We start from the raw sequence: 72,089 nt of genomic DNA, 5'->3' as shown, positions 1-72,089 counted from the left end.
AACAGAAGCAGAACCTTGTCCCATAAAAGAGCATTTGTCAACTTTAAGGACAGAAGCTTGTTTGTCTGTTTCCTTATAGTTAATTTCAAGAAGGTGCTAATGAAAAGAGTTTGGTAAAAGAAATACCTTAAATTCCTTGGCCAAATTCATCTTTCCCTGAACACTAGATATTTTCCCATTCTTTTTTTCTGTGTGTGTGTGAGGAAGATTGTCACTGAGCTAACATCTGTGCCAATCTTCCTCCATTTTATGTGGGATGCCACCACAGTGTGGTTTGACAAGCGAGGCTAGGTCCGCACCCGGGATCTGGGCCTGCAAACCCCGGGCCACCATAGAGGAGCGTGCGAACTTATTCACTATGCCACTGGGCCAGCCCCTGTTTTCCCGTTCTTAAACGAGATGAGGAAGTTGAGGCTCTGAGGATTAAATCATTTACCCAAGGTCCAAGAGGTAGCAATTGGCACATCTGAGAGGATGAGTTCTCTGCATCCTTAAGGCAACTCAAGTTCATCATCTCTAAAGCTGAGCATATTGTCTCCCCCAAAGTGCCACCTCCTCATGTGTTCTCTGTTTTGTGTTTGACAGCAATGTCCACCAATCATCATGGCTAGACATCTGGGGTGTCTCATCTCCTGTCTCAACCAAACACCAACTCCCCAGATCCTATTTCCATACTCTCCTTGGCCCCCCAGTAATCCCATCCCTCATGCCTACCTGGAATATTGCTAAACACCTCCCATCTGGTCTCTCTCGTCATCTTGTTCCCTCCTCCATGCAGCCACTAGAACAGAATAAATGTAAATTCTACAGTGTCACTCCCCCTCCCAGAGCCCCTTCACGTATCCATGCCACCTACAGGATAAAGTGCGAGCTTCTTGGCTGAGCACACAAGACCCTGTTCTTCCTGGTCCTGCCTCACCTCCTCAGCTCCTCTCTCTGCGCTCACACTCCGCCTCATAAACCTCCAGGACCACAAATTGATTGTGGTCTCCCCTCGTATACGACGATGTTTCTCATCTCTGTATGTTTTCCCAGGTTGTTCCTCCCCCTCACTGCTCTGCCTCCTGCTCATCCTCCATATGGTTCACTCCTCTCTTCCATTAAGACTCAGCTTAGTCATCCCTTTCTATTGTGTGTGTTTTCCAGAAAGCCGTCTGCTAAGCCTTACAAGCCCCATCTTGAGGGTGCAACTTGCCTGTGCCTCATGACGTTTACCATATTGATTATCCTGATCTCTGTATGCATCTTCCTCCTCGGTTGGAATGTTAGCTCCTTAAAGGCAGCAATGGCCCTGCTCCAGATCAGATGCTTCTAACAGAATAAGCCCATGATGAGATCCCCTGTCACCTGCCTTACATAGACTTGCAGTTGGTCCATTGGTGAAATCTTTCCTGTCTTTGAAACAAACAGCAGCAAGTCATGTTCTATGTGAACAGAAAAAAGGAAAATAAAATGCCATGAACACCTCAGTCTCTGGCACATCCTTTAAGTATATCTTCCCCAAAGTCATTTAGGAGGAAAAAAATGCCGAAGACGAATCTCACTGGATCTTGCATTTTTTTTTCTGAATCTCTTTGCCTGTCACTCTTTAAGTAAGAGTTTTTGTATATAAAATGTCAAATCCATTTTATAAGGTTTTTTATTTTTTGCTCTTTCTGATTTTGACTTTCATGGCCTAAGAAATAAAAAGCTCCTTATCCAGGCACTCAAGGACCTGCTTAGTGTGACTCCAAGCTGCCTGTCTAGACCTATAATCTGCCCTTTTTGCCATGGAATACCCCACATTGTCCCAGCCCTGCACTTTCGCTCCCAGCCCTCTTCTCTTTATTTCTTCTCTCACACTCACAAACAGCAGATGTGTGTGTGGGGGTGGGGGGAGTTAGTATACAGTCTGAACTCATGTGATGATAATATCTCTCCCATCTTCCTATAGGAATAGAGACATAATCCTCCTCCACGTAGCATTGCTCAGCTTTTTCTCCTAAATCTTTTCTTATTATACAATCCATTATATGGCTCAGGCTAGACTTACCTAATGCTCTGTCCCTCCTTCCCTACATATGGATGAGAACAATGCCACTCTCACTTGGGGAAAGAGAGCTAGGATTTACCTTTTCCTACTATGTGCTGGATGCAGCACACAGCTTGTGTCTTTTAATATTCCTGGCAACCTTCAGAAGTCAAGATTAGTCCTCTTTTAAATTAGAGGAAATGAAAGCTCAGAGGAATTAAGTAGCTAAAGTTTTTCAAGCTAAATTAGAGTCAGGATTTAAATATGATTGCTTGAATCCAGAAACCTGTTTCTCCCCCTAACAGTGTGTCAATGAGGTTGTAGATGAAAAAAATTCTGTGACTAAAGCTTCCTATAGTCATAAAGTTTCACTGTCACCATTGTAACAGGGTACATTTTATATAGTAGCATCCTAGGAAAAAAGCGTGGTAGTTAGAAAGAAAGCCAGGGACTTCCATCCAGCATCGTAATGAGCAAAAGCAGTGGAAAATGAAGAAGAAAAGGAATTGAGTCTGGAGATGGGATGTGTCAAGTTATGGTATTCTCTTCCCAAGGAAAGGGGTGGTGACACATGGGGCGGTGACACGTGGAGCAGTGCAGTCCTGGAGGAACAGGGTGTGGCTGCAAGGGGTTTGGCAGGGTCGTCTGAAGAGCAGCAGGCTTTGTAGTAAATGGCTATGTTTCCAAGCATCTGAGCCATGGGAGCATCTGGCCCAGAAGATGTTCTTGGAACCAGGGACTTCAGAAGAAGGCAAAAATAAGGAAAAGCTAAAATAAATCATAGGCTCCATGTGTCAGGGCTCACAGGAATGCTTTGACTTGGGAGCCACTTTTCGTGTTGGCACGGGAATTTTCCACAGAGGTCCTATCCCAGGCTGCAATTTCTTACTCGAGAGTTATTGGGAATCAGAGATGGGTTACAAAATAGGGAGACTATATTTTGCCACATTACCTTGGAAGCCAACTCTACTTAGTCTCTCTTTACCAGAAGAGTATATGTCAGTTATTTACCCACAAGTCTCCCCACTCACTCCCAGCTGTACTCCACGATCCTGGAACTAGGAGCCTGCAAACTACATTTCTCAGACTCATTGCTGGCTCCTTTCCCATTAGGTTCCCTTGACAAGGGACTAGAAGGTGGCAGGATGAAGGAAGCTCTCTTGCTAGTTCCAGATCCTGTCAGATACCTTCTGGAAGCAAGATATCTGTGGTTCCATCCTCCAGCCTCCTTTGGCACTCCCAGTACCCATGGTAGGATGCATCATTAGAGGTACCGGCATCAGTTGGCCCACCAAGGCTAAATTCAAGTGTTTAGTTCACATTCTCAGTGTTCTGGCACTAGCCACAGCATACCTCGCTGGAGTCTAAGTACCAGCCTTGGGGCACCCCACCAAATGTAGCACTGGCTACAGGGTGCCTCTCCCAAAGGGTGAAGCACCAGTTGTGAGATACGCCCACCCAGAGGTATGAGAACCAGCCACGCGGGGATCCTATTTGTAGTTCCTAAACTCTCCTAACACCACCTTTCCACTTCTTCCTCCTGCTTGGAGGATGGTAGCTACTTCCTATAGTTACTAATGTCTGGGTTACCTAGATTCCTAACTGGAACCTGATGGATACAGAGGGCACCCACATCTTTAAATGCAGTCTTATCAAACCTCTTACAAGGACAATTATATAAAAATAAAATTTTAACATCTTTTTTAAATTTTTTTTGTAGGAGAAGATTTGCCCTATTCTAACATCTATGCCAATCTCTCTCCTTTTTCTTCCCTCTCCCCCCGCCAAAGCCCCAGTACATAGTTATGGGTATAGTTGCAAGTTCTTCAAGTTCTTCTATGTGAGTCACTGCCACAGCATGGCTACTGACAGGCAAATGGTGTGGTTCTGCACCCAGGAACTGAATCTGGCCACCAAAGTGGAGCAAGCTGAACTTTAACTACTAAGGCCATCAGAGCTGGCTCACATTTTAACTTCTTTAAAAAAGAAACTACTCTGTCAAATTGTCATCTCTGTCAATAAGAAGAGAGAATATACTAGCCCTGTAGGTACAAGAGTTCTGATTATTCATTCACTCTTGAACAAACTTGATCTGGACCTCAGCAGTATACCAGACAAAGTGCCCCAGGCTCTAGAGACACAACTTTGAATGAGCTATGATCTCTACCCCCAGGGAGCCTATCATGGGAAGAGAGGTCAGTTATAATGCCTCAGAAGAGGAATATATCAGAGCAACCAGAGGTCAAGGTAGGACAAAGGAGGAAGCCTGTGAACTTTGCAGGGAAAGTCACTCCTTACCTGAGTCTTGAAGGGTGCATCAATCTTGTTATGGTTGTTTTTTCATTGTATGGAGCAGAAACTAATTTGGGAGAACTTAATCTCAAAAAGTAAATGTTGGGAGTGTAAGAGTAAGCCCTGAGGTCATAGAAGAAGGCTAAAGATGGGAATAGATGGAATCCAGGCAGCTCTAGAGGGTACAGTTGGCAGAAATTGTCTGACATCTGCCAGAATGGAAGGATCCATACATTTCATGAATGCTCCTGGAGAGAAAGTCCAGTTGGGCTAGATTAGGTCAATGCCCATTCTATGACTGTATCAAATAGGTGAGATGAAGGATCCAGCAGAGCATCCCTGGCCACAATAGGGGAGATACAATTCCCAAAGGGAAATCAAAGTGCCCTTGAAAGAGGGAATAGGGCATAACTAAACCAAAAAGTGGTGGGAGGCGACAGAAAGGTGTTCACTGCAAAGATGAGCAGGAATTTTCTAGTTGGACAAGAAGAGGATGGTCATCCAGGCAGGGAGAGGAGCATGAATAAAGTTGGTAGTGAGAAAGACACAGTAAGGGAACATAGAATCCTGAGATAGCAAAGTGACACAAGACTGTCAACATAAACAAGGAGCAGAGGATGAAAATTCTTGTGCATGGTGCTAAAGAACCCACCTTATCATCTACCAGATCCAGGAGGCAGCATCAGATGGATTTCAGCAGGCCATCTACCTCTTGACATGATTGCAGATGTGCATTTTTGCCTTTTTTGGTGGAATGAAACATCTGGAGCATCATAATCTTGACAAGAAAATTTTCAGTGGAATGGAGGGGACAGAGCATGGTTGGATTGAACTAAGGAGAGAATGGGTGGTGATGAAGTGGAGCTAGGGGAAGAAGATGCTGGGTGATTAAGGACTAAGTTATTGGCACACACTCAAGGTTGGGTTGGAGTTCAAGAAGGGCAAGTTCATTGGAAGCTCCAGAGAGGATGTAGTGCTGAGAGAACATGAACAATTCACTGTTGTAAGAAAAGGGGCTATCAGTGCCTTTTCTATTTATCAGATGCGGAGGCAGGCCAGCCTCAAATGCAGAGAAATTACTTTGTAAAAATCTTTTTAAAACAAATCATAAGTTCCCATAAACTCCTAGACGTTAGACTCCAGCAGGACAATGTCTCTGTTTTAGTCATTTCTGTATCCCAAATGTCTGATATCAAGTAGACACTCAAAGCAACCTTTGGAATGAATTGATTGATTTGTGGAATGATAAACTTACAAAAGATCACTTATGATATGTAGATAATTATTTTAAATTACCAAAATAATATATGGTAAGAAGACGTAATTAAACCAATGTGAGATACTTTGATGACTGTTCTGCAACTTGCTTCTTCTACTTAACATACTGTAAGCAGCATTCTCTCTCAGTTTAGCACAGTTTCAAAATCACAAAATTAAAAAGCCAGAGAACTTGAGATAAGATTACACTACATACTACTCCCACTGTGTAGCTGAACCACTCATTAATGGCTCTGGAAGTGCAATGATCAAAGAGGTGAAATGACATTTCCAAGATCACGCAATGAGTTTATAGCAAGACAGACTCCTCCAGCCAGGTGTCCTGACTTCCTCTGAGGGCCTCTGGCATTTGTCCCCATCAAGATTTGGAAAGGAAAGTTGACTGCCTGTCAGCACCCAAGGGCCAGACTCTGGAAGGTGAGGAAGACCATTCTGAAAGGTATGCTAAGGCAGAGGTTTCCATAGAGAGCTTTTCAGAGAAGTCTGAAGGGAGAGAAACCCATGGGTTCATGCAGAGCAGTTCAGCTTTTACTCGTCTAAAATGTGGAGCTTTCAGTTGTCCACATAGTTTTGGCTGCTGTTTCCCCTTGAATCCTCTTCCATGAACTCTGAGGGTGCTAATGATACCAGCTCAGCACAAAGTTGACATGAGGGAAGCCATATTGTAGAAAAGAAACCACATTGTAACTTTGAGTGACCTCTGATTAACTCACCCAGACATGCTCTGTAGATTTTATGGCCCATCTCAGCTGCTGCAAGTTGATAACTTTGTTCTTTTGAGTTCCTTAGGAATGTGATGACTCCCAGGCAGAAAGTCTATGCTGATAGCCATCATCAAGGACAACTGAATGATGGGCATTGCTCCAGTCTCTGATGCATGTCCAGTAAAACAAAAGACTATCAGGAACTGAGACCAGATGTCTGCCCCCACCTGGAGATCAGATGGAGGCCCCACTGGGATTAGGTCTATTTTTTGGGGACTGTTAAAATTTGGGTTGTCTATACTTCTATCCTTCTGGTCAGATACTCAATTATAAAATGTGCCTTTAGATGTTGTTCCAAAACTGTTGAGCAAGGCACAAAATTCTAATAATGCAAAATATCAGCCTGAAGCCGGGAACAAGATAATATTTCCAAATAAGGGTTAAATAGTTTCATTCCTCTAACCCAGATCTACGTCTCAATTCATCAGGAAGGAGCTGGATTGGTTGCTCCCCTAAATGCCTCAAGAATGAGGAATGAACAAAGAATAGGAGGATTGAAACTGGCAAACAGTTAGCCATTGATGACTAAGTAGTTAGTAACTAAAGTTTTTTTTCCTTTTTGCAATTACTGATTATAGCTTTTAGTTGTTCCCACACCCATTGTTAACTGTGCTGCTTAGGCAATATGGTGTCTGACTCCCGCCAGGTTCCTATAGATAACGTCTCCCTGGAGCCTGGGTCACAATGATAATGGGCGTGTGAGTTGTTTTTCAGGAATTAGAACCCCTTTTCCACTTCAGGCCGGTTGAGACCACCAACCCATCAACTGGGCCCATGCAGATGTCTGATAAGCAACCACTTGACTTCAAGAGGCTAAAAGCTGCACCCTCAGATCATGCTCACGCTGTCATTTTGTGAACACGTGTCCTTTGAAGAGACATGGAGTCTGACTACACTTGTGCAGATCGTCAATTATGTCACCTCTCCTCACCTGCAATCACCTATCTCCACATTTCAGACCACCTTGACCCCTACCCCATATATACCCCTGAGTCCCTATTTCAGGGAAGCAAATGTGAGACTCATGCTCTCACTTCCTTGCATGGCTGCCTTGTGATTAAACTCTCTCTCTGCTGCAATCTCATCGTCTTGGTGTCTGGCTTTCCAGGGGATGGGCAGAAATGAACCTGGTGCAGCTCATCACAGGAAGAGAATATGATAGATGACTCAGCAAGGCTGGGCAGGGTGTCAAGGAGCAAAAGGCACTAACTAGCTGAACAGGTAACTGCTGAGACTAGAGGTGACTGCATGCAGAGATCAGTCATCAGCCCTGCCAGCTACCCAAATGCCTAAATGCCCTAAAGGGAGGAAAGGACCTGACATCAATACATCCAGGATTTTATCTGTTGATGCAAATAATCCATAAGTAACCTATAAATCAAAATCAGGGTGAGTTTATTATGAGCCAGAGTGAGGATTATACCCAGAAGGATTTAGAAGGCATTCTGGAGAAGCGTGGGATTCAGTACGGTCCTGTGTCTTTTTAGAACAAAGCACATACATTAAACACACCCAGGATACATTTTTATCAAAATTTCAAAGAGGTGTTCAGTTGCAAATTAGTAGGTCAACATGACCCTGATGACAGGAAAGGGACTAATGGGGCATTACCAATAGGGTGTTACCAAGAAGGCATAGGAGGGGAAGTATGCATTCTTATCTTAAGAGAGTGCATTCTTTACTTTAACGGTTAAGCAGATGTACAATGTACATTTGATAGGCCCTAAGTCAGGCTTTGCAGTTCAAGTTGAACTAGAATAGTTACCCTATATACCTTGTAGGGACCTGAAATTGGCCACCCCAAGATATGTCTCTTTGGCATCAGGATTATTTGAGGCTGATTGCTTTTGATAAACTGGGACAGGGAAGGAGGCTCTGAGGAATGGAACTTGCCCTTTGTTAGGACGCATTTACATTTGTAAGGTAAATCTCTATCTGTAAAAGGTGCCTCCCTCTCTGTACCAGGAAGAAGAAAGGAGATGACCTTCTCTCTAGAAACTCTTAATCAATACCAAAGGCAAGGACTTAAAATCTACATTTTATTGTGCTTCTCTGGTAACCTCCTGTAACTGACTTCCCACCCCCTCCCAACGTTGGCATCTCCTTAAAGATTAAGTATCTTTCTTTAGGCTGGGAACCGATTGCAGCGCTCATCTGTGACCCCCCCAGCCCGAAGCAACACACCTGCCACCCCGTGGTGTTCACTGAGACAGCAGACCTATCTGCCGTTTCCATCAAGAGCTGTGCTGACAGAGCAGCCTCATGACTATTGTAAAAAGGACATTTCCATCATATGTGAAACACCCTGTTTGGGGTATATAACCACACTGTGCACCCCACTTCTTTGGTGCCCTTTCTTCCTTCGGGAAAAAAGGCCCTGGGCCATGGTTCCCCATAAAGCTTTGTTTAATTTTCTCTTGCTATTCTGTCTCACGTGAATTTAATTCGTTCTCCAGCCAGGAGAACCCACATTTGGGAAGAGGAAATGTCTTCCTCCCCTACAACGTCAATATGTGAAAATCTCTTGTCATATCCAATACCCTTTCTTTCTAAAAGCAAACCCTCACCAGCCAGCCAGGAATGCCCTCCATTTTCTTCCCATATCTATTTGCAGAATAGTGTAACCAGAAAACTCTGCTAAGGTCAGATGGGGGAGATCTCATGGAAGGGGACATGTCAACCTTGTGGCTTAGCCAGGTAATAACACTGGCTTCAGTCAACCCCTTCCCCAGAGTGTGCCTGTCACCAGAGCCCCAGGCTCCCCCCCACGTTAGAGGCTAGAGCTCTGATTGTGGCCTCCTCTCTGAGGTTACGTAAAGGAGGCTGTTATTTTGAGGACAGCTAATAAAATCATCAGGGAATGACTGCTGCATGTTCCCCACTGTGTTACTTAAGTACAAGTGTTGGAAAGAGGAGAAAACGTAGAGTTGGGTCAGAACACTATTTGTATTGACAAATAAAAATGGCAAGTAATAGGATATATTGGAGTATATGAGGAAGCCATTTGGTGTAAACCTAATTCAGCCTGACCCTGTGTTGCCAAAAGGGCCTGACTGAGGCCATTGAGCATGCATTGTATATCTGCTGTAGACATTCCCTATGGCAAGAACAAAGGCCCTTGAGATAAAGGTGCAACTTCCCTCCCCCTCCCATCGTTGGCATTTCCTTAAGGATTAAGCATCTTTCCTTAGGCTAGGAACTGATTGCTGCACTCACCTGTGACCACCCAGGTTGAGACAATAGACTTGCTTCCTGCTGCGCCCGCCAAGATAGCAGACCCACTACCTGATGTGTCCAACAAGGGCTGTGCCGACAGGGCAATCTTGTGACTATTGTGGGAGGGACATTTCAATCTTATGTGAAACATCCTGTTTTGGGGGTATATAACCACTCTGCATACCTGACTTCTTGGGTGCCCTTTCTTCCTTCTGGAAGAAAGGCCCAGGGCCATGGTCCTCACATTTTAGCTCAGAATAAACTCTCCCAAATTTTCATTTATAGATTGGTTATGGATTATTTTCGTCGACACTATCTTCTAGCTTGACCAAGCCATTGCTCTCTCTGAGCCTCAATTTCCACATCCATAAAATGGAGTCCTCTTTTACTCCTATTGAAGGCCTTTGTTAGAAAAGGAGAAAATTAAGTAAGACACCAAAACTTAGCAGGCATTTGGCTACTGATTCTTGTGATATTGTGATTTATAATAAGAAATATATATATTTGGTCTTTGTCCTTTGTCTGTTTCTGGCACAGAGCTCCTAAAACCCCTGGAATTTCCTAAGTGAGGGAGGAGATCAAGGTGTTTTGTTATATTGATGGCTTGCTTTTGACTTTTGGAAAGCACCTAAGGATGAAGGCTGGTTGCCAGGGGAACCAGCCATGTGATTAGAAGGTTGGAACTTTCAGTCTCACCCCTTCCCTAAAAGAAGAGAAAAGGGGCTGGAGACTGGATCAGCAGCCAATGACCAATGAGTTAATCAATCATACTAATGTAATGGAGCCTCCATAAAAACCCAGGAAGGACAGGGTTCAGAGAGCTTCCTGGTTAGTGAACATCTGTAGATTTGGGGGGAGTGGCAAGCCCAGGGAGGACATGGAATACCATGTCATTTCCCCATACCTTGCTGTATGCATCTCTTTCATCTGGCTGTTTCTGAGTTATACCTTTTTAAAATAAACTGGTGATCTAGTAAGTAAAATGTTTCTCTGACTTAAGGCATAGGTATGTGAGTTATTTCTTTTCAAGACAAAGGAAAGATCATGAAAAAAATCATTAAAATGGTATCAGCGCAGGTGGGGTCTGGTTATTGGGTGGTCCTATAACTTTAGATAAGAATCAGATCGGATTAAATCAGGACTTCCTATGCTTCCTGGAGGATAATATAGATCAGTATGTAGGGCAGGGCACCTTGGGCTTCTCCCTGGGGCAGAGGCAGCCTTGATCTTCATCATAACCACCACCCCCACTGAACCCATTTGGACCCAAAATCTTTTGGGGATATGGACAATGGTCAGTCTTCTGTAACTACTTCTGGCTGTACAGGGTCATAGAGTTGTCCCTAAATGGGGCCATAAGGGTAAAAGTAGGAAGTTCAGTGGACCAGAAGGTTGAGCCCACAGAATCTAAGTCTGACAAGGTATACAGATCCTCTTGAGATGAGAGAGTCATTTGATGAGAAGTGGTCCAGAAGGTGAAACTTCGTTGACATGCAGAAGATAGACAACTGTGGGGGCCTGGAGTTGGTCACCCCAAGATATGTCTCTTTGGCATGAGGATTATTTGGGGCTGGTTACCTTTAATAAACTGCAGACAGGAAAGCAACTCTGAAAAGTAGAATTTACTTACCCTTTGTTAAGAAACATTTGCATTGTAAAGGAAATCTCCATCTGTGAAGGTGTCTTCCTCTCTGTACCAGGAAGAGGAGGGGTTGACTTTATCTCTAGAAACTCTTGGTAAATCACTTTGGAAGACAAGGACTTAAATCTGCATAATCTGGTAACCTCCTGTGACTGACCCCCTCCCCCACCCCCAACATCCTCCTTTGTCTTTAGCTGAGGATAATATTTAAGGTGGGGGCTTCAGCCATTTTGGTGAGTTGCTCAGTTTTCCTGAGACTCTCCCATGTATACATGTTATAAAGCTTTGTTTAATTTTCTCCTGTTATTCTGTCTCATGTGAGTTTAATTCGTTCTCCAGCCAAAAGAACTCACAGTGGGTAGAGGAAATGTCTTCCTCCCCTACACAATGAAATAGACAACAAATTATAATAAGAAATACAAGCAACATGATTAACCCAATGAATAAGGCTTTGATAGTAGTCAAGAGACCAGGACCTGATCAGGAGTCCAACCAATCACTTAGGGATAGGGTAGGGTCAGACATGGATTTAATTTGGTTGCTCATATCAGATAAGAAATTTGCTTAGGACTTCCATGTACCAGTTGGGCAATAAAAATCGAGGAAAGGTGATTGTACCAGTGGAAGACAGAATGGGTCCAGTGTTGTTGTAGGTTGGGTAGGTTAGCAGGAGGAGATATAGTAAATGTAGTTGTACCTTGCATCCAGACAAAGCCTAGTGTGCATCATCCAATCCAACCAGGTGGCAGCCAAGGCCATAAGTTGGAGCCACATAACCACTGAGTAACATTAGGGGCTAACCAATGTATGCTGGGCCATCTATCCCAGTCAATCCCAAACCAATCAGTATTTTTTAAGGCTATGATATGAGAACACATGTAACAGGGAATTTGTCCTATAGGCCGGATTTGCTATTAGGCCACGTATCACAGGTGTGATTCATTTGTTCCCCAACAGAGTGGCCTTTTGACTGAATTGACCACTAGTAGGAGTGAGCAAAATATATTCATCCCAAATTTGCTATAGTCCATCCTATGTATTGATAGGTTGGGGACTTTACCTTAGGAACTTGTTGTTTATGATCCACCTGTGAGAATGCAAATAGTTAGTATTTGGGCATTAGAGTTGAAGGAAAAGGTTTGATTGTGGCCAGGGAACTCCCGGTATCAGAGATGGATGGCCACAAGGAGACATTATGATTAGTAATAGATGAATCTTGTAGAAGAGAAGAGCTAGAATCTAATATCCATGAATGAGTACCATAGCTTCTACTGAAATATAATTTTTCTCTCTAAAATCACCTCATTTTTACAAAAGATAGACGAATTAAGATTAACTGGCTTGCAAAATAAGTGCAGTTTCAATAAAACTTGGTTCAATTATTTATATAAGTGCAGCAAGAATAGCAATTGATCATATAGGCTCTTAAATCTGCTTTGCTGGAATTTTTATGAGGAATCGCAGATTGAACTTTAAAGACTCTTGAGGCCAGAAAAGCCAAGCCAAGGACTTGCCATCAGATTTTGCCTGCAGTACCTACAGATTTGGGTGGACTCCTCTCTTCTCGAGGTCCCTCAAAATATTTCAAGGTTTCTTGCACCTGCCAGATAAGCAAGCTTCCTTACTTACTGGGTAAGATTTCCAGAATCTCTGTAAACAACGTACCAGGCCAATACTTCCAAGTGGCTTTATTCCAGAAAGTCCAATCTTTTTCCTGAAAAGCGGTCTTGTCATATCTGAGCCTGTATGTTTCTCACAAATATGACATTCCAGTCAAAGCCTTGGTAAGATAACCAATGTGTCCTGTTATAAGGAGAACAGATTTTTATTGAACTTATGCAAATAACTATATTGCCACGAAATAACCGTACTCACTCACAAAGAGTTTCCAAATTCTGGAGGGATCAGGTAGGGAGAAAAAGATAAATGTCTCAGTTTTGCTCATACAGGTATCATTTCACTAAATTGCTGAAAGTCATAGTTAGCATAAGAGAAAAGAGAAAAAGATTTCCTTAATTGTGAGAAAACAAAACAAAACATCAAAACAACATTTCAAATAAAAGTCATAAAAAATTATAATCATCCTCATCAGTTAACACAGTCCTGTATAATCGATTCTTGAGCTTAAGCTTCTGTTAGCAGATTTATGAGCTCAGTTTCACTGTTAGAATTCTGTACTTTCTTACCCAGTTCAGTTTTATAATCTGAAAGTTTATCAGAAATCTATATTCTAGAATCCTGTGTCAGAATCCTTTCCAGGAATTTCTCTGAAGACAAAACATATTTGCAAAAGCAAAAAGCATCAGAGTAAAACAGCAGCTATCTGCAAATGGACAAAAGACTCAAAAGGGCAATTGACAAAGAAACTTGACTACTTCTGTGACATACAATGCTTCAAGTTAATAACTGAAATTATGACCAATAACAAAGACAGATCAGAATTTTAGGAATGCAATATCATTTTAAGACACCTATATCAATAGCATTTACCCACATAATACCACCTAAGAAAGTTTATCATCACTTATTTGACAATGCTTCCCATGTAGTTTAATAGACCAAATAAGCCTAATTAGTTAGTATTTTCCTCCTTATAGGAAGAGAAAGCAAATTTCTTTGAGGTGGCTCAGGGGCCCTCTGAAAATTCTCATAGAAATGTTCTTCCTTCTACCAGGTAAAAAGAAAGACTTCATTCAGGATTTGAATTTTTTTTGAGGGAGAAGCTTGTCAAAAATATCAAAAGATTTTAAAAGACTTGTTCAAATAGTGAATAACACTCACTGTGAAACAGTGCTCAGGTATCCATTCAAAGTGACAACAGAAACAGTCAAAAGCAAACAGCCAAAAAATTTTAGAAGAGACCTCTTTCTGTCTGAATATAGGAAATTATTTTAACAAAACATAGATTTTCTGTCTTTTAGGTAGAGTTAGAGCAGGACAAAAGTTCAAGAAAATTGTCCTTTGAGAGAAAACCAAATTTTAATTTCTGCACCAGCTTATTTTTAACACTAAAACTCATGTACTTAATTGCATTTACTTTAATCTCAGCCAACTTGACCAGGCATAAAACTCCTTTCTGAATTTCTCTTATACAAACCTTCTACAATTTTCTTTTACATTCAGAATTTGTCCCATGCTTTCTTTCTTCCCTTTTAGTACATTAGGACAAATTTCTCTTTCTTAACTGAACAAACAAAAATACTTCCATTCCTTATACCCTCTTTACTGAAAACATACATTTTAACGTCCTTGTATACAGAAATGTTTTCCTTATTAATTTCCAGTAGCTTTAATCACATATATTAATTAAAACTTCTAACTCTTAACAGACCCTAATAAACACTAAAAAGATAAGCAGTTATGAATTGTCTTTTATCAGCATTCTAAACGCTTCACAATTTCTAGAAACATGCCGCTTTACAGTAATGGACCCAAACACTTTTAGCCTTTCTGCAATAAGAAGCCAAAAGTAGATAACTTAGATATGTTTAGCAATGTTTCAGTGTTCTATCCAATCCAAAAATGACCCAGATACTCAGATTTTTGTCATTTAACTTAACTTGGCAAAACTCAAGATTGTTACCACAAAGAATTTGGAAGCTGTTTTTTCCCCCAAGTATACAGACCATAAAAGTTATTGTACCCACAAACTCTTATCCACTTTTATCTATTTAAACCATTTGTTTCCAACAATTATGTTCAGATTGCCCACAAAAACCTCATAAGATATTAGACAAAACTAGCCATCATTTAAAGCTATTATTTTGCTGACGAATTTAACAGACAAGGTGAGCTTACTTGACTGGTAAACTCAGGCTCTATGCCTGCATCAAATCCAAATACCGACAACTCTGACAGCAAGACTATTTCAATCAAAAGAACAACCTTAAATAAGCTTTCATTTACCAAAGGCTAATTCACATCACGTTAACTTGAAAGACGCTGGATTAATTTCTACTACATTTAGAATTTATGTAAGTGCTTACTTTAAGCTAATTAAACAGAGCTCTTGATTTTGGCCATACCATCCGGAGGTAAAATACCATACACATATAACATACAGACAGGCACACATACACAGAGTCTCCACAGCTATTGTTTTAAAAATTACTGCCATGAATCAGGTACAGTAATACAAAGCTCATCAGTTATGAATCCAAACTTTGCTTTGAGGCTTTTTACCAATATTTGTGGAGAAAACACTCAAGATGCTAGATTTTTTGTCAAGGGCGCACTTATGCTTATGGCCATTTTTTCCTTTCCCCCCTTTTTTTTCTTCAATCTTAGGAATTAGAGATGGGCTAGATAGTCCCCAGAGGATTTTCAAGCTCTTTGAGATAAGGGAAGTGGGTGGAACCTGAGTGCCTCTAGAGCTGCTTTCCTAGCCTTACAAGGATTTTCCAAGGACTGTTGCTGTAGATTTCTCAGAAACTGGGTTGTAACTCAAATGACATTCTAGGTTGACCTACCTGTCTAACTACATTAGAAAGGCACAGAGAAACCCCTCAAGTTTTTTCCAAGATGGAGTTTCTGGGGCATAACCCATCCAATTGAAAGTGTTTCTAATTAGTTAGAATGCACCTGAGCAGTGAGTCTCCGGGGATGCTTGGGGTGTTCCCCATGGCAATAAAGCTGGTGTCCAACTAACAGAGGACTGGAGAAGGGTACAGAACCCGATTGCGGGTGTCAATGTAGTTATAAGATTTAGTCAAGTCCCGCTCAGCCCAGGCACTTTGTCTCTGAGCCAGCACAAGGTGAGCAAGGAAAGCAGGAGACAAAGGCCTGGAACTGGCTGGAGGCTGAGGCTCCCAGTGCCAAGGTTGAGAGTTAAGTCCCTGGCAAAAGCATTTCTAGTTTTCGATTACAGAAGGTCTAGGTTCTGCTTAGGTCCAGCCTTAACCTCGACTTGGTGACAACAGAGGAGGTGATGAATGAAACACACAAAGAAAGGAAATGAGAAGATCAGGCATCACCCTCATGGCCTCTTCCAGAGGGTTATCAAGATAAGAGTCACCCAACAGTTCCCGTGTAGGGGCACATAACCCCAGCAGGATAGTTCACAGGATGAATCACAGGTCTCCTACCCTCACAACCGACTGAGCAGGTGTGTAAAATACTCAACGAGTCAACCTCAAAGAGAGGGCACCCCACTTGGGGTCACCAGAGTGATCAGGCCCAGAAACCCAAAGTTGGGACTCCCAGGAGTGGAGCCTTTTACTCTTTAAAGATTTCTTTGTTTCCCAGCTGCCAAGCTCAAAAGGAGACCAAAATGGCCAGTGTAAGTCTAAGAGAGATGAAAGAAAAAGGTCCATTACCTTGAAAATCCCACCTGAACCTAGGGCAACATCCTATCCATCATTCCTCCTGTGGGGTTCCTATAGCAAGGGGTGATGGGGGCATCCCTCGGCATTGCATCCCTTGTATACCTTCCATATTATGCCTGACAGTAATAGGTGCCTGGTGAATCGTCCTCAAGATAAAAGAAGAACTTTGAGAGATAAAAGAAAAGAATCCATTACCCTGAAATCTCCCCTGATGGGGCTCCTATAGCAAGGGAGGATGGGGGTATCCCTTGTATACTTTCTCTAATATGCCTGGCAGTAATAGGTGCCTAGTGAATGGTCCCAGAGGTAAAAGAATACAGAAAAACAGCGAGGAATTTTCTGTCAGTCTGGGGGACATACTACCCAATTGCAGCCTGGAGCCATTCTCCCAAGAAGGGGTTCCCATACTCAACCAAAGGTTAGAGTTTGGTACTTTCCTTGAACCAGAGTCCCAATTAGGACTTTCCCGTGCATTGAAGTGTGGTCAGGAGCCATAGGGAGGGATCTCAATCCAGCTTTAGGAAAAGAAATCTGCCAGGGAGTCTTGGAGATTGGAGACCATCCTAATGACTTAAGTGGTCGACCTGTGCCCATGTAAAATTTATATATTAGAGGCAGCATTAGGAAGGAACGGATTGATTCATTCTTCATCACCCTGAGGCTTAAGGTACTCATTCTTTTCAAGCTGAATGCCAAGATTTGCCCCATAGAGTAGCCATGGGCAGCAAACGTGGATTCATACACCTGTCCGAGATGGTTCCCAATGGAGAAGTGAACTTAGATCCATCCTTGAAAAAGAGAAAGGCACAAGGAAAAAAGGGCAATTACCAGAACTTAAGCTCACAAGACGATGAAGCAAGATCCCTCTACGGGCCACCAGAAGAAATGATGTGGGCTCAGTGAGTCGAGAGTTGAAAGAAAGATTTCATGGACTCTCAAGGTCTGTCAGTAGTGCTCTTTTATTCAGAGAATAGCATGGAGTAGCATGGCGACAGGACACATGGGCAGTAAGAGCTGCAGGCATGGAGACAGGACTCATGGGCAGTAGGAGCTGCAATGTGTTGAGGTTTAGAGCTAAATTTATAAGGCATAGGAATGTGAGTGATTTCTTTACAAGACAAAGGAAAGACCATGAAAAAAAATCATTAAAATGGTATCAGTGCAGGTGGGGTCTGGTTATCAGGTGGTCCTATAACTTTAGATAAGAATCAAATTGGATTAAGTCAGGAGATCCTATGCTTCCCCAGGATGATATAGATCAGTATGTAGGGTAAGATGCCTTGGGCTTCTCCCAGGGGCAGAGGCGCCTTGATCTTCATCAGCTAGTGTGAGAATCGGATTGAATTCTCAGACAACCTCCTGGTGTCTGAGAATTGCTTGGTGTAGGGTGGAAAGCCCTACCCCCCAACACACACACGTTGGAATTGGGTCCAGGAACCCAAAATAGTACTTGATTCTCATCCTTCAGTGAATTAACCCCGAGGATAGCAGAGTGACTACCTAGGAAGCACTTTATATTTTTAGCAAAAGAATAAACTGTTAATTCTGAGTTTTTAAAATTATTGAAATGCTCACACTAAGCTAAACAGTGGGAATGTGGCAACGTACAGGTTAACGGATTTGCCCGTAAGGACATAGTCAAGGAGAGAATGATAAGTTAAGAGACAATGAGAATCCAATATCGTAAGTACTTTGCTCATAAAAGTAGCAACTGCTAAGGGAACACAGATGAGGGTCACCTAGGTCATCTTCCAAGATCGGGGAAGGCTTCCTGGAGGAAGTGATGTCTAAGTGAGGAGCTGAGGGATACATAGAAGTTAGACATGTGAAAGGAGAGAAAGGATGATGAGAGATGTTCAGCCATTCATTCATTCATTCATTCAATAAACAAGTCTTGAGCACCTAATATGTTCTAGCAACTATTCTAAAAACTGAAAGGACAGTATTGAACATGACAGACAAGGTCTTTGATTTTATAGAGTCGATCTTCCAGCTGGTTGATCAATAATAAGTAATTAACAAAATATCAGCAAGCAACTCATGCCATGCAGAAAATAAAGCAGAGTGCAGTGGAAAGGAGCTGTTTTAGACCTCGTAGTCACAGAAGACCACTCCTGGGAAGTTCCATTTCAGTTAAAACCTGAGAGAGGAGAAGAGGCCAGCCACACAACCATGTGGACAAGTAATATGCAAGTAAAGAGAAGTGCTAGTGCAAAGGTCTTAAATTCAGAGCAAGCTTGGCCAGTCCTGGCAGCCTAGTGGTTAAGTTTAGCACGCTCTGCTTTGGCAGCCCAGGGTCGGTTTCCGGGCGCAGACCTATAGTGCTTGTCTGTCAATGGCTATGCTCTGGTGGCGGCTCACGTACAGAAAGAGGAAGATTGGCAACAGATGTTAGCTCAGGGTGAATCTTCCTCAGCAAAAGAAAAGAAAAGAAAAGAAAAATCAGAGCAAGCTTAGAATGTTCCAGGTGCCAAAAAAGGCAATCACAGCTGTCATAGTGCAAAGAAGACATGAACTGGAAGAAGGAGGCAGGACCAGTTTTTCTAAAACCAGGCAGAGAATGGAGGATGTTTGAATTATATTCTAAGTATAAAGGGAAGGCATTGGAAGTTTTAAGCAGGTGAGAGTTGTGATCTGATTTACATATTTAAAGACCACTTTAATTCTTGTAAGAGCATAAAAAGCAATATATGCAAAGGCTCCAGATGAGAGAACATGGTGTATGTGAAGGAAAAAAAGAAGGAAAGGAAGCCACCTAGTGCAGCTGAGAGAGGCAGGAGCCAGGGATGATCCCGGAGGTGTTGACCGGGACCCCACGCTCCAGGGTCTTGGATGCTGTGACAAGGATTTGGACTTTAACTCTATGCGATGGACGCTCTGGAAGGATCTACAGAGGGAAGTCAAATTTCTATTTTAGATGCACACCAGTGACAGTGATGGCTCCAGAAACTAGAGTGTGGCTCAAAGCCTTCCTCGCTCAGGGTCAGCATCTCTGTTGAGTAGGTAACGTGCGCATTATAGGAGAGCATGAGTGTGCAAAGGAGGCGCTCTGCATGTGGAAGGAGGGGGAAGCTGGATGCATACAGCTGCAGACAGAAAAGTCAGAAAACCCCCAGCAGGACCCCCATGGCAGCTGTGTGGACCTCTCCTGGCTCTCCCAGGCCATGGGTGCTCTGGGATTCCACACCCCCTTCATTAGGATTTCTCAAAGAAACCACAGGTCAGAGCTGGGAGAGATGAGAGTGATTATTATCTCCTCCAGGCCTATCATTTTGTAGATGCAATTAGTCTCCTTATTTTCATGAGCCATATGGCTCCGAGGTTAGTTTCTCCAGGGCTCAGCCACAAAGACTGGCTAGAATTTTTTTTTTTCAGTCTGAAGATATTGGCTAAAATAACTGTCTCTGTCCCCACCACAAATAATCTGCTTTTGTCCCTCATTCCATGAAAGGCCAGGAGTTTTACATTTGATTTCCCATGACATGACTTTCTCCTGCAGCAAGCAGGGGGCCCAGATATGGGAAGGTTAGGTCTCTGAAAGGCCTTGCCATGGCACAGTGCAGGGACAGTCTGCCTGCAAGAGGCCATACCTTTTGCCAATCAGTTAGACGGGGAAATAGGTCATGTCTGCAAGGCGCAATGTCCTTCAATGGATCTACTCCAATTCATTGTTGCTTATATTTGTTTGCAGGTGAAATCTGTGAAGCATTGAATTCGCTTGTTCTCACTGAGCCTTGAGATCAGTTCTGACAACTCTTTATATTAATTACTGTCTATTTAGTCATCTGCAAAACTTTACGGAAGACGCGCTAAGTGCCAACCTCTCTACTTGTCACTGAAGACGTAATGATAAAGACATGACCCTGACTGAGGAAGCTTGAGATTTAGTGATTTTTACTGAAATTGAGAAAACATGAAACAAACATTAAAATCCTAAAATACATGAACTTCAACCTCACCCTTTCCTCAGAGATTTGTAAACAGTTTATAACTAATTTTACAGTATCTAGGAGAACAAGTGTAGTTTTAGCTACAAAAGAACTGGAGTTTTAGTGGATACAAAGAAATTATTGAGCCTGGAGTCTTTTACTCTTGGTTTCTAGGACATATCTTAAATGCTGAGTGATTCCTTGTTGTTATAATATATATGGCAGGCCTGGCAAAGGGGGGTTGCAGTCGGAAATTAAGTTTACATATAAGAATAATGGTCACATTATTCTCATTTAAACCATCTCTATTAGCCCCATTTTATTAACAAGGGAACTGAAATCTAGAAAGAGTCAAAACTAGCCAAGTTCAATCAAGCAATAATTTCCATCATCCTCAATATTGTCATCCCCATAGTAATTAATGTAATAGTCAATTACTGCATATTATTATAGTAGTAGTAATCATTCACTCATTTATTTACTGACCAAACATTCACCTAATACTGCTATGTACAAAACTTTGAAAAAGACACTGTTCCTGCCATCAGGGAGCTCCCAGCTCCATAAGTTAAAAAAATCTCTTCATCAATTGCAAAATATTAGATTGTTTCACCTTTTGGCTATTATGAGTAATCATGTGCTATGAATATTTGCATACAAGTTTTTGTGTGGACATGTGTTTTCAAACAATGGAATATTATTCAGCTATGAAAAAGGACTAGAGTACTGTTACATCCTATATGAATGAACCTTGAAAATATCATGGTAAGTTAAAGAAGCCAGAGACAAAACACTTCGTATTTATGATTCCATTTATATAAAATAGCCAGAATAGGGAAAATCCATGGAGACAGAAAGCAGATTATTGCGTTTTTGTCAGGGGTTGAGAGGAGGGTGTAGGGAGTCACTGCTAATGGGTACAGAATTTCTTTTGTGGTAGTGTAAATGTTCTAGAACTGGATAGTAATGACGGTTCCACAATTTTGTGAATATACTGAAAACCACTGACTTGTACACTTACAAAGGAAGCACTTTATAGTATGTGAATTGTATCTCAATAAAACACATAAATACACTTAAAAATAAGTGTGCTACAGAGTTCAGCATCTTACATATTTTGGATATTAAGCCTTTATTGTATATATGATTTGCAAATATTTTCTCCCATTCTGTAGGTTGTCTCTTTGCTCTGTTGATTGTTTACTGTGCAAAAGCTTTTTAGTTTGATTCAATACCACTTATGTGTTTTTACTTTTGTTGCCTGTGCTTTTGGGGTCATAACCAAAAAATCATTGCACAGACTAATGTCAAGAAGCTTTTTCCCCCACTCACAACTAGAATATATAACTATGTGCCAGTGGTGTGTGTGGGGGGGGGGGGGGGAGGGTTTGGGGAGAGGAAGAAGAAGAAAAAAAGAAGCTTTTCCCCTATTTTCTCCTAGTAGTTTTATGGGTTTCAGGTCTTAGGTTTAAGGCTGTAATTCATTTTGAGTTGATTTTTGTCTATGGTGTGAGATAAGAGTCCAACTTTATTCTTCTGCACATGGATACTTAGTTTTCCCAACACCATTTATTGAAGAGACTGTCCTTTCCCCATTGCATATTCTTGGCACCCGTGTCATAGATCAGTTGACTGTAGATGCATGAATTTATTTCTGGGATCTCTGTACTGTTCCCTTGGTCTATATGCCTGTTTTTATTCCGGTGTCATACTGTTTTGATTACTACAGCTTTGTGGTATATTTTGAAATCAGAGAGTGCAATGCCTCTTTCTTTGTTATTCTTTCTGAAGATTGCTTTGACTATTCTGGGTCTTTCATGGTTCCTTATAAATTTTAGGACTGTTTTTACTATTTCTATAAATAATGCCATTGGGATTTTTGGTAGAGATTATGTTAAATTTGTAGATCACTGTGAGTAGTATGGACATTTTAACAATGTTAATTCTTCCAATGCGTAATCACAGGATGACTTTCCATTTAGCTGTACCTTCTTTTATTTCTTTCATCAACATGTTATAGTTTTCAGTGTACAAATCTTTCACCTCCTTGATTTGTTTGGTCCTAAATATTTTTTCTTTGTATTGCTATTGTAATTGGAGTGTTTTTGAATTTCCTCTTCGGATGATTCATCGTTTGTATATAGAAATACCACTGATTTTTGCATGTTGATTTTGTATCCTGCATCTTGACTGAATTTATTAGTTCTAACAGTTTTTGTTGAGTTTTTAGGGTTTTCTACATATATGATCATATCACCTGCAAACAGAGATACTTTGACTTCTTCCTTTCCAATTTGGATGCCTTTTTTTTCTTGTCTAATTGCTCTGGCTAGGACTTCCAGTACTATATTGAATGGAAGTTAGACAGAAATTATTAAACCCATTTTATAGGTAAAGAAACTGAGAACTTCAGAGATTTAGTAAGCTCATACCATTACTGGGAATTTATAACAGTCTCTCTGACTCAAACTGCAGGGCTCAGCAAACTTAATCAACTTTCCATTTCACTCCGTAAATAGATGAGATTGTATCCCCAACCTCCAACTTGGACTGACTCCCTAGTCTACTCACTGAGCAGACACATTTCTGCTCTCTTCTTCCTCAGGAACATTGGGCAACCCCCTCTGTTGCCATGGCAAACCTTGGGCCATGTGGCCTCACTAACAAAGAGCTGCTGTGCCCTCTGACTAAATCCTGCTCATAAAGTCTGATTACCACATGCAAAACCAGCTTGGAAAGGCTCCCTGAAAAATCAGCTGGCTGTCTTCATGAGTAAAGCTTTTTATTCTTATAATTTAACATTTTCTTCAATTACCAAAAAAAAGGGGCAAATTTCCATATTCTGGTCCTCGCTGACACTCTCTTAGAGACTCTGATTTCCTCGGCTCTCTTCTCACTTGCCAAAATCTGCCTTCCCGGCCATGTGGTGCCAGCCCCCTTCATCATCTCTGGCTCCTTTCTGTGGCTTAAGAAAGATATAAAGATGGCTACTTAGGGTGACAGGAAAGTGTCAGGAGATAGCATGAAATGGTAAGTTCAGGATATAGTTTGCAAGCAGAGCTGGTGGGTCCTGTTGATGGAGCGAATGTGGGAAATGAGGAAAATAAGCAACCAGGAGGAGAGTGTTGCCAAGTCCTGATGAGGGAAAGACTGGGAGAAGAGCAAGCTTGGGGCTCATAAAAATCAAGAGGTCTGCTCTGTGCAGGTTAACTTAGGCCTACTTATTAGACATCCAGGTAGAAATGTAGCATAGACACTCCAGATGTGTGGAGCTCAGAACACCGTGTGAAATAAAGACAGCCATGAAACACACACAACTTTGAAGGATTATATATATGTATTGGATGTCTAAAATGTAGGATGTATCATAGGAACCTAGGAGAAACGAGGAAGAGACCAGGTTACAAATGGTTCTTTGTGGTCAATGGATATCTACTGAAGGTAAATTTTTAGTCAGTTTGTAACTGCACATGAAAGTCACAATCACATTTTTTGAAAAGGTCTGAAATTTTATACAGAAACTTCTTTTTGACATCCATCTCTTTATTCTGGTCTCTTCTTCTTCTACCTAGAGGAGGAGGGCCTCTCAACCTTGCTACTCTTGACATTGGGGGCCGGATGATTCTTTGCAGGAGGTGGCTGTCCCGTGTACTGTAGAATGTTTAGCAGCCTCCCTGGCCTCCATTGACTACCTGCCAGTAGTATCACTCCTTCCCCCAATTGTAGCAACCAAAAATGTCTCCAGACATCGCCAAATGTCCCCTGGGGGCAAAATCGCCCCCAGTTGTGAACCACTGACCTAGTGTTAATCCAATTATCTGTTTGGTTTAGAAGTTCAAGGATGTATTTCAATATATCTACCTGCACATATGTTTACCAATAGAACATATTCTTTTTTTTTCTTTTCCACATAGGTACTGTTATGTTATATGCATCAATTTTTAGTTTGCTTATTTCACATGCATATGTGTTTGAAATACCTAAACATGCTGGTACATAGAAAGCTATCAGTTTTTTTTTTAAATATGACATAGCATTCTATAGCATGTACATATCACAGTATATCTATAGCTATGTTATTGGACACTGAGTTTGTTTTTTATTGCAAACTAATTTGCAACAAATGTCCTAACAAATATTTCCTTATGCACAAGTGTAAATTTTCACTCAGGCAGAGAAAAGTGGAATTGTTGGATTACAGAGTACATGCATTTTTAATTTTAATAAAATGACTTCATGAACCTTGTTTATAAAAATAGCTGCAATTATTCTCGCCCTGTATCCAGGCTCTGTTGCAATATGACTTTGTGGCTCCTCCCATCATGAGATGATGTCATTTTCTCCACCTCTTGGAGTTTGGGCTGGCTCTGTGACTCACTGATCAATGGAACACAGCACTGTACAAAGAACCCGGAATGTGGGGCTGCCTTAGACACAGTCTTGCCCTCAAGGTATTGCAGTCTTGACCCAAGGGACAGTCAAGTATACAGGAGACAAGGCCTTAGGGGTTCTAAGGCAGCAATAAATAGACAAGGTATTATAGGGGGAGGCATCAAGGAAGTGAGTCAGGAGAGCAAAGGGGTTAAATGTTTCCCAGGGGAAGCCGGGTCTTGAAGGATGGGAGGGCAGTTGCTGATCAGTCGTGTCAAGAGCTCATGCAAAATGGGAACCTTCCGCTTCAGCTTCTCCCAGGACAGAACTGATTAATCCCAAAGGCTCTGGCCCTCCTCCCTGTGGATGTATCAGAGGGAAGGCTGTCAGATACCGAATACCACTAATGTGGTGAGATGAACAAGGGTGGGGTTATGAACTAATTTCCCATAGAGGAATCCAGCGTTAGACCAGCCTGTCAGCCCAGGAAGGAAGGGGTCTATTGAAAGTGTATGATTTTTTTTTTCTAAACATAAAACATATTTCACATAATTTGCTTAAGCAGGAATTAAAGGGACACATTTCTTTGGGATAAGGGATATTGGAGGCAGATTGGTTTTGGCTGTGGGTCAAATCAGAGGGTGGGAGGCAAAATCTTAAGAAACTTTGGGAAACAAATCTGGAAACTTCATCCTTCTCTCCCCCTCCCGTTGTGCCAGGATGTCTCCTTTGACATCTGAAATACCCTGTTGCGCTATTCATCTCCTTACCAAAAAAACTTTTTCTGAACTACTGCTCAGCGACACTGCAGTTCCAATCAGTGGAGCGGCTGGTAAACCCTTCTTTGTTTTCCTCGCTCCCACCCTCTCCTCCGCCCTTCTCTTCGTTGTCCCCCTTTCTCTTTTCCCTTGAGGGTTGTTTTCAATAGGAAAGAATCATGTCTTTAAGAAGCACAAAGACTCTAGTTAATGGTTTAGTCATTTTGGAGATGAATAACAGCAAAGCTGCCTTGTATTCCTGGTCCGAACTTCTGTGGACATGAGGAAATATGTGTTGGACAGTATTGCAAAAATGTTTGAGATACAAAAAAAAGAAACAGACAAACTAACTAAAGATCCAATAACATAGATGTAAATAAACTGTGATATAGCCCTACTGAGTAGTAGTGTGCCATAAAAAAAACCTGACAGCTTCCTGGGTACCAGCATCTTTAGATATCCCAAACACAAAGGTGTGTGAAATATTCAAGGTAAAAATTGATGCATATTATAGAAAAGAAAAAGACAAACAGAACCTGTTCTACTGGTAAATATACGTACAGGTAAATGTATAGAAATAGGTCCATGAGCTTCTACAAATGGACGATACTGGTTACTGCTAGATCAGTGGCTCTGAACTGGGAGTGATTTGTTCCCAGGGTACATTTGGCAACGTCTAGAGAACACTGGTTGTCAAAACTGTTGGGAGGAGGGATGGTGTTACTGACATGTAGTGGGCGGAGTCCGGGGATGCTGCTAAACGTCCTACAATGCACAGGATAGCCACCCCCAGCAAAGACTCATCCAGTCCAAAATGTCAGTAGTACCAAAATTCAGAAGCCTTCTTGCTCTGGGTAGACAAAGAAGGCATAAGGATTAGGTAGATGTCAAAAAGAAGTTTATCTGTAATGTTTTAGACCTTTCAAATAAAACGTAATTGTGCATTACTTAAGAAATTGCAAATTCATTAAAAATTAACCTTCAGTAGATTTCCATTGACCCCAGAGGACCCTTTATTATTTTGCCCCTGCCCCATCTCTCCCAGGTCCCTGTCACACATCTCACATTTTAGGCATACCAGAGTATTTATGTAAAGTTTCATGTGCTTCATAATTGCCTTTTTCTTTTTCTCCACATGATGATCCTTTAGCTCAGACAGCCTCTCTCGATCTTCTTTGCTTAGTGAAATCCTATTCATCCTCCAGAATCCAACTCAAGTACCACGTTCTCTGTTCTTCCCAGGTGAAGTTGTTCTCTGCTTCTTCTCTGCCATCTGCACAGTGCCTAGACATCTGGTATTATAATTAGTCCTCACGACTCTGATGAGGGAAGATTCATTCTGCAGAGCGAGTCCTAACTCAGTCAGCTATGGGGGACATCCTGACTTCCTGCACACCCCACCAAAACACAGGAAAGGACAGGTCACATGTCACATGAACTTTCACATATGAACCCAATAGAGAATCAGGGATTCTCTCTCTTAGTGCCAGGCACACACCTCACTTTTATAGATGTCACACACTCAAACTCACACTGGCACGTCAGAGATTGTAAATACATGAAGTGGGTATTGACGGCGCTCTGGCACAGCCCCATCCAGAGGGGCAGACTTGGATGTCTCCTACTGATTATTGCCATGTAGGCCCTGTGCTGCCAGATCTTCCAAGATAAATCAGAAATTCAGAATTTTATTGTAAAATTTCTCAATCAATCTAAATCAAAATTGCATAATCATTCTGCAAGTGAAACAATAATGTATCAGTGGATCTGCTCTGTCTGAAGGGCTACTGATTTTTAAACGCTGAATTACAACTATTCATAACTGAAATTCCTAAACTGGATAAATAAAGAAATGAGAATTATAGACTAGAAGATAGGCACCAAGACATAGGAGAACCCAAGGCAGGTCACACATCACACTATCTGTAATGTGGACACCCACCCTTCAGAGAAACATGGACAGGTAGAAGTCAGACCCTTGTCACCACCAGATAAGTGACACCTTCTCCTGCGGGGATGAGTAAGTGAAGGGGCTAGTGAGAAGAACCTGTTATTTCTTCCTGAAACTTCTCGGATAACAGATGGTCATTATTTTATAAACTAAGGTAGATGGGAGCAGGAGAGTAAGAGAGAGGATATGTTTTCCTACAATAATGGTACTAAATTAGATTCCCTTTGAATATGACTCTGTAATCCCATGAACTGTTTGCAAACACCCAACTCTCAGGTTTGTCAAATGACCAATAGACAGACATCACAGAGGACAATTATTCCAGGCTTATGCATGAAGTTTTCTTTGGTCCCAGTTGCCTCGAGAACCACACTCCTTGGAACAGAATCATGATGGACCAAGTCCAGATGATCTTTTCATCTCGTCGCCTTCAAAACCCAGCCAAAGTCAGGAGCCAAATGAGGGCAGGAAAGGGGCCCAGGCCTCAGTTTCTGAGGGATCTGCCACAACCATGCCAAGTGTCTTTGGAGCAGACTCCATTCTCCTATGTCTCCAGTGGGATCCGTGGTTTCAGGATCTTGGCCGCTGGCCTTGGGCTTTCCTCTCCGTGCATATTACATGGAAAGAGGGGAGATGGACTCATGGTGGAGCCCATTCGGACAACTAAGAAGGAAGTGGCACATGATCAGATTTTTCTGACAAGGGGAGACTGTAAGGTACACCCCTCCACATGTAACACACTGAAACATGCACCTGTTGCCATGGAAACCTCATAATGCAGGGTGGGTAAATGCAGCCTGAATAGACCGCATCCAAAATGCTCGCTGAGGCCCACTGCTTTCAGTCCCTTTCATCACCAGAGCCGGAGTCCAGCTGGAGCCAGAATTAGTGATGGGTAAAGAACTCAAAAGACTTCTGGTCCCCTTCCAGGGCATCTCCGATTTGTGTAAAGTCTCTTGGGTTTGGAAGACTTGAGTGGCCGAGCTGTCCCGTGAGAGTCGCGGCTTCTCTCTTTCTCTCATCCTGGGCCACAAACTAGCATCTCACTCTGGGTAGGGGGAGTGGTGTGGAAGCTAATCAAAGCAGCTTTTAAAAGACTTTCAGGGTTTGCAAAAAAAGGTCTTTTGGGTAAGGACCAGAGCATAATTTTGCTCCCAGCCTGTTTTCCTTTTTTTCTTAAACACACACAGATTGAGCTCGACTCTACGGCAACAAGGTTGGAACAAGCAAAAACCTTTAAACAAAGCTATTAAACATGATTTTCATTCTCCAGAGAGAAGCAGCAGCTATGGGCTGTACACAAATCCAGAATGCTCATAGTTCTGTTCTAAAGATTTCATATTAATTAGAGTAAATAAAAACATTTCTTTCCTCTCCTTTCTCCAGATGTGTTCAATCAAGGTACATGAAGACAGTAATAGCTAGCCAGAGCCCACCTATATAGCTGAACTATATTTCTAGGTTTCTAGGATAACATAAATAAATATAGAAGTGGCAAAGGACATTTAACAGGAAATATCTCAGGAGACTTTATGGACCACATGGAATGACCCATCCTGTGGGGACAGCTAATGTGTCAGATCAACTGAACTCAGAGAAACTGAGTTTGCAAAAACTTTATTTGCTTCAAAACCGTAATGGCTTCCCATCTCTCCTCCCTTAAATGTCCTTATGCTCCTCACAGAACACTTACTACCCTAGTCCATCTGGATGGGGCCAAGTAAGAGGCAACCTTATCAGAAAGTCAACAATCATTTCCTTTTTCCTGAGGTGTCCTATAAATCCTGAACTTATATAACAGACAGGAGAAAAGAAATATTCTTCATTCTTCCCATTTAGAGACCTGAGGAAGGGGATGTTGTGATGTTCTGGAGGTGTATTTGTTTAACAGACTTTCCAACTCAATTAGCTGGGAATAAGATGGGGGAAGGTACAAAATAAAGCCAACGTGTAGATGTAGGGTTTTCCATAGACTTCTGCCTTGAAGAGTGCCATGATTCCAAACGAGGGACGGAAACAGGGCCTGTCATCATTTTCATTTCACAGACAAGGAGACTGAGGCTCAGAGACGGCAGTGTCTTTGTGAAAACCAAGCAGCTTTATTAGCCACTCGCCATGTGTGCCCAAGCATGCGACAGCATCTCATAAGGGCTTGTCCCTCATCTTTCCAAGAAGATTCGAAGAGACAAGTTATTTGGCCAGTTTATATATGTAAATGTTAGCGATGTGGATGAAATAATAAAATGTCTACTTAAACATTTAATTTATCAATTAAGTTACCATGTATATTTAAATTCGTAAAATTATAAATATATTTAATCATCGCCTTTTCTTCCGACTCTCAGTTTTCATGAACTTTTACACAAACTCCTGACATCAAGATCCATCCATCATAAGTCATCTAACAGCTTTCCAGAGGCCATCATCCTTGCATTTATCCAATTCATTTGAGGTCTAGTTTTTTTTTTTTAAAAGATTTTATTTTTTGCCTTTTTCTCCCCAAAGCCCCCCGGTACATAGTTGTATATTCTTCATTGTAAGTCCTTCTAGTTGTGGCATGTGGGACGCTGCCTCAGCGTGGTTTGATGAGCAGTGCCGTGTCTGCGCCCAGGATTCGAACCAACGAAACACTGGGCCGCCTGCTGCAGAGCGCGCGAACTTAACCACTCGGCCACGGGGCCAGCCCCTGAGGTCTAGTTCTTTTTTAATCCATAAACCACAAGTATGGATTTGCCTAGCAATAGAACACTGTTTATTTCTTTTTTAATTTATTCGGTAGACATGTATAGTCTTGAGTTCCACAATGCAATTCATCAGGAATAATTGCAAAATACAATAGATATCTTTGCCTCCTGCTTTACCATTTGGTCAGGTAAAGTTTGAATACATATTCAAACTCTGCATTGATTTAACGTGTTTTCACTAAATGATAGTTTTGCTATTAAAAATAAAGCAATTAAGAGATTGTCCATAAATCTGTGAGACTTGTCAAGTCTTGATTATAAGATGTCTTCTCTTTGCCAAGATAGAATTTTAATGGACATAGAGCTGTGTCCTTATATGTGGGCATACACAGCTCTGTGGCAAAACTGCAAAGGGATTACAATCCTTTGGCTTCTGGTTAGGAGTTAATGCCACTGCTCAATACCATTGATGGACTACAAGCTTCTGGAGGGCAGGACAGAGTCTTATTTATCTTATCCAGGTCCTAGCACAATACCTGACACAGAACTGGTTCTCAATAATTGTTGAATAAATAAACAAATTAATTAAATCATTAATCAAAGCATTGCACATTTCTTCAGCATACTTTCTGCCCTTGATTAAGAAACTGAAGGGGGTGCTCTAGAATTCTAAATATAGCCAAATTGCCCTCTAAACTGAAGAGGCACATTGTTTCATTTCTTGTGACAACCCTTTGTGTTTTTATTTGGACAGACCCATATCGCAACATCTCAGAGGTCACGCACACCATCCCAGCTCACTAAATAGCAGAAGCGATCAGCCCAGAGCCAGTCCAATGCTTAGTGGCCATAGTAAATGGTCCAACAAGGCGGATGCCAAGAATCTGGCTTGAGAGCTCCTGATCTCATGGACGGGTCCCTCAAGGAGAACAAACCCTTGTTCTGGTGCATTGTCTATTACAATCCTGCTTTCCAGCCCGCAAAGCCACCCAGAATCCAGTCATCTCCGCACACTGGAGCTGGTGCTGCCTAGGTAAAAGCCTGCAGCTGCAGCATTTTTCTTGGCTTTGCTCACCTGTGTGATGATGCAGGGATGGTCGGGAGAGTTAACACACAGAAAGTAAGACAGGAACGGAGGTTGGGGAGAAGGAAGCTCCCGACTGCTGAAGTTGTTTGGCCTGAAGCATCAGAAAAGCCATTCTGCGATCCTGTTACTGGGATGCAAGAAGGAGACGTAGAGGGAGCAAATCCGGCTCCGGGCAGTTGTGAAATAGGCTAAGTTCATAAGAAGTATTTTCTCTTCTCCCTTCAGGGAGAACTGCGAACTCCCAAAGGTGCCCTATCACCGTCTTTGCTGCCGGGAACAGAAAGCCCAGGGGGCTCACCAAAACCACCTCGCATCTCCTCAACTTCTCCTACGAGTCCTGAGTCTCCCTCCTGGTCCAGAGTCTGGCGAAAGGACAAACAGATTTGGATTTTCCTTTTTCCTTTGTATAATTAGCTAATTCATTCCTGGTTCAAAGCACTTTCACAGACATTTTAGTAAGAGACGTTTACCATCATCTTTCAGGGTTAGACTGGGCAGGGATTACACTCCCATTTTAAAAGTGAAGAAATCAATTTCTCCATGTGCCCTCAAAACTTCCAGGATGATATTCATCTTGTTAGGATAACCTATTCGCCAGTTCCTGGTCTGGCCTCTGGCTCCCTCTCCAGCTTGTCTTTCCTTCATGCCATCCTTCATGCTGCATTAAAGTTATGCTGAACTGCTTGTGGTTATTTGAAACTATCATATTGTTTCACACCATGCCTTGACTCATGCTTTCCCTGATCTCTGGAATGCCTCTCTCCCATCCTTTGGTTGGTAGAGACATCTGGTCAACGACTACGCATGCTTCAAAATTCAGACCAGACATTGTCTCCCGCAGAGACGCCTTCTAGGACCCTTTTCCTCTCCCAGGCTGATTAAAAGTCCCTGGTGTTTACCCTTAGAATACCAATCATCTCTTTTTGGAGAGTTTGACGGTTCACATGTCAACTTTTCCTCATCTGACTATGAGTTTCTCAAAATCCAGGAATATCATGTTGCAAATGATAGTATGTTCAAATCAACTTGACCTGAATTTTAAAAAAATAACAATAAGATAAGGGATTTACTGGCTTGTAACTCAGTACAGTGCTTAAGGCACAGCTGGACCTAGCAGCTCAAGCAAGATCACCAGAATTCCATGTTTCCTAGTATCTAAGTTCTACTTTCTTCTCTGCAGATTTTATTCCCAAGAAACATTTCACTCCACACAGTGGCTCCTAGAATAGAATAAGCACATGTTTGAAAGGCACAAAGAAGTTTGTAGAGAAAGTCAAAAGCTAGAGTAAGCAGAGCCTGTGGTCATGGTGAGGCTTTTGGATTTTATAAATACATTGGGAATTCTTCGTAGATTTAAACACAAGAAATAGATATATGCTAAGGCAATCACTTTTGTTTCTATTGGAGAAAATGAATGAGTGAGGCAAGAGTGGGAAAAGTGTCAGCAGCTATGAAGCTGTTATAAAAATCTAGGGAGCAAGAGCGGTGGCCTGAACAAAGATGATGGCTATGAAGATGGAGAAAACGGATAGAGCCAAGACATGCTTTGGAAATGAAAACTGGAAGATTTTATCAAGGATTGAGCAGACAAAGTGCTTATGGAAAGACAGAAACCAAGGATGACTTTTATATTTAGGACTTGAGCAACTGGTGATAGGAGTCTCTGGATGAAGAGAAAGATTGGGGGGTGGGAGGAGAGTGGATAGCAAAGAAAGGAGGAAGTGTGTTCTGAGGTCAGTCAACAGTTCCATTTGGATGTGTTAGTCATGAGACATCCAGACGGACTTCCATTTAGTTCGTGCACAGACTTGTCTGCCCACACCTGCCCCAGATCTGGGTCTGAAATAGGGTTATCTAGTGGCTCACTAGGGAAGAAAAAGAGGTGGAAAATTTGGAGAAAACAGACACTGTGGTTAACAAATAGAGGTCACCTTTTAAGTCTTAAAGGTTTCATTGGAGGGATTCAGACTTAAAGATAACCAGATAACCAGATCAGTGCTGTATTACCAGCTCTGCTACACATTAGCTGTATGATCTCGGCCAATTCACCTTCCCTTTCTGAACCTCAGCTTCCTCAACAACACATGGAGAAAATTCTGTGTCCCTCACTTCCAGGGCTTTTGTGAAGATTTGCATGTTAAAAGGTATTGCAAACTGTAGAGCAATAAATATCTATAAATCAGAATTATGATGTTTTAATATACACACAGACATCAAAACCAAAGGAATTTTTAAATAAAAGCGAGCCATGTCAGAGAAATTGGGCACATTCTTTCTTCAGGCCCTAAACCTTTGAAACAATCCCAAGAACAACCTCAGCCTTCTGGTGTCAATGAAACACTTCACTTACTTTTATTTTTTCACTCTCCCAGCACCCCCCGTTAGTTGCTTACAGTTTGTCCCTTGTGGCTGATGCTAAAATGTATTTCTCCCCCTCTATATACTAGTTTCTCAGGCTAAATCCATTCCACTTGGCTGATGGAAGAGGCCAGACGATATCCGACATGGCTTTCCTCCCCCAAGACCCCAGGGATCTAAGAGATGAGCTCCGGTATTTTGCCAACATATGACTGAGGACTGGAACAACCACCTGTGAATTGAACATTGTAGGTTTTATTTTTTTATTTTCTTTTCACAGCAAAGCCTGGGAATGCCCAAGAAGGGGATGAGATCATCCGTCTCGTCTGTGAGCCGCATGTTCTGCAGGTCTTCTCGTTCCACATTACGTCATGCTGGAAACAGAAAGTGTCTGGACATTCCTTACGCAATCGGCAGGGGTGCGAAGTGAGGGAGACACTGGCTGCTAGAGATCCTGATTCCCCAATTCTGGTCACATCTGAGTATGTGGGCTCTCATTTCTGCCAAAAGTTATAGAATGCCTATTAGGGGGCCTGTGTTTTTCGATGTAAAAATAATCTTGCATATTCATTCATTTAACAAATGTTTGTTTTGAGTGCTTACTAAGTGTTGGGGATACAGAGTGAACAAAACATAAAATTCTGCCTTCATGAGGCTAGCATCCTATTGCAAGAGATGGCCAATTAACAAATCAACACGTAAATATATGATACAATGTTAGATAAGTGCTCCAAAGTAAAAATCAACAAGGATAAGGGGAAAGAGAGTGATAGGATGGCTGTTTTGGATAAGACAAGCAAGGGAAGTCCCTCTAAGGAGGTGACATGTGAGCGGAGGACAGAATGAATTGAAGGATTCACCAACAAACATCTCTGGAGGAAAGGAAGGAATCTCCAGGCAAAGAAGAGGAAGTGCAAAGGTCCTGAGACTAGAAAATGTTTTAGTAGAGAGGCTACCATTTTTCACACCCATTATCTTGGAGCCTCCCTGTAACTCCATGCTGACTCCAGGAGTGACGCTTCTCATCATACAGGTGGGAAAACTATGTATTCAAGAGGCTGTCAGTTCACCTTCTCTGTGATCCAGTCCTGATATATGGTCCACAGATCCAGGCTTCACTCCACTCTGCTTTTGTTTAATTCACCATGTGCTTTCTGTTTAATATTCTTTCTATAGAAGGAAAATTAAACCAAGAGTTAGGTGATTGAGGTTAATAGCAAAGAAAAGGAAGAGGAAAAAAATATCCCATTTCCTCTCTGGTTTGCATAAGAACATTGAATGTCTTACATTTGAAGAAAAAGTTCTGGGACAGTCTATTCAGCTACGTCCTTGGTCATGTTTAATGCTCTAGCCAGTTGACAGTTATTCTATTGTGGTGCCAAGTATGTCAGGAAACCACCATACTTTCTGTGGACCAAAGTCACAGGCTGGCTGCTAACATGTGCATTTGCATTCAATGTGAAGAGTTTGCTCCAAAGAGACTTGTCTCGGCCTTTTGTCTCAGCCCTTCATAATCATGAATAGATACTGTGACTCAAGCAGTCACTGAAAGCCACTTTCAAAAGGTGCTTTTACAGGAAGCCTTTGGGGAAGCTTTCAAACTCATACATTTTGCTAATAATCAGGACCCATTTTCATGAAGGTTAATGTATTAGGGCTCTGGTTGGATCCATAGAAAAAAGTAGGAAATGGCAACAAAAGCAAAGGGAAGTTAAGAATGAAGGAAATGGGAAAATGGCATTCATTATGTACCAGGCACATTTAGTCCTCATCATAATCTTGTAAGGTAGATATTGATGTGGATCAAGGCTGCCCCAGGGAGAGAAGCCCAAGGCATCCTGGCCTACATGCCGATCTATATGGCCCAATTCATGTCTAAAGTGATACAACCACGCAGTAACCAGACCCTGCCTGCACCAGTACCATTTTAATGACTTTTTACATCATCTTTCCTTTGTCTAGTAAAAATAAGTCACGTACCCACGCCTTATAAATTTAGTCCTACCCTCAACACATTGTGGCCCTTCACTGTCCATGGGTCCTGTCCCCGTGCTTGCAGCCTTCACTGCCCATTGGCCCTGTCCCCATGCTTGAAGCCCTTCGCTGCCCATGGGTCCTGACCCCATGCTACTCCATGCTATTCTCTGAATAAAACAGCACTACTACCAGACCCTGAGAGTCCAAGAAATCTTTCTTTTGACTCCTCAGCTCTCCGAGCCCACATCAGATATCTTTATCCCTATTTGGTGACAAGTAACGTGAAGTTTATGAAGAACCAGCTAAAGATCAAATAGCTAGTGAATACCTTAGTTGGGATTCAAACCCAGGTTTAGTTTCTCTATACTATTCCATTTTCCACTGCCTAGTTTTCTCTCTGAAAAGTCAGAGATGTTCTAAAAGTTCCTGATTTCTGGTGCCTCCAGCTCTATTAATTTTTTCAATCATTAAAAGTCCAAAAGACTGACATTTTTGCTTGGTACCCACAAATATCTAGTGTCTCCGTATTTAGACAGAGGATAATATCCCTTTAAAACCATCCTTCCAGAAAGATCTGGCCCCAAGCTCCTGGCTCCCATTTGAGGTTGCTTAATGGGGATTCTATATATATAAATAGCATTGGGTAATCCTCAAGGCTCCTTGCTGAGTGACCGCTGATGCAGTCTGAGGTTTGGCTGACACTCTTGCAAGAAGCGTTGGAACAGACTGATATGGGCTCCTTAGAATGGTGGCCTCTTTACAGAGGAAGTAGAACTACTCCCACTAAAAGGGTTTCACAAGTTACTTGGATTCATCATGTGACCTTCTATGTTATGATTATCTGTTTACATGTCTGACTTCCCATTTGGAGTACTGGGTGTCCCTTCAGAACAGGGACCATGGCTTAATCACTTCCGTGTCCCCACAGCATTCCCCACTGTTGGCACTCAGTCATATTTTAGGAAATGGATGTCAGTTATCTGCTGCTGCGAAACAAACCGCTCCAAATCTTTGTGGCTTAAAGCAACAACCATTTATTTAGCTCACAATTCTGTGGGTCAGCAATTCAAGGCAGGCATAGCTGGAAGGTTCTTCTGGTTTCTGCTGGGCTCCATCATGAGAATGCGGTTAGTTGTGTTCAGCTAGGCAGCTCTGCTTCTGAGTGTGGCCGTCCACATGTCTCTCCTCCTCCTGCACCCTGGCCCAATTTTGTTCCCATGGCATGGCAGGGATGCAAGAGTAAGAGAGGGAAATAGCACGCCAAGCTTCTTACAGCCTAGACTCAGAACTGGTGCATTATAACTTCCGTCGTGTTCTATTGGACGAATCAAGATATGAGGGCAGCCCAGATTAAAAGAATGGGGAAATAAAGTTAAACATCACATTGCAATTGAGGTGGGATGAGTAGACAATCAGGGCCATTTTTTCAACCTACCATAAAATATTTGCAATGAATTAAATGCATGGTATATCAAATTATGAGATATGTTCTATCTCTCACTAAAATTAATGCCCCCCATAATAAATAACTGACTTTCTAACCTGGAAGGAGGAGATGGAGGTCACCAACCAACCCAGAGCATGAGATGGCCCATGTTCTACCCTCAACAAAGGCCAGAACATGGGATTCGAAAGAGCGTATGCTCCAAATTGGGATATTAAAGTTCACGGGTTTTGCTTTGTTTTGGTTTTTCCCTTGGGAGAGACCTAATTGTCTGCCTGGATTTCAATTAATAGTGCCAACTCTCTGCTTTACCCTGAGAGGCAGTGTTGGAAGGTTTGGTGAAAGAGCATATGTTTTGAAGTCAGACAGACTGAATTTCAAATTCTGGCTCCTGCGTATTCTAGTCATGTGCTCTGGTGTAATTTCCCTCACCTTTCTGGGTTCGTTTCTTCCTCTGTAAAACGGGGATTAATAGGAACCATGCATGACTGTTGTGGTTATTAAATGAGATAGTATATGCATAACACTTAGTGCCTGACACAACATAGGTGACAAATAAATATTAGTCCCCTTCACCCTTTGCCTCCCTTAGCCTTTGCATTGCTAGAGGACACCTTCCCATAATCTAAGGCAGGAAGATACTTCTTGAACATTAACGTAAAATGTTGTTCTTGGGAAAGATCAAATCCAGTGATAAACCTCGGGCATCATTTTTACTTAAAAATTAGAGTAAGTTATGAAATTTAACTGAAGAGCAGTTTAAACAAGGATTTCATATTAAAACAAGTACAAATGTAAATTCCTATCTGGCAGGTATTTGATTAATAAGACGTGTGGCTTCAAAGAAATTTCCAGTGTGCAGGAGTCCACTTTAGGCTTGACCATATGTATGTCCCCATAGCTGCAGAGCGATTGGAGGAAAAAGCTTAAGAATCAAAGATAGGGTAATATCTACTTAGAGCCCAGCTTGCCACCGGGGACGACTCCGAATGTTGCTCTCTCTGGTTCCACGTCTGCAATTAAAGAAAAACGCCCTCTGTTTTTTCTTCCATTCTTGGCCTTTCATTTCTGAGAAGAGAACTGGCCAGCATCAATTTCTTCTTTGTTATATTCAGTGTTGCATCTTCCAGCCGAACCTCCCCCACCTCCCCCACTTGTACCTAATACTTACTTCTTCCCCTCTTCCAACATTCCAGAAGACTCTAGTGTGATTTGTTGAGCTTTTAGGTAAGCCTTGACCACATGAACATTGCTGGTAAAAGAGCCTGACAAGGGGAATCCTCTATAGTCTGCAATGTTTCTTGCCCAACAGAGCTTCTGCTTTCTGAGAGAGCTGTATATTTCTTGCAGGTCACCTTTATATGTCATTAACATTCAGCTGAAACTCCCAGACATCAGTACAGATCCACCTCAATAGCTGTGATCACCACTGACATGGTATGCATCAAATCCTGTCCTTTTGACACAATGAGGTCACCAGAGAATAAAAGAACTGGACCAAGAAATATGGCTTTAAATCCACTCACACAGACACCTGTTCAGAGCAAAGAGATTCTGAAATCAGTCAGGCCACATAGTGGTGCAGTGAGAAGCTCTGAGTAGGGACCCAGAGCTGTACTGATTCACATCCTACCCCCTCATCTCACTGACCAGCTGTGTGGCCTTGAGTAGTCATTTCATTTCTCTGTGCCTCAGGTTTCTCCCTTGTGCAAAGCAGGCAATAATGAAACGTATCTTATAAGATCGTTGTTGGGACTCAATGAATTAACCGTGTAAAATGTTTCAAAGTTGCCGGTCTACGCAATGATTTGCTTCTTGTTAATATTTGCAGTTCCAATTAATTGATTGCTTCATGACCTTTTGGCATCTCAGTTTACAAATCTAGAAAATGGAGATAATATTTCTCTCGAGAGATTACTGTAAGTATTCAAGGTATGTTACACTCAGAGAATAGTAGCTGCTGTTATTAGTAAAAGCAATACTTGTCATCACCATGAAGTCAATAATCAGGATAATGATTCTCTGCAGCAAACGAGGAGTTATTTTTAAATATCAAATCATAATTGAAAATTAAGTCTTAGGAATTTATTACATAGAGAGACAGACGTGAGAAGTGATGGCGTTAGAGGTTAGAAACTAAATTTGTGTTACTAGATTCTCCACTTAGCAGGAGCAAGTCGATGAAGGCGCCATTTGACTTCTCTTTGTTTCTCTTTCCTCGTTGGAAAGACTGGAAAAATACCACCTACTTTGCAAGACTGTTGTAGGATTAAATGGGATACTATGTAAAGCGCTTGGCATGTTGTGAGAGCTCAATAAATGGTAGCTACGCTAAATCAAAGGTCTAAGACAGAAAAATGACCTGTAATTTTTATTAATATGAAGTGATTGGGGAAAAAAACCCTCTGATTTATCCTTGTGAGCTTGGCCCTGGCTAACTTAATGAAGATGGAAGAGAAAAGAGGACTGAGGTTTAGAAAAACCAAGTAGACAGAGTGTGGAGGGAGTTTCGCTGAGGTTAGCTATAAGGAATTTGTGGTTTGATTCGAAAGACTTTGGTTTTATGAGGTTCGAGGGCCTTTTTCAAAAGGAAAACCAGATGTATCAATGGAAAGTTCATGCAAACAGTGCTTTCTTCAGCAAATGCTGCTTTGAGTCTGATTCTGCGAGACTGCAGCCGGGTCGGGGAGGCGGGGTACCGTGAAGAGGGAGTCTGGAGTTCCTTTTAAAACTCATTTGGTCCAGTCTTGCCTACCCTCAGTGATGTTCTCAGATGGATCATGAGACTGGGACTTGTAAGCAAAAAGCCCCAGAACCACAAGCAGAGGTATGATTCCAATATAGCCCAGAAAGCAGTAGGCCTTCCCATCTCAAACCCCTGCTTTAAACTTTTGAAGAAAATTGGCTTTTCTTTCCCAAGAGTCCAGCATCTTCAGGCCCAAGGCTCTCTGAGACAGTCAACAGGGATGAGTTGCTTCCCAAAGTCCCTTCACCCTAAATGCCGGGGAGGTAAAGGAGATTCATGAGACAATAAATAAGGTTTTAAGTTAAATTTCTTTGCCACCTAGACTGCAAAGATGATGAATTTTCTAGTGGGTTTATCAGAATTAACTGGCAGGCCTCATGAAAAGGCTTGGAATTATTTAAAATATATAAGGAGAAATCATCACAAAATCCATGATATAAATGCATATAGCCTGGGTGCCTGTTATGAGGTATGGTGCCTGGCATTTTCCATCCACTATCTACTAAGTCATTAAATGAGTTAGGTGTTATCTCCATTTCATATGTCAGGAAAGGAAAGTCCAGGGACATCTAGAGACTCGCTCAAGTCTAAGTTTGAATCTCCCAGTCTATGTCCTTGTCATGACACCACATTCATCTCTATGTGGTATGCTTAGTACTGATAGTATGTGAGATAATTGTGGGTGGTACATGGGGAAAATATATTTCCATTTTAAAGGTTATGTATACATTGTATGTGTATCAAAATAGGCAGGCATATCAGAGATGTGGTTTCAAGAAACTAATGGCTTAGCATGAGGCTACTTTTACCAGAGTCTATTTAAAGAAGACTATTCAGAATTTGAAACATGGATATGGAAAAAGTTGTGAAGAATGAGCAAAGTGTGGGAAATGCTATCCTAGGCCAGGCTGCCCTCTGTGTTCTATAAAGAATGGCCACAGGCTAGAACAAGTGGGATTTCTCAGAAAATCTTGGTCAATTTGTCAGTCCCCTGACGTCTGCCAGCTCCTAATGACTCCACCATCCCCTCAGAACCTGGAGCTAAAAATCCAGAGATCGGCCTTTTTCCTCATCTCACTAGCTGCCTTGGTCAATGTGGGCTGCTATAACAAAGTAACAGTTTAGGTGGCTTATAAACAACAGAAATTTATTTCTCATACTCCTAGAGGCTGGAAGTCTGAGGTCAGGGTGCCAGCATGATCATGTTCTGGTGAAGATCTCTTCCACATTGCTGACTTCTCTTTGTGTCCTCATGTGGTGGAAGGGGCAAGGAAGCTCTCTGGGGTCCCTTTCCTAAGGCACCAATCCTATTCATGAGGGCTCCACCCACAATGACCTAGTTACCTCCCAATGGCCCCACCTCCTAATACCATCACATTAGGGGTTGGGATTTCAACATATGAATTGGGGGCGAGGGGTATACACAAACATTTAGTCCATAAGACTGGCAAAGTCCTAGGCATTCTAGTTTCTCCTCACCATCCTTCCTCAGCATCCCAATTTCCTCTAATGCTTATACTCATATGCCCCCTCCTCCATCTCACTACAGCATTTTAACTGGTCTCCCCAACTCTAATCTTACTAGAATGATCCTGGAAAATCCTAAAATAAGCATGTTACTCTCTGTGGTAGGCTGAATAATGTTCCCCCTTAAAGATGTCTACATTGTAATCCCCACAACCTATGACTGTGTTACCCTACCCAGCAAAAGGGACTTTGCAAGTGAAACAAATTTAAGGATCTTAAAATAGGAAGATTATCCTGGATTAGCTGGGCGAGCCCAATGGAACCACAAAGGTCCCTGTAGGAGGGAAGCAGGTAAGTCAGTCAGAGAAGGTGATGTGACTACTGAAGCAGAAGTTGGAGTGATGCGAGGCCAGGAGCGGAGGAATGTTGGCAGCCTCTAGAACTAGAAAAGGTAAAGAAATGGATTGTCCCCCAGACCCTCCAGCAGGAATTCAGCCCTGCCTATCCATTTCAGACTTCCCACCTCTGGAACCGTAAGACAGCCATGTGTGCTGTTTTAAGCCATGAAATTTACTACAGCAGTAAGAGGAAACCAATACAATCTTCTGTCTGAAGCCTGTCTTCCCTTTTGCCAAGATCTAGCTTCTTCATTGTAAAACAGGTCTTGATGATATAGCCCCTCCCACTTCTCAACCTTATCTCTTAATCCCCCAGTCCCCAAATTAACATTAATAGCTAATACCGTACGTAAAAATACTGTATCCCCAACACTATACCAAACATTTACAAATATTAATTCATTTAACTCTGACAGTAGCATCCAAGGCAGGTATTATCATTATCCTCCTCTTAGAAATAAGAAAGTAGGGGCTTGGAAAACTTACATGACCTACCCAAGGTCTAGAATTAGTGGTTGTGGCAGAAAGAATTAAATTCAGGTTGATCTGATTTCAGCATCTCTGCTATTAAACACTATGCTATATCAATCTTAGAGTTCTCAGAGAAAAACCCGCTGTTTCATATCCCTACAAATGTTATAGCCAAGAATCAAGCCATGAGATAGGGTCAGGAGAAGCTGAATAAACTGGAGAGAGCAGGATTCTGGAAGAGAGGGGGCATAAGGATATTAGCAGAAAAAGTGAGATACAAAGTGAGCGCAGATGGCTTGGAGATGGTGAGGACTGGGTGAGCCAACATTGGACATATGCTGGGCTATTTATTTTATGGGACCCTAGACATACTTTCTGGCACAGGAGTAAAATCTTAAAGGGGCTGCATCGAGGTAGACAGCCAGATGAGTACAGTCAGGACTCAGGGCTAAATTCTTGTATCTTTAAACCCATTCTTCTGCCACCACCTCTTAGGGACACTCATCAAGGCTGCTGTGACCACTTCCTCCACTTTACTTGAAAGCAAACAGTTTAAGAAACAGGGAAAAGTAAGCAAAGAGCCAGAGAGGAGGTAATATGGGATGGTGATTAAGAAGACTGACTCTGAAATCAGGCAGCCTGTGATAAAGGACATAGCTGAGTTTTGAATTCAGATTTTTTTTGGTTCTAAAGCACATGCTCTTAGTCAATTAACTCTGTGAATATCCATAAAACAAAAACATGTTAACTCTGCTAATCTGAATGACACACATAGAAATTCCCCCTTCCCCATCTTGGCTCTACAATTGATCAGAATAAGAAATCTGATATATCTATTTGAGATCAGAAGTACAATAAGCAAAGTTTTAAGTCAATGAAGGATGCAGTCCAAGCCAGGTTCATGCTGTGGTCCATTCTACAGATCCAAACAGCTTTGCCCAAACTTGAGTATGACTCCTTTGCTGAAGGAAACGTATGTCCACCTCTGACTCAATAATGGGGAAATAAAGAGAGGAGTGTCTTTAATTGGGCAAAGTCTAAGCAATTGGGGGGAGGGAGGGTGAGCACCTCCCGATCCCACGGACACCAGCAGCCTCAGTCTCATATCTTTGGTGATATTCCTATACCCTTATTCATCTACTACAAGGATATTGAAGTGATCTCTGAATTTCAGACCTACCTGTGGCGTGGATTGCTAACTTTCCTAAGTAGCCACTCTCTGGTTCTTGTAGAGTAACACAAAACCTGATTTATGTTTGGGCCCATTGCTGACCAGAGTAAAGACTACATTTTCCAATCGTCTTTTAGGTGGATGTGAACATTTGACTAATTTCTGATGCATGGAGTAAAATCAGAAGTGTTTTGTGAAAGCTTATGAGACTCTTCTTTAAGAGAGTGTTGAACCTTTGGTCTGAATGTTTGAGTCCACCCAAAATTCATACATTGAAATCTTACCGTCCAGTGTGATGGTGTTAGGAGGTCGGGCCTTTGGGAGGTACTTAGGTCGTGAGAGTCGAGGCCTTGTGAATGAGATTAGTGCTCTTATGAAAAAAAGCCCCCACAGTGCTCCCTAGCCCTTCCACCTTGTGAGGACACAGCCAGAACTTGGCAGCCTACCACTCAGGAGAGGGCCTTCACCAGAACCTGACCATGCTGGCACCATGATCTTGGACTTCCAGCCTCCAGAACTGTGAGAAATAAATGGTTGTTCATAAGGCACCCAGTCTATGGCATTTTGTTATAGCAGCCCAAACAGACTGAGACCCTTCTCTTAGCTATCTTTATCATCGCTGCTTCTATCTTGCTGCCCGGATATGGGTTTGGAACATGAATTTGAAGGTCGTACATAGGGGTTGCTAGAAAGACCTTGAATTCCTGAGAACAGCCACTATAGCACTCCTGGACTACACAACTGCAGACTTTTATATGAAAAATAAATTTCTATTGTTTTAAAACCAATATTAATTTCAATTTTCCCATTACTAGCAGTCAAAGCTAATCCTAAACTATATAGCAATCACGTCACTCTTTGCTTAAAATCTATGCATGGTTCCCACTTGACCTCAGAAAAAATTCCAACCCCCTTAGTGAAACATTTGAGGCCCTTATAACCTGTATATTTGATATCTTATTTTAAGCTTCCCATTTATGCTTTAACAAACCAGCAATACCTAATAATCTCTATTTCCCTAAGTATTCACAGTTTGTCCTGTTTGCATCTTTTTATGCATATTGGTTAACTTCTGCTTTGAATGTCAACTTCATTTGTTTGACAGAAAAGTGTCACTTCCTCTGACAAACCATGTCTTACCACTTGGACAAACTCATGTGCTCCTTCTACTCTGTTCCAATTGTGTCTGATAATCCCATTAAGTCGCTTCAACACAAACTATGAGTTTATATTTCTGACTCCACCAGTAGACTGTTTTCCCAAGGGATGGAATAGTGTCGTGTGCATCTTTGAACCCACATATGCTGCCAGGCACACAATAGACGCTCAAAAAAATTCCTTTTGAGTGAATAAATGTTGATCACCCAGCCATCTTTCAGTGCTAACCGACTGCCTCAATATAACTTCTCAAGTCTTTTAAACTAAGCCTTTGGAGTCCATCTTTATGCAGATCTAGGCTATGCCACCTATAAGCTCTGTGACCTTGGGCAATTTTTTTCTTCCATTTCTGAGTATTAGTTTCCTCTCCTTTAAAACAGGAGGGGAAAAAGCTTACTTTATGGTATTCGGGTATTATTATATATAGTAAGTACATAAAACGTCTAGTTTGACTTAATATCAAACCCCAGTAGATGGCATAAATTATCATTATTCTCTAGGAAAGTTTATGCGACTTAGAGAAATCACCCTAAAAGTCACCAGGATTCAAAACAAAAGAAACATGAAGAAGCCCACCAGAAAGCTGGTGGCACAGGTAGACTTACATAGGGAGTAAGTGATGGACTGAGCATTTTGGTCTTTGATAAAGCCCTGACTGAGCCACTAGATTGCTATGAGATCATGAGGAAGTCACTTCCACCTCCAAACCTAAGTGCCTCCATGTGTACAGAGTTGAAAGTGCTCAGATGACGTCATAGGACTAGTTTGAGTGTCTAACGCAACTTCGAGCAGCACGGCCTTTGGTCCAACTTTACCATTCTTATCCCATCAAACCACACAAATTTTGCCCTTAGATGGACTGCTCTGACCAGTCTCCCCACAGCCCCCGCCCCCTACTCACCACTCTTTTATGGGAAGCAGGATGAGTTAGTTGCACCTTCGGGCTTTGTCTGATGATGCATGTTTGTGCAGTGTGGGTGATTGGTTTCATATGGCCACACGATTGGGCAGCTGGGGACATCTGCTTATATTTAGCACACAAGCAAACTTTCCACAGTCAGGAATCAGCATGCTCTTGGCCCAGTAGGGCTTGGCCCCTCTAGGCTGCATAAGTGGGAGATTTCGACTCGTGTCCTGGACGCACATGTCAAGAAGAATAACCTAGACATGAAATAATTGGGGTGAAAATCAGGACTCTGGCATCTCTGGGTGTATAAATTGCCTATGGAAATGGGGCAGTTAGACAGGAAGCAACATATCACACTGATGAGGATGAGTAAGGGAGATCCTGAAATATGCTTTGTTCCCACAGGGAAGTCCATGCCTCAGGGATATTGACCCACATAGAAAGGGATGACTGTCTCAAAAATAGCCTCAGCGTGTGGCTCACGCTCATCATGGGAAGGGACTACATGCTCTGTATGATGCTTGTTCCAAGACCTCAATTTTTGCTCCATTGCCATAGACAACATGCATAAGGGAAAGAGCACTGGTCTTGGAATTATTTGACCCAGATCCGTCCTCCACATCTTCCATCACTCTGTGTATCCTTGGACCAGTCATCCTGCTTCTCTGGGCAACAACTACCTTATCCTCAAAAGGAGGCTGTTTGGGATCAAATAAGATGCTCTCTGGTACTGTTTTATCAAATGTGAAATATTATCCAGATGTCAGGAACTGTTGTTACTATCCAAAGAATATCTCAAGATCTTAAAGAGAGAAGTAAATATATTTTATTTTATCAGCCACTATAGAACTCACTCTACAGATCTCCTGAGAGATGGTTGTCCACTTTTCACATCAACGTCCCGTCTCCAGGACAGGTGTCCGCAGCCTTGTAGAACAGTCAGTTCTGTTCTCTGAGAGCAGTGGTCATAAAGTCATAAAGTCCTGCCAAAGTCTTCTTCCTTCCCATCATGGAAGAACCCCTGGGCTGCTTTCTCTCCTCTTGAGCCAGGGGAATAAATGTGCTTCCTCTTTCACAAGAAACACCTGGAAATATCTGGAAATAACAATAGGAGAGAAAAGTCATAGACTTTGCTGCCAAGTAGTCCTAGGTTCACGTCCTACTTTTCTGTTCTTCATCTGTGTGACTTTGAGAGTGTTGCCTTAACTCAGTCAGCCTCTGTGTTCCCATCTGTAAAGGGGGATCTGATACTGTATGGACATGGTGAGCATTAAGTCAGCTGATGTCTGGAGAGTCTGACACTGTGCCTTATCTCGTAGTAGGTCCTCGGTAAATAATAACTATTAAGCTGTTGCCATTATTGACCTACTTTTGCTGTTATTACTGATACTTTTCATATTTAACACACGTGATTCACTAAATGTTCAAAAGGGCCCTTCCACAGCTTGGTTTGGGTCATTAGCAAATCATCTCCTTGCACGTTTACTGAGCTTGTTCTCTGTCCCAGCCGCTGTGCCAGGCAGTGTTGAGGGTTCAAAATGGAAGAGTTCCCTTTGTGAATGAGAAACTGTCAAACCATGGCCATGTTTCCAGGGTAACTGATGTATGGTAGAAATGTACATGTAACATGGAAGTATAATGGAGACCTTTTAGTTTTTCAAGTTTTTCCCCCTTTCCTTTTAAAATTATCTGCAAGATTTCATGTTGAGATTATTTGTTTGATCTTGCAAAGGTCCATAACAGGGCTGCTCATACCCTTAGGACAAACATACAGAGAATTAATTGGCTTCCTCACACTCCATAACCTGTGATAATTTACTCTAGGCCTCACTCTACTGAGATAATCATTGCAAAGAATTGCCACATAATAACGATTATTCTGTAAGAGGCCAACGCAACTTCTAAAATGTTGGCCAGATACTTTCAGTTTAAAATATGGTCATGGTTCCTCATAGCCACTAGCACCAAATTCAAGTTCACTCTAGTGGTCCCCAGGCGTCTCTTACTCTTGCCCTTCAATGCTTCTGAGCCTCACTACTGACCACTCTTTCCCCCTCTATACCCATCCTCAGCACCACACCCAATATGCAGCCTGGACTCCAACTGTGCCAACTTCCTGCGGCTCCCTGAGTATGTGTTGCTCTTCTACCGGTCTGTACCTACACACAGGCTCATACAATTTCCTTTTCTTGGAAAACCTCTTCTCACCTTCTCTGTCTGCACACCTCCCACACATTCTTCTTCAAGGATGGGCATAATCGTAGATGTTTATAAGAATCTATCCCCAAACACCCTAATCCTATTTAGGATCCTTTCCCCCAGTGCCAAAGCATCTGATCTCTACCACCATCTTGCATTTACTCCATTTTTTAATGTAATTCTCTATTCGCTTGTTCGTCTTCAGACTGTGAGCTTTGTGGGAACAGGGGTCATGGCTTATTCGTCTCTGTGTCATTCACGACATTGCATAAATGCCTTCTGGATGGATGAACAGAAGCACGGAGAAATGCATGAGCAGTTTCCAGAACAATAGGTCAAAGGCACACCATCTTTCTTCTCTGAATAATGATTACATAAGACCCAATAAATCACCTAGTACCCTCTGAAATATCTTGGCCATAGTCATAAAGAAGCCCAAAATGGTTGAAATTGACCTGTAAATTGTCAAATTTAATCCTAAATAGTTTACTCCACTTGACAGCCTTAAAAAAAAACAGTTATGCCTCTTAAATTTTCATTTATGTCTAGACATTCCAAAGACTCCACATGACAAATGGTCCTTTGCCACTCACCTTATGCTGTAACAGCTAATCCTAACCATGTTCAGAATTCTGCTCTATGTTAAAACTTTTCAAGCAACAGAAATTCTGTTGGGAAAGAGAAAGAAAGAAAGAGAAAGAGAGAGAGAGAGAATGAAATGGAGAGAGAGAGAGGAATATGGCTTAATCTTCAATCTTTTATGGGGATATAGTGCAGTTGTCCAGACCCACTGGTAACAAAACTCCAACATTTGGTCTCCCCCATGAATTCTTATTGGCTGTTTCTGGGCTCATTAATCTCCCTCGCTCTTGTGGAGGGCTGCTCTTGAATGAGCCAAAAGAATGTTCTACTGAAAATGCCGTAATGGTCTCTCCAGGTGTAACTGATTCCTGCTGTGTAGACACCAAAGCTGCATTTCTCTATGTCTCCAACACACACAAACTTCTATCTGGCTAGGTTTTTTTTCTTTTCGTGAATACTGTTTCCACGATTTTCCAAACCTAGCAAAACTTCATTAACCTTAAGCTTCCAAATCCTTCTTGTTTACATAACCTAGGCTGACCTTTTCTTGCTATCTTTGGTCTGAGAGAGGATTTGACCAACACACACACACACGTGCATCATGGTGTGTTGCAAACTACCTCATGAGGACAATCACGTTTTCCTCTGCTTTGAAAATGCTGATTACAAAGCTCTTTTAGCTGCAGAGCACAGAGTTGATGGCTGCTTCATTGTTAACTTATGCTTCTCCTCAAAGAAGCACCCTCTGTCTAAGACACTTTATCTAAAAGAGCCCCTCTCACTCTACATCCCTTTTCCTCTATTTATTTTGCATGACTGCACTTACTGAAGGAAGGTCCATGAGAGAGGGAACTTTGACAGTTGTGTTTATTGTCACATATCTTGAGCCTAGAATTCCTGGCAGCTGATGGATGGATAAATAGATAGATATTAATATGTTTATATATTGATTAGATAGATGCTAGATAGAAATCCCCATTTGACTCTACTGTGGTTTAGTTCTTACAAGCAATGTGGCCTTGGAAAAGAGACTTAATGCCTTCTTGCCTCAGTTCCCTTATCTCAATTCTTCCCAGAACCCACAAGCCTCCATATTGGGTACTAGGAGGAGAGAAGGACTCAGAGAGGAGATCTGAATGTCCCTGATCAAGCTGGCCCCTCTTGACTCATCAGCTTCACCTCTTAACACTCTCTCCACCATCACCAGGCACATGGACCTTCTTTCAGCTTCTGGAACATTCCAACATCTTGCTCACTTCAAAGCTTGGCCTGGGACAGTCTTAACACCTTTTTTCAAAAGGTGATTTCAAAATCGCTGTACAAAAAGAGAGACCTTCCCTCCATATTCTGCCTGAAGACCTCCAGGCACTCATTTCTGTCTTTCTCATCACTTTGTGTGCTTTCTAACAAAACCATTTTGCAGTTGATGTTTTCTCCTGACAAAACTATAAGCACCAGGGCAGGAGGCATACACATCTTATCCAACGTTTTTGGATCCCAAGGGTCTAGAATCATGCCCGAAACATAACAGACATTCAATAAATATCTGTTGAATAAATAAACGTTTCTGAAGACGATTGTAACTACCTTATAAAATTGTCTGAAAATTTAAACAATGTCATTTAGAGTGAGGCAGCCATGGAGGCAGCATCCAAGAAAAGTAAATTTCTCAGCAGTGTGGCTGGAACAGTGTGTACTTAATAAACACTACCTGTTATAAATACAGTATTCTTGTTATTATTAACATCTCTTCATCAAAGTCTCTGGTTAAAAACTTAGCTATTTAGCTCAAATAATTATTTGTAGTTGAAATTTAAAATATCACATTAAAAATGGTATTCTCAAAAGTTTTGCTGTTTTACAGTTTGACTGCTATTGACAAAAGCCATTTATTTTACTTGATATAGACTGGATAATTGAGTTGTTGAGTAAGACCCATACTTTAGGATTTGGCCTACATTTAATGCCTTAACCCTTTATGCTGATCTACAATGAAATGTTTGTGTCAGGCAAAATGTTAGGGTCTGAACTAGGTTTGCTATTCCAAATTGGTGAAAAACATTACAAGGGATAGCCCCACTTTCATACCCTCCTTCTACACTTTCAACTGATTAAGCCTCAGTTCAAACACAAAAGAAGAAAACCAGAGGCAGAAGCAGCCTATGAAATGATGCCCCTGGGTCTTTGTCTCTGATGTGAGTTCTGCATGGCTCCCGTTCCCATGTTGCTGGGCTGTGAGCCCTGCCTCTGCTCTCAGTGGCTGACACTGTCTTGGCCCAGCTGCTGTGCTTTGCTGGCTCAACTAGGTCTGACACCTGGCGGAGCAGATCCACGTACTGACCCCAGAAAGTAGCAAGGAGACTGTCCTGCTGCCAGGAAAGACCTGTGCCTTTGGGTGCCAGGAGGAGAGGAAGGGCTCAGAGAGTTCTGGATGTCCCTTTAATTGTGCAATTTAGCATTTGACAGCATCAGCCTTTCCACTGTTAAGCCAACTTGCAGAGTTTTACAAACAAGTTGCAAAATGGATTCAAGTCTGAGACCTGAAGCAGGTCCTTTATCAGATCTCTGCCTCCCTGGAATGTAATTGGTTTCCAAACTTGAAGGGAGGTGGAGTGGTGGGGGCAGTCCATTTAACAGTTGAAATTGGTAAAAGAAGAGAAAGACATCAAAATGTGCTTTCTTTTCAAAATACGGCTTCATTTATACAGTCAACTACTCCTTCGTCTGCTAATTACTCACCCACTAACATCACTTGCACCCTGTCTGGGTCCCCTCTGTGCCTAGATCACTCCTCTGGCGGAATGAGAAGATCAGAACCTTCCAGGGCTGCAGTCTTGTGTTCCAAGACCTGTAGAACGTCTTAGGAAAATACAATTAATTGCTAGCTCTGGTGGTCAGTGTTTAAATAGGACAAAGAACACAACTGAGAAAGCACAGGAGTATTTTTAGGTCTAGAAATAGCCACCAAACTATTTTATCAAAATGCTTTAACTTGTTTGGTTTCCACCTGGTCTCAATGTTTTGTCACCCAACACTCATAAAAAAATATCCTACTCCTCTCGGTAGAAAATCACAAGACACTATGCATTCCCATACATCAGAATATACTTTTCTCTCTTTAATCCTGGACAAATCCAAGATGGACAAAGACTCAGAAGTATTTTTTTATAGAAATTGAAAAACATCATACAGTCAAATAGCTAGGTAGGGGCTGGGGAGTTGCCTGCGGGGTTGAAGAGGCTGAGATGCGTGTGTTCATTTGAACACCACATTTTAGCATCACCGTGGGAGCTGGAGCATTGTCTGGGGTGCATTTGATGTCACACGGGTATTTGTGCCTGTGTGTTTGTGCAGAAGCGTGCACATTTGTGCATGTTTTTTCCTTTGTAAAGCTGCAAATTTGATCTCTGAGTTGCGACAGCCTCCGGGATACAGAGGCAGCTGCTTCCCCGGCCTCCTGTGTCCCAGCAACAACTCGTCAGTCAGCCTGACACAGCTGTCTTCTCAGCTTCCTCAAGGATCCTTTCCTGATAACCATTCACCGGTCCCCCCAAGCATCCTTGACACTGCCACACCACCCTTTCTTCAGGCTCTGACAGGCTACAGCTGCTCAGGGATCCAGCTGGGGTGCAAAAGGCTGGGAAATTGCTCTGTGTAGGCAGCATAGGGCAGTGGAGGGGGCCGAGGAGTCAGGAGATCCAGGCTGTAACCCAGCTGCTACTTACTAGCTGAGTAATTTGGGGTGCACTCTATCTCTCTTCAGGGCATCGGCCTCCTGAGCAGTCAATTTAGGGACAATGGTCCTTGGACAGGCCTACTCTCTTGGTTTCTACAACAGCCCAATGAACTGGGCAGGGCTTTATAAATGGGACATCTTTTAATAACCAAAAGGTGTTATATTAGTAGTGACACTTCAAAACTGGGGCAGGCTATTTTATAGGCCTTTTATTATAAATGATTTTACTTATACAGTACAAAGTATGTGCTGTCGTAGGATGTTTTGAACCTGGAAAAAACCACACAGATCTTCTCATCCAATCCCCACCTCTTAAAAAAGAAACAACGACAACAACAGCAACAACATGCCTTTCCAGGTCTGCAAGATGGTTTGCGGGCATAGAGATGACATTTTAACATAAATCTCATTGTGACAAAATTATTCCCTGTTCAATTTCCTTTCAATTCTTGTGTTTACTTCAGGGAGAAAGCCTGGTGCCACCTCGCCTTTAATATCCCTTAAACTCGTGTTCATCTGTCTCGTTAACAAAGCAACAGATACCTTAGGCTTAGTGTTTTCTGCAGACAACATTATTTAGATAGGAATTAGATTGACAAAGAAATTAAATTTTGAGTTATGTTTTGGCTACTGATGTTTATTGTCCATTTATAGCATAAAAAATTTTCCTATTAAAAACTTATTTAAATGAAAAGAATGAAGCATTTAAAGAAATACATTAATATGTAATAGACATTTGCCACCATATGGATGGACATTGAGGGAATTATGTTCAGTGAAATAAACCAGGGAGAGAAAGACAAATAATGCAATAATGCATGGTATCACTTATATGTGGAATCAAAAAAAAAAAGGCAAGCTCATAGAAACAAAGAGTAGAAAAGTAGTTTCCAGAAGCTGAGGGATGGGGGAAATAGGAAGAAGTTGGTAAAAGTATTGAAACATTCAGCTATAAGATTAATAAAATCTCAGCATCTAATGTAAAACATGGCGACCACAGTTGATAATTCTGTATTGCATAATTGAAATTTGCTAAGAGAGTAGAACTGAAATGTTTTCACACAAACAAAGATACATATGTGAGGTGATAGTTGTGTTAACTAACAACATGGTGGAAATCCTTTCACAATGTACACATGTATCAAATCAGTGATGTACATCTTAAATATCGTACCATTTTATTAGTCAATTATACCTCAATAAAGCTGAAAAAATACGTGATAGAATTGACAGTATGCAGATATGGCAATAATCATGACTTTGTATTAGCTATTGATTGTTACATAATAAAATAATGCAAAACATAATGGCTTAAGCAATGATAAGTGTTTTTATTTCTCAGAATTTGGTAGGTTTGGAATTTGGGGCAGTTCTGGTTTAGGGTCTCTCATGAGGTTGCAGTCAAGATGCCTGGCAGAGCTACAGTCATCCTAAGGCTCAAATGGGGCCGGGGATCTTCTTCCAAGGTGGTTCATTCATGCAGCCCACAAGTTGGTGCTAGCTGTTCCTTACCGCATGGGTCTCTCCACAGTGCTGCATGAGGGGTCTCATGACATGGCTGTATGTGTACCCCCAGAGCAAATGATCTGAGTCATCAAGGTAGAAATGGAACGTCTTTTATGGCCTAACCTCAGAAGTAACACGCTGTCACTTCTGCAACATCTAAATCAGCCCTAAGTCACCTAAATCAGCCCAATTCAACACAGGAGGGGACTACACAATGGAGCAGATACAGGGAGATAAGGATCATCTTAGAGACTGGCTATCACACTGTGATACATCAGTGACTGAGGTTTGAAAGACACTGTTTTCAACCTAAAGCTACAAATCTACAGAGAGGGCAACTAAGCATCAGAGAAGGGAGGTGATGTGACCAAGTCCAGGCAAGCATTTTTGGCAGAGCCAAGGTTAGGATTAAGAGTACCTTGTCCCCAGCACAGGGCAATTCCCACCACATTGCAAATGCTGATGCTGCCTTTGGCCTTTCAAATTTCAGGAAATATCAACCCTCTCTCAGGGCAAGACTCTGCCTCCCCAGCCTCTAACAGGAAGCAGATACTGCAGCCAATTACCAGGCTCTCAGAATCCCCATCCAGGGTTGGGTCCATGAATGTTTGCTGATTCTGAAGACAGAAAGCGAATCTAGTGTCAAAGATCATCTACCCCGGAGGTTGAAACTGACTGTCCACAGGCTGCATTCAGCTCACAGATATGTCTGTTTGACCTAAACAGGGTATTGCTTGTTTGTTTTCACTTTTTTAATGAGTTGCTAATTAGATGTGAAATCCAGATATTTCACATAAAAATCTAGATTCAGGCTTTCCTTTGAAATAATCAGAAGTGTTGACAACGCCTGGTCTGTTTTTCGGCACAGTAACCATGTACCAGCGTTGTTTTAGCTACACGTGTCCCTTGTTCACCGCAGTCCCGGCTATTCCTCTGCTTTCTTAAATTCCCTTCTTTCTTAAATTCCTTTCTTAAATTCTTCACAAGCCATTGAAGTGACTAGCGTTGGCTTTACCCAAGTCTCCCGTTTACAGGTGGGGAAACAGGCCTTGACCGTTGGTGGGCTTATATCTATCAAATGACTTTCTCAAGACCACATGGCTGGTAAGATGTATGGCAGGGACCACAGCTGGTAACTTTCCTACCTAAGCTGACATTCTTCCCCAAACACCCCTCTGCTTCTTTCACCAATAAGCTTAAAAATAACCACAGGAGACTCAGGATCGTTCAGCTAAGGTGACTCTCTTCCCCTCACTGCAGTCTGAGGCTGAAGGGTGGTCTCATGTCACACAGCAGAGCAGGGGATTTCAGGAAAGAGGACCTATAAGGCTCAATTCCAACCCATTGCCACAGAATGAAAAAGAAAGTTAAAAAGTTTACACATATCTCCATTCTAAATGAAGGATAGCAAATAAAGGCTCGTAGATAGAGAAAAGGCAAGGACAAAATGACTTGGGGCCTCTAAAAGATTGGCAACAATCCTCAAACATCACAGATTTCAGTCCATCCAACCACCAGGGCCCCCCCCCATTGTAAATCTTTCAATTTACCATTTATGATTACTAAAAATAATTTATTTTAAATCTTTCAAGGAAGTTTCTTGCTCCCCCATTTCCTGACCTTTATGAAGTCATCATGTTGGCCTACACATGAAAGCCAAGTGTTTGAACTAAACTGCATATAAAAATGGTGGAAGAAAGGGAGTGAGGGAGATTTTGGCACGCCGAACGCTCCCCGCGAGGGATGATCTTGAAAGTCAGGCTCAACAGCTGCTCTGGTGATCAATACGCAGAGCTCAGATTCCCCAGCACCAACTGGCTTCAGCCAAGGTCACGGGCCTGTGTCCAAATGCTCTGAACCACATCTGCTTCGGAGCAGGGAGGGGGGACTTTGCTTCTCCGGGGCCCCGGAGCTCAGATCAGCTTTCAGTTGCGAACCTGCAAGGATCAGCAAGTTCGAGAGATGGGGATGCATTCTAATAATCACCATAGAGACACAAGCCACGGCAGAAAGTCTGTGCCACTCCCCAGCAACATGAAGGCGCGGTGAAGGGATGTCTTTGTCACAGAGCACTCGGCATTCTGACCCATTTCCTCTGGACCCTTCCCTTTCCATACTGGAATCCCACCACTTCCCACTTCGTCACTCCAAGAAGCTCCGGATTTCCTTAATGAAATTCAAGGCTGAGCCCCAGGGGCTTGTCAGCTGATGGTGATGCTGAGAGAATGATTCTTTCCTCTATGTTACATGTAAATCAGGGCTACCTCTGGACAGCAAGGAAGGAATGGATGAATGGGAGAATTGCATCTCCTTTCATTTATTCATTCTCCTAATATTTGCTGGGTGTCTATGATTTGCTGGGTGCAGCGGTTAAGGACCAAATGAGTGAGACGTGAGCCGTACTCATAAGAAGCCTCAGTGTAGGAGGAAAGATTGATGAAAAAGGAAATGAGATAAGTGTTATCATATGGGGAGTAGGGTAGGAGAATAAAAGTACATGGAAGGAGGAAGAGGAGAGGAAGTGATGTTAGAGGGAGATGAGAAAGATCAGGAGAATTAAGTACAAATAAGACAGAGAATTGAAATTATATCAGATGGACAAACAGCCTGAGTGAGCCTGGTGGTGAGAGGAAGCAAGACATATTTGGAGAATTAAAAACAACTCCATATAAATGGAGGGCAGAGTCTGGGTGAACAAGGGTCTTTACATGTCTGGTAATGCACTTCCACTCAACTTCAATAGGGACACCTTGAGATGTTATAAACAGGGGCATGATCTACAGAGAGTCAGAGTATAGGGAAAACCATTAGTCCTGCCAGGTAGGAAAAAAACCCACATAGCTGGCCGCAAACCCACCAAAAACATCTCTGTGAATGCAAAATAGAATAAAAACAAGTAAAGAATGGGCTGAAGGTACAAGCCTCTGGACCCTCCATCGGAAGCCGGCAGAGGCCTTCAGGATTTCTGCTCCTGTGGGAAGAACAGGGGAGAAAGTTCAACATGGGACAAGGCGGAAGACTCCAGTCAGGCTCCCTGCTGATTGAGATGCCCTGTTAATAGGCAGAGATGAGAAATTAAATGCTGAGGTGACCATTGTCTGGGGCTATCATCACCCGACAAAATAGGCCGGTGAATGCACATCCATCCTTGCAGCCAGGAATCCAGCTGAACAAAGCCACATGCTGCCTGATGTTCCAGGATCAAAATATCCCCACTGTGTCCAAGGAGCAGGAATCTCAACCGTTGACATAAAACACAGTTCTGGAGAGCAGACCCAGCGTCTGTGGGAAGAAAACATCACAAATCTTGTAGAGAAGCGGGAAAGAGAACAAAACAAAACTCCTTCTACGTAAGATAAACCTGCAAAACAAAATTATAAAACACAGCGAGAAGCTAATCTTAAAAAAAGAAAGCCCAGCATGCGATCAAATACCAAAACCAAAACCAAATAAAAATTAAAAATAACAGCAAACCCTATAAAAATCAAGAATCAAAGCGATAACCAGAGATCAGCTACAAACAACGGAAAATTTTGTAATCTCGTAAAAGTCTTTCATTAAGGAAGGTCGTAAGTCTCAAAAAGATAACAAAGAAGAAGAAGTTGTGAACCAAAGAAGGTAAATAGAAGCAGGACTCATGAGTAGAAAAAAAGAATCTAATAGAAAATCTGTAAATAAAAAAACAATAATTAAAACAATTTTTAAAAACTCAATGTAGGATAAATCTACATCAAACCAGAAGAGTAAGGAACAAAAAGGAAGGAAGAGAGAAAAAAAAGTTTAAAGATAATGTCTTTCATCAAATTCAGGACTCCTTTAATTTTAATATGTACCCTTATTTCATGTACTATTAAAAAAGAAAAAAATGCTGTGGTGATGAACTTTTGATGTGTCAACTTGGCTGGGCTGAAATAGTCTCCAGGTAGTCAGTCAAATGCTGATCTGATGCTATTATGAAAGGCTTCTGCAGATGTGATTAAGGTCCCTAATCATTTGATTATGAATTAATCATAAGGGAGGTTACCTTGGGTGGGCCTGACCCAATCAGGTGAATCCCTTAAAAGAGATTCTAAACAGCTTGTGCCTGTGAGGTTCTAGCCTGCTTGTGATCCTCCCTTTCCGTGGACTTCACACTTGCTTAGGCAACCCCCACAATTGTGTAAGTCAATTCCTTATAACAAATCAATCTTTTTATCTATCTATCCATCCATCCATCAAAATATCTGGATATGGATGTAGATAGTAGATGATAGAGAGAGAGATAGAGATATTCTTTTCTATCTGGATATGGAGATATATATATTCTTATTATAAGAACACTAATAAGAAAGCATTATACTACAGTTTAAATAGCAGTTGTATCAATGAGTTCAACCAAAGAAAGAGAACCACTGGGGCCGGCCCAGTGGTGTAGTGGTTAAGTTCATGCACTCTGCTTCAGCACCCCAGCATCCCACATAAAACAGAGGAAGATTGGCACAGATGTTGGCTCAGTGATGATCTTTCTCAAGCAAAAAGAGGGAGATTGGCAATGGATGTTAGCTCAGGGCCAATCTTCCTCACACACACACAAAAAGAAACAGAACCATGTATAATACACAAATATATATCCTATTGGCTCTGTTTCTTTGGTTGAAATAGATACATAGGGACATACGTACATATGGATATAGATAATCTCCATCTATCTGTCTGGATATATATGGATAGTATATTAACAGTGAGAGTGAACTACACACGATAGTATTGATGAATTTCACAACATAATGATGAGCCAAACACAAACAGACGCAAAAGAACATATGATTCACAAACAAGCACGATGAATCTACGAGACTGGAAGTCCTGGTAGCAGTGACCCCAGGAGAGGGGTGGAGTCGTGACTGGAAGGCATGCTGGGGAGCTCTGGTTTGGGGCTCGTGTTCAGTTTCTTCATTTGAGAAGGAGTGAAGCAGGCTACACAGTGTGCTCACTTCGAGAAAATTCATTGATCCGTACAGTTACAACGTGGGCACTTTTCCGTGTGTCTGTTATTCTTCAATAAAAGTCATTTTTGAAAAATGCTGCTGGTTGACACACTGAGTTCTGAGGGTCAAATGACTTCTGCTGTGGAAAGAAAAAGGCATCGCTTTCATTGTTTGGGGCTCTGCTGTTTACGAAAACCAAAGAGCACGCAAATGTCCTCTCTTCTCGCGATACTTCGGGATTCGGACTTTGTAAATGTGTCTAGTGTGACATGAGAGGACCAAAGATTTTGGATTTGATTATGCATTTTTTAACGTACTGCTTATTGTATATGTTTTGATATATTTAGAGAATGTAACTCCTTCTTAGAGCTTTTATTGTTACCAGTTAAGGTTGGAAATTCGACCAAAATACTTCTAAACTACAAACTATCAAATACAAAATCCACAATAAGGGATATAGTTTTAAAAATATGTGTTTGGAAAATTAACAAATACTCTTAAATATCAAAACTTCCGAGTTGCCAAAAAAGGAGTACTTAATGGAAAATTTATTTCCCTAAAGCAGATTTATTAATAAAAAAGGAAGACTGAGAGTCAAAGTTAAGCATTCAACTCAAGAAGGTAGAGGAGGAAAAACAGTAAAAATTGAAGAATGGAAGGAAGTAAACAGTTGATATTTATGAAAGAGAAAGCAAAGAAGTAAAAAGAGGATTAAATAAAACCAAAATCCTGTTTTATAAAAACACTCACAAAATAAATAAAACCTCAGCAAAAATGAACTAGAAAACAACGAGATCACAAATAAAATACATAGTAACAGAGTGAGGACACAAATAAAGGTAAAGAAGAGAATACTTTTAAAGCAAATAAAGTACTACAAAATTTATGCTAATTTTTGTAAATCTTTCAATTTTGTATACTTTTCAAATACACAATTTTGAAATGTAGCAGAGATAAAAGATGTTCTGGAAATCTTATAAATTACCAAAATTTACTCAAATACATATCAAAATCCTGCACAAAATTAGAAATTAGATAAGTTTACTTAGTAGTCAATGTTTGATGCCAAAAAGAAACTATGCCCAAATGAATTCATTGTCACTTTTTACTAATCTTCAAGGAGCAAATAATTCTTCCCTTGTTCAGAATGTAAAAAGGCAGTGCAAGAGTAAAATATATAGTTCAATTTCACTTGTAAATGCAGATGCAAAATAATAATTAAATATTTTTAAATACGCAGAGTAGCAACAACAATATCAACAGTAACAATAACAATGAAATGTTACGTCCACGTTGTGTTTATTACTGGCCTGGGAATGCAATGATGTTTCAGTGGTATAAAATCTATCAAGGGTAATCCATGATTTTGGAATATTAATAACAGCATATCATCTCAGGTGAAGAAAAATCATTTGATACAATTCAAACTTCAAATATGAAGAAAACTTTAGAAAAAGTAGGAATAGAAAAAATTTCCTTGTGTATATAAAGGCTCCACCAAAAATATGAAATAAATGTCATTATATTCATCGTCTTTATTAAATACTTATTGAGCATTTAGTTTGTGGTAGGCACTGTTCTAAATATTATACATATATGTATATACATATATAGAGAATATATTTTGTGTATATATATATATATATATATATATATATATATCCCAAGTCACACAACTTTTAAGTGACTTAAATTCAAACCCTGTCAACCCCAGAGCTTGCATTTTTAACCGCTATGCTGTATGATCTCTCTATGATGGAACTCTAGAAACATTCCCTTTAAAATCTGGAGGATCAAAGGAGGCCTGGTGTCATCCCTACTATTCAACACTGTCCAAGAACCTTGGTCAATGCAATAAGAAAAATAACACAGCCTTCACCTGCAGACAATATCATTAGAAAATCCAAGAGAATTACAGATCAAATATCAGAAAAGATAAGAGAATTCTGAAAGTTACAAGATCAATTCACAAATCTACTAGCGTTCCCAGACAACAGCGCTGCCAATTAAAAAATGTAAAGATACTTTCATAATAGCAAAAGAAACTTCAGGTCTCCTATAAATAATTCTAACAAACATGTAAATAAACTTTTAGGAAAAAGTTTTAAGAAATTTTTTAAGGAAATAAAAGAAAGCTTGAATAAATATTTATGGAAGAGAAAATTCAGTATTAAAGAGGTCCCTGTTCTCTATCAAAATAATCTGTCCTTTTGTTGCAATTTCAACAATTTCAGTAAGATTTTCATTTCATTGAAATTGACCAGCCAGAACTTATATTCTTCATATAGAAGAATAGAGAAATGAACAATTTTTGAAGACAAATAAGAGTACCAAATCAGATACGAGCCTTATTGCAACGGTAAAGTATTCAAGAAAATGTGTTATTAATACAAGAGGAAACAAACAAATCAATGTAATAGAATCAAGCACCTTGAAACAGATTATGGAAACTTGGCATTATTAGATATGCCATTATAAATAAATAGAGAAAGGATAGACTATTCAATAAGCGGTGCAAGGACAATTGGCTTTCCATCTGGAAACAGAACAAAATTAGAACAGTCTTTCAGAGCAAAATAAATTACAGGCAGATTGACGATCACAATGTAAGAAGTAAAACTTTTATAAGCAAATGATAGAAAAACAACTCTTTGACCTCAGAATTGAGGATTTATTGAACCAGACACGAAAGCTCAAACCATGAAAAGCAAAAACTTTGAGAATTTTGACTACAGTAAAACTAAAAATCTTCTGCATGATAAAGACACTACAAAAATGTAAACAATATGAGCCAGACTTGAAGTCATTTGCAAGTTTTGGTCAGTTTTTAACTGACAAAGTATTAATACGCAGACTACACAGGGTAAAAATCTCTACAAATCAATAAAATAAATACTAAAAATACAAGACAAAAAATAGTAAAGACACAAACAGGCAAGTCATGAGGGAGGAAATCCCAGCAGCCATAAGTACATAAAAAGATAATTATTCTCACTGATAAATGAAAATTAAAATGTAATAAATAAATGCAAGAAAATTATTCTCATTAACAAGTGCAAATTTAGAAAACCAGACACTTTTTCAAAGCCATCCGATTGTCAATATCTGACAATATCAATTATTGGGAAGGATATAGGGAAATGGAAACTCTCATAAAGTACTTTGAGAAGGTAAATTGGTATAACAATTTTGGAGAGCAATTTGACATTTTCTAGTAAATATAAACATGGGCATACTATGTGACCCGGAAATTCTATGTCTAGGTATTCACTCTACAGGGACAAAATGCAAATACACACAAAGAGATGCATTCAGGGATCCCTAGCACAGTGTTGTTTGTAACCAGGAACAGTTGAAACCAATCTCTTATCAATAGGAGAGTAAATAAATTAAACTGTGAGATATTCACATAAGCATGCTCCACACAGCAATTCAAAATGAATAAACTTTATCTACGTGTAACAACATGGCTAATTCTCAAGATACAATGTTGTCTTGAAAAAAAAGTTGTTTTAATGTACTTAAACTTGACATAAATTGTATCAATTTGCAAAAGGATGTGTGTGTGTGATACAATTTATGTCAAGTTTAAATGCATGGAAAACAATAACATTACTTTTATGGATGAGTGCATGTAATTTTAAAAGTTGCTAAGACTAAGTGATATGGTTTATTCATTATATTACTTGATACTTTTCCATATGTTTCTATTATTTTATGATACAAAAATCTTTTTATAAATGAAATGAATTAGAGGAGGCAAGCATCTAGGCTGGGAGAACAATTAGGTCATTCACTATTTTAGGCGAAGCACAGTAGTGGTGTGGACCACGATGGAAGGATGGTGGCCCGGTGGGAGAGTGGGGGAGGGAGTCACATCTTAGGGAACATCGCCAACCAAGACCAAGGGCAGAAACCTATCCCCAAACTTCAGTGATAGCAATAGTCAGTGTATAAGGTCAGTGGGAACATTCCTGTTCCTCCCTCCATGAACACTAGGGAAATAAAAACTCAACACACATTGTTAATTTAAAAACACGTCCTGGGCCTTGCTTGTACTGAGAGTTTTGTAAGAACTTGGTCAAAGAGGAAATTTACTCTCCAGTAAACAACAGCGGGGAAAGTCACTTCTGAGTTACTTCTGAGTTCTGATAAAGTCAATGCTGTGATTTTGAAGTGAAGCAGTAGACCAGGGATCCATTGACCAGGAACACAGAGCAGTGTGTTTGGAAAGACTCATGTAGATGCACAACATACTCAATTCAGAAAGAGGAAGGGAGTCTTAGACTACCAAAATCTTGGCTGTCGAAGAGATCATTCAACCCATTGCTCAACCTTCAAGCAGATCAAAGGCTGAATCACTCATATTAGATGCTATCTGTTCCCTTTAACAGTTTCACAAAAGTAGTCTTGCATCAAATACACCTGTATTCAAATTCTGGATTTTCATTTATGAGCTCTATTACACAAAATTACATATATGCATCCGTAAAGGCTATAGAAGGCTCTGAGCAAGTTATGTAAATTTTCTGAGCCTCAGTTTCCTCATCTGTAAAATGGGAATGATAGTAGTACCTCCTTTAAGATTTGTTATGATATGGAAATTAAATACAATATAAAGTCATCCAGTGAATTACAAGTGCTCAATAAACGTCGGTTGCCTTAATTATCATTGCCTTTGTTCACAGTGGGGATTCATTGAGGTAAAGTACGGAAAGTTTCTAGCACAGAAAAGGAATACAACAGGTGGTTAATAAAGGTTGAATTTGTCTCCTCTTGATAAGGTTGAAGTAAAGCCAATGAAAACTATTTTGAGGGTAAACTAGGCTGAATATATGGCAAAAGGAAGCTTGCATGTGTGATTAAGCTGAGGATCTTGAGATGAAGATATTTTCACAAGGGTCCTTCTGAAAGAGGGTGGGACTGCTAGAGTCAGAGGAAAGAGATAGAAAGATGCTATATTGCTGGCTTCAGTAATAAATGAAAGGCCATGAGCCAAGAATGCAGGTGACGGCCAAAATCTAGAAAATATAAGGAAATGGGCTTTCCTCCAAAGACTTCAGAAGAAATGTAGCTGGCTAACACCTTGATTTTAGCCCTGGGAGACTGATTTTGGACTTCTGACCCCCAGAGCCGTAAGATAATAGATTTGTGGGGGTTTTAAGCCACTAAGTTTGTGCTATTTTGTCACATCAACAACAGGAAACTAGTACTGAGTGTTACATCAAAAGCAAAACATTCTCCCCCATGTTGAGATCTTATGTGCACCCGTGTGAGTAGGGGTAAGTCAATGTTTCAAGGTCCAGCATCCTAGGAATACGTACGAGGTCACAAGTTCATCAATGGGTAATGATAATGATTCTTAACTATTCCCCAACACCACCATCAATTCCCAATTACTTAGTCTTTACTTTTCGATTTTCTCCTGTTACTGCAAACATTCTCAGAAACAGGTTCATCTGTCCCTCTTTGAAATCCTCTATGAACAAACAGTTTTAAGAGGAAACTTACTAGTGCCACAGATGCTGGTACCCTTGGTGAGAGCCCTGCTTCTCTCCCTGTCCCTCTTTTTGTCACTGCCTTGCTCCACAAGCCCTGCCAAATGCTGTCATGGAGCTCTGGCACTAGCGGGAAAAGAAATCCTTTGAGCAAATTGCCAAATTTGGTGCCTATTCCTGAAACAGCACTTCTTCATCCCAGAATCAGAGTTTTTTCATAAAGATGATTCCTTCACCTTTAGATTTCACCCTCACACTCTCTCATGGGGCCAGGCTGAGTAGAAATGAATCATGACATCTCTTCTCTCAACTTGGCTTCACTTTTCTCTCCCCATACCTCCCCACTCACCCATATCAGAATGTCTCCCTCTTCCTCCAGTTAAAAACTGAAGAACCATTCATGTATAACAATTATGCAAATAGACGTTCTGTAAGGAGGGGTAGCACTAACTCCACTTGCCAGAAACACATGAATCCCAGGTCTGGCCTCTGCAAAACATTGTTTTACATAAGTATAGACGTGCTCCACTTCTGAGCACATCCCCTCACAAAGACCTCTGGCTACCATGTGTACTGACCAAGATTAGTGTGAATAGTCGGGTTTCAGGATTTTTCCAGAGGGTCTGCTTTGGATAAAAAAGGATAGTGTTCACTACAGATGTCCCCCCACCTCATGTCCATTTCCTACTGTGCTCTGATTTCTGCTTGTAAAGGAACCAGGTTGGCAAAGGATGAAGATAGTGTCTTTTGTAGAAGATGATCCTGGAGCAGGAAGCAGCACGTTAGACACTGTGTTTCAGACTATCAGGCTTTCTTCTGCACTTGGAGAAGTTCTTTAAGTGAAACTACACTGACAAGGCAGTATGGAAGTCTCTCTTCTAGTAAGAATAAACACATCATCACAGAACTTGGTATTTCTGCAAACTCTGATATTGAGGCACTAGAGGAGTCTTGAAACATTATACCCTTTTCTTCAACCAAGCTCAAAACCCCAAGTGAGAAATAAGACAGAGGAATAAGGCAAAGGAGGACCAAAACATCACCATGTTCGTGTATCTGATATCAGAGACTGTGGCTTCTACCAATGAACAAACAGGACCCCAGGATTAGACAGACCTTCCTACCAAGTTATAGTCAATCCAGAACCCAAGAGTCTCTCCCTCGATCCTTGAAAGGTCAAGGTAGAAAACACACTCCCTATGGGCAGCTCATGCCCAATGAAAAAGGATGAGGAAAATGCAAAGCTCTGAGTGCCCAGTTCCTGGTTTCAAACTCACCAAGTGGAGGGAGCCCCTCCACTCCCCCAGTCAGAATGAGTGTGGGTGCACAGACAGACCAAGAGTGTTATGCCAATGAAGTTCCCTCCACATGGAGCCCTACCCCCACTGTGGCAGATTATGTTCTTTTCAAAATACCCACTGCCCCTCTCTACTGGGCCCATCCCTCTGAGACTATTATCTTTCCTGTGTCCATGAGACTTGCTTTGGTCAGCAAGATGTGAATTGAAATGACATGAACCATTTCTCCCCAGATGCTTTGAGAGCCATTGCCACCTCTGCCATCCTTCCTTTTTTTCTGCCATAGACTGTCATGTCTCAGACTTGGCTTCTCCATCAGTCTTGGTCCCAGAATGAAGAAACAATAGAGTAGAATTGCAGTCATCCCACAATGGATGTAAGTTTGAATGAGAAACTAATATCTGTCTTTGGAGCCAATAAGATTTTGGAATCAACTGATATCTCAGCCTAACTTATCTTACACTTAGAGATACATGCAGGTCCCTCCCTGTCACAACACTCACAGTAACCGGCAACTTCCCTTCCAACCTGGGTCTCTATCCTTCCCTCTATCCATCCATTCTGTGAGTGTTGACTGGACACCAAGCCCTGTGAGAGGCATTAGAGCTGTAATAATGAATAAGACATGCCAAGTAGGGGAGCTAGTCATGTCAAGACATATCTTGAATGGAAAGTGGTGAGTGCTATGTCAGAGGAAGATCCAAAGTACCAAGAGGGCCCAGAGGAGGAGCGATGATTCAGACCAGCTTAGGGGGTCAGGAAAAGTCAGGCAATCTCCATAGGAGCCCTTAACTCCAGGGCCCTCCCATAAAGTGTGGCTGACACAATAGACATACCTTGTTATTGTCCCTATTCTCTGGAACACAGACTCAGGTGAAAAAGCAACCAAGGTATTGGGTGAATTGCCCAACACATTAGGATATATGTCAAATTCCAAGAAACGCTGTAGGAATTCAGAGGAAGGAGAGAGAGTTTTCATCTCAGGCCTACGCAGGAGGTCTTTGGGGAGGAGGCTGGATTTCAACTGAGCAGTGAAAGGTGAGTTGAATTCTCCCCAGCAAGGGTTGGTGCAGGCAAGTCACTTCAGTAGAAGGAAGAGAATGTGCAAAGAACCAAAGACAGGAGAGTGAGCTCTATTCCAGAGGCGCTGTGTGGAATAGGGAGGCAGTGTTCATGAGGGGAACAGGAAAATTAGACTAGTAGTGGGGCCTCAGAGCCAGATCCTGAACGCAAAACAAAGGCCTAAAGCCCTTAGGGCTCAAGAGCCACTGAGGTTTTCTGAATATGGAAATGACATGATAGAAAAGGCATCCTGGAATAATGGGAAAATGCCCCTGGTCTTGTGGAGGATGAAATGGTTGGGCCAGATGGAGATACAACAACTTATTAGGAGGCCGCTACATGTTCTGGGAAAGAAGTGAGGGGTCCTGAGCTAGGGTGGGGGAAGTCAGGAGAGGATGGAACAAAAGTGAGAGGTCATCAAGGAAGGATCCATGATTCATGGTGTAGGGGTGCTGACAGCAGCCTGCGCAGTCACGGAAGACGGCCCCAAGGGGGCACTAGAGTTGAGTCTTGAATAATGAACAAAATTCAGATCAACTAAAGGGAGAGAGGAGAGCAATATAGGGAAGTACACCTTTTGAGGGTAAGGAGTCTAGTTTGACTAAGTAGAGGATTTCCATAGGGGTGCAACTGAAGATGAGGTCAGCAAGTTAAAAACAACTGTTCTATTTAACATATACAGCCCATGTGTCTTCCTTCTCTTAGTCCTCTTAAGAACCCTAGGAGTTCTCCACTATTAACCCATTTTACAGATGAGGAAATGAGACAAAGAGATTGTATGTAAACTGAATACAAAATTTGTGGGGCCTAGTGCAACCTGAAAATGTGGGGCTTCTTCAAAAATTATTAATAATTTCAAGGCAGTGACAGCAGAGCAGGGAGCCAAGCACAAAGCCCTCTGTGCACCGGGCCCTGCGTAACTGTACACGTCACACACCCGTGAAGCCCTGGTGCTTCTGGTGCCGAGCGTCCTAGGTTCACAGAGCAAGAAAGAGTCATGGCTGGAAGTCAAGTTGTTCTCACAGCAACCGAGGAAGCAGGTTGACGTGGGGGATCCAGCAGCCTTGGTCTCTGAGTCACTACAATGAGTAGACACCCCCATGTAAATGAGAGCAAAATATCTCTTTGTTCTAAGTCACTAAAATTTGAGGGTTTACTACTGAAGCATAATGTGGCCCATGCTGAACGACACACGAAAGCTCAGAAAACCCTCACGGCCCTTAAATTGGAAAGCTAGGTCTTCACCTCAGACCTCCCACACCCCATGGTCTTTCTTGTACGTGGATGTCTTCCAACTGCAGGTCACAACCTGTTCGGGGGTCATGAAACCAGTGTATTGGGTCACAAGCAGATTTTTACACATGAAGTCATCTAACAAATAAAATATAATAGAAACTGTCTTTGTGTAATACACAGTGTAGGGGTATTTTTCACAAAACTTTTTCCGGTGTATCTGTATGTTTGCAGTCACAATATAAAATTTACTTCTTACCATGGATCATTGTCAAAAAATTTTAAAAGCCACGGCTCTACATCATGCTTTCAGCACAGGAAAGGAAAATAAGTCTACACACATCACTCCAATGACATGGAGACTCATAACTCCTTTTAAAATTAGCTAAATGGGAGGAAACTTGGGTCCTTATTGCCAACAGAGTTAATGCTTGGGGCTTTACAGCTTCCCAGATAGGAAGCCTTCCAGATTTTATCCAATGAGAAGCTCAAAGTTTGTAATGTGCTCCTTTAACTCGGTTAATCCTCCATCTCCTCCGTTCTAATTCTGACTCCGCCTCAAAAGAATGATGAAGTCATCGTTTCGGATACAGGCAACAAAGTTTCATTGTCTTTTGATGCAAGCCCACACATTCCAGGCACAGATGTGCACAGTGGGGCAACTACTGAAAAGCAGACAAGAAGCCACTCTGTCACCAGCATTGGGCCTGGCGCCAGGCGTCTTCCTTTCTTCGAACCCATGACGGGGCTGAGGCCCTCAGAAGTGAGTCATGGAGGAACGCAGGCATCTGCCCACGGAGGGAGACCCATTTACTCAGGGAAAATATCTGCAGGCAGTCTTTGTGCTTTGCTGTGCCAGAAGCTGTTAAGCCTGATTCACACCACTGCCACTGTGGGACTGAACCCCCGCTGACGACAAAAAGAGCACAGGGAAGAAGCGAAAATAGCTTATTTTCAATGACTTGCTGAAAACTCCCAGATGTGAGCTGCGATGGCCGTGTGGTGCACACATTTGGGCTCTGAGTATGGATGTTCTCTCTAAATATCCCCCTGCTGCTCAGCAAATTGAGGTAAGAAGGACATTATTAATCATTTAAGTGAAAGTTGGGTTTCTGCCCCCCTCTTCTTTCACAGGTCCTGACTCCTGGGAGTGGGGATTTGAGGAACATCATCCATGATGTTTTTCTGGGCAACAATCATCTTCCCCTGATGTAAGATGGCTGCGCCGAGCTTGTCAGGTTTCCAGCTCTATAATGTGATTTGAGTCTAGCCATCTCTCGTTGTGTTTCGAGACCACCCTCATTTCTGGCCAGGATGTCTCCATAACCTCCTCACAGTCTCCAGACATTCACTCTTGCCCCAACCGCTTCTCTTGCCACAGAGTGATTGTCTTAAATGCAAATCTGATCAGCTACTTTCTCCCTTGAAATACTTCAGTAGTCTTAATGGCTCCCCCCAGGATAAAGGCCAAAGCTTATCAAGGTCTGGCCCCTCCCACTGTCAGGGCTCATCTCAGGATCTTCTCCCCTTGCCCTCTGAGGGCCACACCACCCTTTCTTAAGTTTCTAGAACCCAGCAGGTTCTTACCCACCCCTGGGCCTTTGCATCTGCTATTCTTGCTGAATAGAATGTCCATTCTTCCATATTGTTAAACCTAGTCACCCTTCCATTCTCAACTGAAACAACACTTCCTCAAGGGACCTTCCAGAACTCCCAAAATAAACCAAGACACTCCATATTCTCTCCCATCATCTTACCCTTTTCTGTCACTGCCCTTATAAAGGTATATTAAAAAGTATGATTTGGAAAGTCTCTCTCCCACTAGACTAAGCTTCACGGGACAAGAACAATGTATGCTTCCCCTCTATACCCATTCTTAGTGTGTGATGCCTGGTACATAGCAACTAATACATAAATATCTGTTGAATAAATGCTAAAACCCCTTGAAAAGACTTCTCCGAGATCTAAATGCTGGCAAAAGATGCCTTTGTCTCAGGAACTATTATTTTTCTAAGAATAAGTGACTAAATCTGTCTCCCTTTTTCAGTTTGGATGCTGGAAAAATCACAGCCCCCCGTGAGGTTCAAATACACCAACCCTATGCATACATACACGGGGTTTGCATGTTTGTGTTTTCTCTTCCCTTGATCTCGATTTCCCACTCTTAATTACACTTTCTCAGGGTGGGTTTTTGCCATCTTAGTTCATAGTGAAAAATACCATATGATACTACATTGCAAGCCTTCATGGTAAAATTCAAGATGGTAAGCACGCACTCAATTCATTAAGGAAAGACGTGGAGGCAAATACGTATGTCTTAGGTGTCTGAAGATCTTTCAGATTCAAGGTGTGCGAAGGGAATAGACCAACTGCCCTGGGAGTTAGAGGCCTGGGGCATAAGTCTACACTGCAGGACTTAGGCACGTGAGTCTTCAAATGCTAGACTCCTCACTTATGAATGAGAAGAACTGTTGTGCTTAATACACAAGGCAGTTGAAACATGGTATGACAGCACTTTGCAGTCTGCAAAGCAAACACACACATGCACAGAAGAACAGATGGCTATGATGGGGTGGGGGAGATTTGGTGAGACTGCATGTGATTTCAGGGCTAGCTCATGGACAAATTTTCAAGTGAGTCAAGTTTCCCATCGTTGCGTTTCTTCTCTCCAGCCTCTCCTCCTGGGTCTTACTCGTAAAGCTGCTCGATGCTATCAGGCTCAGAGGCCCCCACTGGGGCACGTTTTCCTTCTACTTCCTATTGAGCTCCACCAGAAACTGTCAGTCCTGTAAAAGGTTTCTCTTAATTCTCCCAAGTCCTATAGACGATAAATTCATCTGGTAAATTAATTAAAGCTAAAGAGGACTGACAATGTAGAAAGAAAGATATTTGAACACTTAGTCTATAGCATGATGGGGTCTATGGTGAGGGAGGCCCAAAGAGGAGGTCTATAAAGGTACACAGGCTTCTCAAAGGAAGGAAGGAGATTTATGCCAAGCTCAAAGGGCCATAGGAGTTATCGAAGTGGAGGAGGAGAAGGAGAAAGAGCCTGTGAGCAAAAGAAATGTCCAGAAAACTGAAGGATGGGTGTTAACTTTGGCTTATATTTCTACCTGCTAGTTCTGGAGCACACTGAAGCCTGTATCTCTGATAGCCCCAGAGAAATTGCAGGATGAGAGTATGGCAGGGAGCTTCCTGAGGCAGGGGGCTGTCTGGCTGCAGAGAAAAATTTATCACATAGGAAGCATGGCAATGTGGGAGCCATGCTCAAGGTACATCTCAAGACCAGGGGCTGCAGGAGTAGGAGGAATTCACTAGTACAAAGAGCTGTAGGGCAAACTCAGAATGTGTTCAATGCCTGTTTCCTCTGGGGTCTAGCACCTGTTATCCCTCTGCCCAAAGGCCAACTGGGAAACATCTCCCGAAAGATTACCAGCCTGGATCAGGGCAATCCAGCCAGCAAGGCAGATGTTCATTCCTCTCTTCAAGTCTGTGGGAATAAGATTCTGGCATTTGCTATGTACCAGGCAGTGTGCTACGCATGGAGTAACTAAGAAAAAAAAAAAAATGCAGCGCCTGCTCTCAAGCAGCTCACAGCTAATGAAGCAACAGTCAAGTAAAGTGGCAGTGACAAAGCAGTGAATATGGAAAGGAAGGACGCAGGAAGCATGGAGCCAGGCATCAGGGAAGATGTCCCAGAGAAGGGGCACCTGCGCTGGCTCCTGGGGGTTTACAGCGACTCCACACCACCAAGGATGGGGGACCATTCTTCCACCCACAGCAACAATCCTGACCCTCCCAGAATCTCCAACAAGATCCTCAGCTCTTCTTGGAAGATAATTTGACCACATGAGCCAGGAATCACCGCTGTTATGAGCTGAATGTTTGTGTCTTCCCCCAAGTTCAATATGTTGAAATCCTAACCTCCAACGTGATGGTCTTGGGAGGTGGGGCCTTTGGGAGGTGATTAGGGCATGAGGGTGGAGCCCTCATAAACGAGAGTAGCGCCCTCATGAAAGAGACCTCAGAGAATTGTCTTGCCCCTTCTACTTTGTGAGGACACAGAGAGAAAATGGTCATCTGCGAACCAGGAAGCAGGCTTTCACCAGACACAGAATCTTCCATCTTGGACTTCCCAGGTTCCAGAGCTGTGAGAAATAAATGTTTGTTGTTAAAGCCACTCAGTCTACTGGGGCCGGCCCCGTGGCCGAGTGGTTAAGTTCACGCACTCTGCTGCAGGTGGCCCAGTGTTTCGTCGGTTTGAATCCTGGGTGAGGACATGGCACTGCTCGTGGAGCCACACTGAGGCGGCATCCCACATGCCACAACTGGAGGGACCCACAACTAAGAATATACAACTATGTACCGTGGGGCTTTGGGAATAAAAAGGAAAAAAATAAAATCTTAAACTACTCAGTCTATGGTATTTTTGTTATAGAGCTTGAACCAGCTAAGACACTGACTGTGATCTTCGAAGCAGCCGAGGTCCAGAGCACTCAGGCGGTACTTAACACTCCCATCAGTCTTCTTGTCTTACATCCTCAAATAAACAAGAAACTGTGGCCAAGGTTCAGGCCGTCTACTTTTCCTCATCTCTTATGATC

Source organism: Equus caballus, chromosome 25 (assembly GCF_041296265.1).
Source record: "Equus caballus isolate H_3958 breed thoroughbred chromosome 25, TB-T2T, whole genome shotgun sequence".
NCBI classification, from domain to species: Eukaryota; Metazoa; Chordata; class Mammalia; order Perissodactyla; family Equidae; genus Equus; species Equus caballus.
The sequence above is the reverse complement of the archived record's forward strand: the minus strand, read 5'-3'. Positions refer to the sequence as shown.